Genomic DNA, 72,089 nt, shown 5'->3' on the forward strand with positions numbered 1-72,089 from the left:
AGAGTGATTTTCAGTGCAATTATACCTGCCAGCTTTGACTGGTAGACTTGCCCTCTTCTCGGATCATGTCTTCATGCTAGAGAGCAGCTCCTGTAGTGTTGAGGAGGCTAGTGCTGAGGCCCAGGGTCAAGAGCCAGATAAACTAGAGGATGCGCCCCTCCCTTGCTACGAGAAGAGAAGGGCTGCAACCAAAGTCCTCCACGGTGCCCAGGACAGGAAGCCATTCACAGCCAGCGGAAGGTGATAATGAGCTCCTGCGCTGAGTGTCAGTCGCCACTGTGTCCTGTCCTTGTAATGTGTGAGGGTGTGTGGGTGTATAGAGGTTTGAATTTTGGTGGCATAATTGGAGGGGCCATGTGCGGAGGTGCAAATGACAGCATTAGGCCTCAGTGGATGATTAGTGATCTCTGCACCTCTAAATAGCCTCTACTTATGTATTATGAGCTGGTAAAAGCATTTTTGACGCTGAATTGTTATATTACATCAAATGGATGTCGCAGATATTAAAAATGTGACATTTTTATCTATACTGTGCAAACATAATATTTTCAGTTATACAGATTATCGCTCAATGCAATCACCGCAGTGTAATGCGTGTGCATGTTTATGTGTGCGAGAGCAAGTGTATCGTTTTTCTGACCTGGACCCCGATGACCTCTGTCTGTATTCTGGTCTGGGGCCAGACTGCACTGTCTTCGACACCATATATTAGATTAGCCATAAAAACCTGTCCTGGCCCAATTCTGCCGCACACACTAGCAACTAATGAGAGATGAACTACCAGCTGCACAATGAAGCCACTCACCGCTACTAGTGAAGTAGCCTGGGTAATAAAGAGGGGAGGGGTGTTGAGGACAATTTGATCCCTTACAAGAAGTATATTACCACTTCAGCTGCCGTGTCCATGTGCCGTCCATTTTACCTGTATCAAGGTAGATGGTAAATGCACAGGCTCATTTTCCAGGTGAGAAGAGGCTCTGCGCAGAGACTCGAGCACTTCTCGCTAATTTCACAGATATTTCACAGAAGCTCAGAAGAACATTTTTGTGTTGTACTGGTGTTTCAGGAGATTAGGAGAGAAGAGTCTTTGCCTGGCTGTGGAGGAGCTTTTTCAGTGTGTGCAGGGAAGAAATGAGACTGAACTGAGGCAAGTCAGGGACAGGCAGATTAAACAAAGGTGCTGTGCGCATACACGTAACAGTAACACTGTTTGTGTGAATTTGTCAATGAACCCTTCCGTTATAGGGTGAAAAAGCTCAAGAGCAAGGGTCATTCTGAACACTAAACATGGAGCGAGTTAATGTGTTTGTAGTGTCACGTAATAAACCCAAACCACTGCTCATCCAGTTTGCTGCGAGCAGTTCTTGATAGATGCATATATAATTTGTATATCATTTTAAAAGTGGTGCCCATCCATTTGCCAGTGGCTACAGTTAAATGCACACATTTGTGGGTTGCACTGATTGAGAACAATGCAACATGCGTAAAAATGATGAATATGTCATGCATTTGTCTTTGTCAAAGGCAGTTTTCTCTCTTTGACACATGCTTGATCAGCTGCCTGAAGATAAATGCCAATCATCTGTTTAGTGCAGTAGATTGTGTTATTGTATTGCTCTTAATTCTTTTATTCACTTAAAAAAAAAAAAAAACTTTACAAAAGATCATTTCTGGTAATAAGCAGCCGGAAGGAGTGGAAGGGTGTGTTGTTCCATATTTGTGTCATGATGCAAAGAATGAACAGAAAAAAATGTAAAGACAAAGTAGGGTTAAATTCTTCTTCTTATCAGTTTAAGGATGGGTTTATTCCACTCCTCTGAAACCAACTAAAAAGTTAGGTTTGGGCCTGTTTATATTGGCTGACCATTGCAAGGGTTTTTTTTTTCATTTGTTGTTTTGCTCTTAAACAAAGTCAAAAAAAAGAATGTTAGTTTCCCAGTAAGTGTATCAAGCAACAGTTTACTCAGAGGTTTGAGGGAAATAATCGATAGGGAATAGTGGGCAGATGAAAGCTAGACTGAATATGTTTTTTTAAACCAGAGACAGCGATTTCAGGATTACATCAGATATACTGTATATATGTTCAGATTAAGCATAATTTTATTTCTTTTATTTTCTGTTGTTTGTTTTTTATTTTTGGACATAAAGTAATGTGATAACAGATGCCACCAGAATCGATACATTTAATGCTTTTCAATATCTTTTGATAACAGAAATGAAAAATACAACAGTAATTTTTAATTTTTTTAATACCATAACTACTACAAAGGTAGCACTACCAATGGTATGGAGGCTTTATTTATACTCTGTTCTTTTGCTTATAACTGAGTGGTATCATAAATGGCCGGCATTTGTATAGTATGTATGTATATATTAAGGACCCTAAAGCGCTTTACACTACATTCAGTCATTCACCCATTCACACACTGGCGATAGCAAGCTACATTGTAGCCACAGCTGCCCTGGGGCTCACTGACAGAGGCGAGGCTGCCGGACACAGGCGCCACCGGGCCCTCTGACCACCACCAGTAGGCAAACATGGGGTTAGTATCTTGCCCAAGGATATTTGGCATGCAGCCAGGAGGCAGCCTGGGATCGAACCACCGACCTTTTGATTAGTTGCTGACCTGTTCTGCCACCTGAGCTACAGCCACCCAAGATACAGAAGAAGGGACACCCACAAGCACAGGAAAAGCAACTACAGATGGAAGATGGCGACTGGTGCAGCTGCCGCTGCTCCGCCACACCTCGTTGATAAGAAAAGGCAGTAAGAGTCAGCTGTGGAACTACTTTGCATTGTTATCCCAAAATGCACATTGCTTTTCTTCTTAGACTGCTTTCATTGTTGTCATGAAACCATCTTCCATAGGCTAAATGGAACAAAGATGGTTTTCTTTTACAGTGGTATGAAATTAGATATCAAGAATCATGTAAATCTACTTGTATTGGTACAACTACTATATTTTTGTAAAAGAGATGCTAAAATATTTCTTGCCGCTAAACTAAGATTTTAAACAAAGAGACACGTTTTGGTTCTGGTAGCTTAGGTTGCATTAGCAGAGATATAGAAAAATCTTAAATGTCCCTGTTTACAAAAGTTTGAAGTTGCCTTGCACTCTGGCTTTCTCCTGTCCAGAGATATGCATAGCAGGTTAAGTAGTGTGAACATGAATGGTTGTCTGTCCCCATGTGTTATCCCTGCAATAGACTGGTGACCTGTCCAGTGTCACGCTATGACAGCTGGGATGGGCTCCAACCCCCTGCGACCCTTATTGGATATGCAGTGGAGAATGGATTGATGGATGGATGTTTATGCTGTTATAGTGACTTAACTTGTGTAAAATCTCCATTCCACACATCTTGTCTGTACACAAACACACAGTGATTATGTATTGATGGGTGCCCCTCTTGTTCCTCTTGTTTGTTGCATGGTGCTGACTCTGAAAAAGCACCTGTGCACAGATAAATAATACAGCCAAAGTGGCTTTCTCGTGTTGTTCCACGGCATCAACTCCAGACGTCAAAGTTGACAACTCAGCTGTAAGGCGTCCATCATCTGTTGAAGAACAGGCTCTTCCTGTAGAGGACGCATGTGTTTAAGCACGAAATGGCGTCCCCGGGCCCTTATGTCAACTCACCTCTTCCTCTGCCCCTTACTGTTACAATCAAAGCAACACAAAGGCAGAGGGCATCTCTGCCTATTAATATCCTCCTCTGCTCAATGTCATGTTTATCCGTTAAGGTCATGATTGGGATGAACTGTGATCAAGTACGCTCTCGTGCACTCACAAATACTCGCACACACACCCTTACACTCTCCTTCTGTCACTCCTCTGAGTTGCGCTCGCAGTCAACAAAAGCATTCAACGGCAGAGTGTTTGATTCCCCTGCTCTCTGTCACTATTTATTCTAATATCCTTTGGCATTATAGCAGTAGCTCATAATGAGTTCTGATAAATTAAAGGTTGTATTGTTCAGCTGCCATGGCTGTCCTTGATCAGGATGCCAATTATGGAGGGTAATTTTTCCACTCTCCCCTTTTCTTCCATATGTTCGTAACAAAAGGAGGTTTCTGCAGGGTGGATCAAGTTGACACATGGTGACAAGTCTTTTTTCCCCAATAATATTTCAATGTTATGATGGAATTTTCCACATTTTATTAAATCCTACCCCCATTTTGTGTCCTTTCTTTAGGGGTAAAGTACAAAATACTGCTTCTTTGACTCAATTGAAAATGTCACCCAAGAATCTTTAACGTGAATAGAATAGTTTTGACTCTCCTTATGAAACATGACAGATGAGGACACAGTCTATCTTTATTTGTAAAGATGTAGTCAGACAAGTATGCCTGTGCCTAACTAGTGCATGTCTAAAAATAAGTAAATAAAACCTTTGCTGTTTTTTTCATAAACAATATATGAGGTGCTTTTTGCAAGTCAAATCCTTAAAGATTTACTCCTGGCTCCACTCTCGGTGCTTTTAAAAGGGCCAAATAGCTTGCATAGGAAATGGCGAAGCCTAGGGTGAGGTTGGTAAACAGGAAAAGATGCACTATATAATAGTTAATGGATCATATTTAACCTCAGCATGTCAATCCATCTCTCTATCCCCCTTTATTTACAGTCTACAGTATGGAGAGAGCTAAGATATGCTCACATGCCCAACTTCTTGTCTGTGCTTAAAACTGGGCTGCCAGCACAGTTTTACTCAGAATCTGTGTAGCATCTCCTCAGTCACGGAGTGACCAGTAATTAAGGCGCTCAGATTCCCACTGCATGTTATCGCTTTTATAGTCTCCAGGGTAAGATGCTTTTTGACTGCTGGTTGTGCAGTGACCTGTGCACATCAAGCTTTTCTCTGTTTATTGGGTTGTCTTCTTTCCACCCTAATGGCCATAGGGGTCTGAGTCCAGGCTTCACCTGACCACGGCTCACAAAGCTGGGTCTCTGGAACCGACAGGCGGAACAGAAATCACATTAACCCAACTCGAACCAAAAGGAAAGCCTGCATTCTCTTGCACCATATTCTAAACAAAACATGAGAGTCTTGCTATTTTTCCCCCTTCATCAGCAGCATGTGTCAGTTCAACTCATTGTTGTTTACTGGTGTTTCATGAAGGCCGTCTGCCACCCACACCTCCTTCCAGAGGGCAGTCGACAGGCACCTTGCAAGGACACTGCTGGGCTGAAGATATAAAACACCCTGTAGGTGATGCCGTGGTCTGACCTCTTTAGGCAGCAAAAACAAATTTTGTCAAAGGGAGAGTATAATTTGCTTGATTTTCTTCTAATTAAAGGTTCATTTCTCTAATTCAGTGCAGTTTTTCAAACAGGTCAAACAATCTGATGGCAGTTTCCATGACCATAACCAAACTAGGGCATTGCAATCTGGCATATCACATCCTGCCTTCAGGCATAAAGGGAAGGAATGGAAGGTGAATTAAAGCTAAATTAGTTATCATAGCACTGGCAAAAAAAATTTTCTTGTAAAGAGTGTGGTCGAGTTTTTTTAGGTGAGCCTCCATGTCTCTCATCTTTCATCTCTGTGCGGAGCTCTGTGTCCAGAAGGCATCTAGACTCATTTCTTTTCTCCCCTTTACATTGCACCTCATCATAAACTCCCCCCACACTGACAATGCTGTGGAGAATAAATCGACCATATTTCAGCACTGATGCTCCCTGCCCATTCCCAGTCCTTCAGAGGGGAGGGCAGTAGCACTGGCAGTTTGTTGTTTTTATTTAATGTGCTCCTACTTCTATGTCATATTTTTTCTCTTTAATTGATGCCCATGCCTGTGTAGTTGCCCATTGCACCATTGAGAGGATGCTTTCTCCAAACAGGCCCTTATCTTGCTCTAATAGGCCTGGCACTCCTCTGAGGCCTTCAGCTGTGTCAGGCCACTGCTGCCTTGCTGCGCCTCCGGTTTGAAGTGTTGCCGTGTTGCCCATTAGTTCTCTCTCCAGACCTCACTATTCCCTGTGCTCATTCCTCTGCCACCTCACCCCACCCCCACCCCCACAGCCTTCCCAGCCTTATCTTTCACCTCTGCCTCCTTTGCTCCCTGCTCTCCACTCCCCAATGTTTCATCAGCTATAATATGAGCATGCTTTCACAGTAAACATTTTTCTTCTCATTTTTCTCTGCAGTTCACTTCCGTGGGTCTGGTCGTGTCCAGGCTATATGTATTTCGGAGGTACTTAAGGCCATGTGCCACCACAAGCCCTCCCTCACGTAAGAGCTCTCATTGATCAAACCAGTGCGCGGGCTCTACGATTTTAGCCTTCATTTAATTGGCGTGACATTTGCATGTATGATGTTTTTTATTCATTCACTGTTGGGTTGGATCCAGTTCTTGGTAATCAAAATACCCCAACGTTGAGGCATGGTGCTAACAAATCACTTACCAAGCAAAGATCAGTGTTAAAACATGCAGGTACTGTAACATTAGAAGGCTTCTCATTTAGAGATGACACTAATTGACCCTTTTACTTTTTAAAATGACTAATGTCACTGCCAACTAGATTAAACCAGCTGGAACTAATTAATGTTAATGTTTTACCAGTTACACTGAAACCAGTTTTTTAATGTGCTCACTCTAAGCTGACTGTATCTGACAGACAGAATAGAACATTATATTATTAGTAATTATATAATAATTAATAACTATTATAATATATTATTATATATAATATAGTAGAATATAGATAGATGAATGAAAAGACATGCCAGTCTGTAACATAACTATGATTACCAGTGAACTGGTGCATCAGTGATAAAAGTAGTTTAGGCATCAAATCAGTATTTTGAGTTTATTAGATTACAGCAAGTAGTTTATGAGAAATCTGATGTAAAAGGCAGCTGTCATATCAGTGTATACAATACAGTCAATTAATTATCATTTCATATATTTTAATTGAAGCGAAAAGTTGGGGAAACCTTTTTTGGTCGGTGTAATTGATTTTAATTATGTCTTTGCTTGGGCTTGGTGATTTGGATCATAACCATAGCTTTTGTTTGGCAGATTAAGAAATACCCAATATGCAGTGCCAGAAATGATTATTTGATCCCCTGCTGAATTTGTAACTTTGCTCACTTACAAAGAAGTGAGCAGTCGCTTATTCTTCTGGCAGTTTCATTTTCCTGGAGAGAGATAGAATATCAACCAAAAATAAAACAAACAAACAAAAACATTACACAAAAGCCATAAATTGATTTACATGCAGCTGACTAAAGTAAGTATTTGATCCTCAAGGGAAACATTTCTCAGTATTTGGTGGAGAAACCTTTGTTGGCAAGCACAGCAGTAAGATGTTTCTTGTAGTTGGTCACCAGGTTTGAACACATATCAGCAGGAATTTTGACCCACTACTCTTTACAGAAATTCTCTAAAACCCTTTAGGTTTTTTAGCTTCTGCTTGGCAAATCAAAGCTTCAGCTTCCGCCACAGATGTTTGTTGGACTGAGGTCTGAAGACGAGCTAGGCCACTCCATGGCCTTAATGTGCTCCTTCCTTAGCCACTTCTTTGTTGGCTTGGTGGTATGTTTTGGATCATTGTCATGGTCCAAGACCAATCCAAGACCCATCATCAGTGTTCTGAATGGGGGAAGGAGGAGGTTTTTTGTGACCGCTCAGATGGTTTCTTTCCCTTTTTAAAAATGTACTGAAAAAATGTGTTGTCAGTCTCCACATTGTATGTGTTGCTAACATTAAGTGCCATCTCCTACTCTCGCCTCGGATATCCTGTAATTTAATACAGTAAAATCCCCAATAAGTGTTCTCAGTTATCTTTGTTTTCTGTTTCTGTTATTAAACAATGTCATTTTAACACATCCAGTTAAGACTGCACTGTTAACCAGATGTTGTTTCCCAACCGTTTGCTTCATCTAAAATCTGTATTTTTGTAACTGTTACAACTGATAATAAAATAAGGATAGATATCATTTAGACGTGATTTTGACGATATTTTACATATAAAACGATCACTAAGAGAGATGTGGAGTTCATTTACATTTATGTCAGCTGCCCTGCAATAAGCTGAATGTTGCTGTCACTTGTGAACAGAGATGGTTGCTTTTACAGACCTTGTGCTCTTGGGGCAGTACTGGCAACTCTTGTGTGGAAAGATTTGTCTAAAAAGTTGTTAGGTTTATTGCTGTTTTTTTAAATGGCTAAAGGGGTCTCCAAAGTCTATACATAGAATTAGCAAGAATGAGGACAACTAGAGAGTGAGCGGGGCCAAGTTTGCTTCCAGTTGGAGGAGGATTGTGGGGGCGGGGCTGTGCAGAAATTGAGAAATGTCTCAGGTGTTGTTTGATTTGTATTGATATAGCTTAAAAAGTTTATATTTTTTCTTTCCTTACAGATGGCAGTGAACTGAGTACTTGATGCAAATGATGAAAGCTAAACTTATTGATATTTGATAGAAAGGTGGATTTGACTCTGGATTTGGATCCAGTAACACTGTGTCCATAGTGTGCTTCTGTTTTTATGTAATCTAGTTTCTAAAGTTTGACAGTGAAATCTGTGACAGTAGACCAGTAGGCCATCTTAAAATCAGAGCCCCTGCACTGCATTGATAGATTGGCAAAGCAGTTTGTTCTACCAAATTTAACAATGATATATCATTATCACAACTTTCGGGGAAATCTATAAAATCAATAGGCCTGCCGGTGGAGCAGGATTAGTATTACTAACACGCTGAGAGAGTGTTAAAGTGCCCGAGTATGGATCTCAGTTGTGGCTTGGATCAATGGCATTTGTGGACACTAAGCTCAATAACAAGCCATCCAAGAACTGGTTAGAAGAAGAAAGAAATAGATGTGAAAAGCAAATTTGCTGGTAGAGAAGCTAATATCCTGTGTGCGCCTGGCTGAACATGAGCTGTGTAACTGCTGGCGGGTGAAGAGGGAGAAGAGGGCAAGAGAGGAATAGATCCTACTGCTGAAATGGTACAGATACAAATGTAGCTGTCATTATTGATATTCTTCCATCATTGATATTGACAGACAGGGATGAAGAATGTAAAATACATTGATCTCAAAGGGTGGGAAAGTGTATTGAGTGACACAGTTTGATTTAGCTATTGAGTGTTTTCAGAAACACAAGTGATGTTGAAGGGGTTATTGAGAAAACCGTAGAATGAATCTCTTTGAGTTTTTCCCTCTTTTTTTTAAGGAGTTGTTCGCCTTCAGATAAGAATAATCGCTGACATCCCTGTTTGAACGGGGCAGAGTGAGATGTAGTGCTCTGTTTGCATGGCTTGCTGCACGGTACAACATCGAAAGGTGAGGCAGAGCTGCTGTAATTGGATCGGTAAAAGTCAAATTTCCTGTTTAGTGCCCAAGTCTTGAAACGATCACACAGAGTGCTGTTTTTATGTCTGACCACAAGGACTGTGTTCTTTCATGAAAGCAATGGCAGACCCCATGAAAATACATATTTTCCTCAACACTGCACAAGAGTAAAAGATATCTCCAGTTAGCACTCACTTTACCGAGTACTCTGCCAGTACAGAAAAAGCCGACTACACTTGGAAGGTGTTGTAGCTTTCTGATTTAATCAAACTGCAGCGATTGTAACAGATAGTGGTGTTTCACTGAGCTGCATTATATTCGTTCTAATTTTTTGTCACTACCATTTACAAACATGAGATGAGCAGAATATTGTGATCACCTTTCTGTAATCTGAAAAACCTTCTTATGAAACAACTGTCCTGGATTACATTTGATTTTACAGGCGTACAGTATACAGTCACATGGGATGGACTTTATAGTTTAATGTAAACCAATGAAATCCTGCCATAAGTGATTATTATTTCCCACCTCAGTTGCTGTGTTTCTGATCATTTTAGCATTTTAAAGATCTGCATTGTTTTTAGCTCTTGAAGGCTTTTTAAATTCTGTTAATTACAGCTTATGCCAGTGTCTCCTTTTTTCATGTCTGTGTCTCTGTACTGAGCAACCCCATGTGATGCATTAACTCTCAAGTCGTGAAAACAGGAAATAGTAGAGTGCTGAGACTGTAGACTAGTAGTTCTCAAAGTTTTGATGATCAAGTGTCAGTTTAGATTGTCAAAATGTGACTGACGGCTGAATAATAAGTGCATAATACGTGAAACACAATAGTTTTTCTAATGCATCTGTTCAGACGATAGTTTTATGTGTATTTTGCTTTGTTTTTTTAAATCATTATTAAGGTGGATGTTCTGTTTCGCGACATGTGCTGATCAATGTTAAGAGGATTTAACGTGATTTAACTAGAGCAGAAGTTCTAGCTAAAGTGAACTGTGGATGCTTGGAATACAGTAATGTTTTTTTCCCACTTGTGGTTATATAAAATATTTCCAAGGGTCAACAAAGGTGACACCATGAGACATAATAATTAGAGGATGTTTATTGAGTAGGTTTATAGTGTGCCTGTGGTTCATTAAAAACTGCCTCTACACTCCACTTAACTTAGGAAACTGACACATGATGACATTATACTAGTAAACTTTTCTAAATATATTTTCATGTATGTGTGCTTTAAAAAAACATCGTCACACATATAGTTCTTATTTGCAGGCATATAGTCGGTTTTCTCCATCTACCAAGACACTTGAAGAGGCAAACAGGGCATTTTCTTTCTGCCACTGAATCTGATTGCTTATGGGCTGTTGCTCTGTGATTGTACATCCAATACTTGTCGGCTCTGGCTCCAAATGTAACTGCTGGGGAAAGGTAGCATGTGAGTTGTGGTCAAACAACATCACTTCCCTAAGAACACAAGTGGGTCATCTATACAAAGGGCCGGCGATAACAGCAAGACAACAACCCAACTTATTGGTTTGGAGGAAAATACAAAGGGGAGAATGATAGATTGAGCAGAAGGGAGGAAGAGGAGAGATTGTTCTCTGAGACGCAAAATAAGACCAGGTACAAAAGGGAAGGGACAAAGTAAAAGGGAGATTGTGCCAAGAGGATGATGTGTGACAAAAAGAGAAAACTAAAAAGCTGTGACGAGAGCCCGGACCACTTCTGATGGGGACAGTTTGTTTTTTGCCTCTATTTTGACAGAGATGATGGATAGGTGGAGAGAGACGCGAACAGGCCGTAATTAAACAGCCTAATGAGTTTGTGGCTCCTTTGAAGACTGTTTTTAAATGGAGCGCTGGTTTTGTGGTAGAAAATCTTCTCTTTCAGAGATGTCAAAGAAGTTTCTGACAGAGCAGTTATCACAGCATGTCAAATTGCTCCAGCTCAAGAAATAATTTGGAATTTTTTCTTTTCACAGAGTCCTGCGAAACAAAAGCACCCCCCACCCCCTCCCTAATTTGCCTTGGCAGGGTCCCTCTGGGTGGGGGGTCCGCATGGACAGAGAGGGCTTTGCCAGAGGATTATAGGATGAGAGGGGGTGAGATGAGAGAGTATGTATGTGTGTGCGTGTGTTAGAGGTGTGTATATCTGTGTGTGATGGGCATGGGGTGTGATGGTGGTGGTGGGGTTGCAAGCAATTTTACCCAAAATGCTGCAATTGTCCCCAAGATTGAACAGTGCAGAGTGGTAACGCTCATTTTCCAGTCTATTCATTATCTCCTCTGTATTTACTTATCTTTGTCTCACAAGTAAAAAAAAAAAACTGTTAAAAAGGGGCCCCTTTTATGTGAAGAGGGTTTTTAACAGGGCTTTATGCTCTGACATGGTTGAGTTAAACTAAACTGTAGATATGTTATGAAAGCAGTATGAATAGCAAATTAGTAGTTTCTGCTTTTCAGTGGTGTTATAAACTGTATTAGATCCCTGATTTCTGCAAATTACATTTCCCTGCAGTCTCGTATAATGCCTTCTTTTGGATGAAATTCTCAGTTTTGTGGTGTTAAATTAGTGCAAAGAAAATTACACCATTATTCTGGGACAGAAAAAAAATTATAGTGTTTTTTTACAACCTGTGCCATAGTAGTTTATGATTTTATTTCTCTTTGAAACTAAATCCCCTCATAAATGATTCATTTTTGGCGAGAGATCATCTGACAAGGAATAATAAACCAGTACTAGCTGAGCCATATTTACATTCAAATAAATGCAGACAAAGGAAGTTCATATGAAAAGATATTTCTTCTGTTCTCAACACAATAAACATAGTTGTCATTGCCCCTCTCAATGACTGTCAAAGCTGATTTACAGGTTTGTTTCTCTTTGCGTCTTATACCTTGACACAACATCACTAGTGACGATTTTTACAGCTATTACTTTTACTGTACACATTTTTCTTTGATCAAAAAAATGTGACAAAATATTGTATTTTGCTCTGTTTTAAGTCAATTTATCACAGAGCTGCTAATTACTGAGCTCACCTATTTTGTGACGACAGCGAATTATTAAAAGGTTATTTGTACAGCTGAAAAAAATTACATCCCTAGTTTGTTATTAAAATTTTAGATGATTAATTAAAGCTACTCTCACTCTTATGCAATAAAGAAACTACAAATGTGGCAGGTTCATTTTGAAATGAAAGACTTGTTAATAATTCTGTCTTAAAAAACAGAAATTGGGCTGTTGTGATGATAATACTAAATACAAATAACCCTTAAATAAATCCCCTTTGACCCCCAGATGTCTGTAGTTTCATCGATTATCACTTCCTGTGTTATCACATGGGGGTCGCAGCTGACTGGTAATGAACTGCAGTTTAAAAGGATGTTACATTGTGTTTAGAGTGCTGATAAAGTGACACTGCTGCAGATACAGTGAAGTCTGTGATAGAAATAGCTTGGAGAAACATCTCCTCGGGGCACACCTACAGCTTTCAGCCATCTCTTCGGGAGGAAAAAAAGTCCTATAAAGAACTCTCAAACAATAAGGTTTTTTTCTCTCCCTTCCAACTTAATTACAGATATTTCTCTGTAATAGGTGCCTGATTTGAGGTAGATAATTAGGTGGGATATTGAAGTGGGCCTCCAGAGGGCCCAGGTCTGGTAGATCAGGAGTACAAAGATGAGGGGAGACACCATCTTTTCAAATTATTCTGGGGGGCCAGTGCTCCCAAGCAGCTTATGCAGCTAAGGCTTGGTAATTAAATTATAATTTAACCTGCTGAGGGTGGAGTGGCAGGACTGGACCAGACTGGGGGTGGAATGGCACTGACAGGATTTACACTTAATGAAATAATAAAGCAACACCAACAAGGTAGCTGGCAGCGGAGAAACAGAAGCACTGCCACTTGGCTTTCTGTTTATCCACTCTTCTGCGTTGGAGGAAGGTTCAAAGCTAACGAGTGGTTTTCTCTCTCATTTTCCATTTCTCTTGTTGTTGAGTTCAGGTGAATATAGTGAGCTGCCATGTCTTTCTGTCAGTATAATGTTTTTATAGTTTTATTTTTGAGTTTATTGTATATATCTGTATGTGCGTTTTGTTAATCTTAAATGCTGGCTGTTTACAAACCTGTGAATGTAAAAAACACAGTGATTCTGACTGTGTTTCTTGGATTTGTGCTGAGGACTTTATTATTTTATATTTATCCTGCTGCATTTTGCTAAGGGTTTATGTTTGTTGTTGTGCCCGGTAATTCTCTGTTGATTAATTAAAAGCTCTCTGTGGGGACCCTTAAAGTGTATATAATTAAAAACTCTCAAAATACCCACAATATAGCTGATTCTCAAGCATAAAAAACTGCAAAAAGCAAAAGCTCACTTAAGAACAGTGTTAGTCCCACATAAATGAATGCTGACTGGCTGTTACTGTGTATAAATTGTAGTATTTTTTATATGATCCTTTTACTGTGAGTTGTTTTGTTTAGTTTTACAGTTTTTCAAGTGATTACATTTACTTGAACGTGTAGCCCAGTGTAATTCAAGAAATTCAAGTATATTTTATCTATGTCTCTGACGTTTTTTTCTGCAGCATCCTGATTGAGATCATACACTATCAGACAGCCAGATAATATATTAATGCAAACTAAATTCACAAAGAAGCTAGAAAATATATGAAAGAAGAAGAAAGTGAATGAGAGAGAAAAAGGCAGAGCAATTTCAAAACCAATGAGGTAGCAAGAAATATCGAATGCACCACATCTGTTTTGTGTCGCTGCATCTCTTCCTCTCATTCCCTTCTCTCTTCTTGCTCCGTCTCTGCAGCTGTTAAGATGGATGCCTCACAGCGGAGGGAAAAACCATGCAGTGTTCCTATAGCTCCGCATTGCCGCAAGCTCATTATAACCCTCCCCTCCAAAATCACTCCCACCCTTGTCTGCCCCACTCCCACCGTTCACCCAAGCCTAAATCTGCCCCCAGCCTCAGCCCAAGATCCAGCCCCAGCCAGCATGACAGACAGGCCCAGTTAACAGTCCCTGTAAGCGGGGTAAGAAAGCCAAGCATAGAGGTAAAATGACTGGACCGCAAATGACAGGTGTAGTTAAAATAGTGAGGCGCAGAAAGGCTTGAGGACAGAGAGCCGGGGCGGCACTGTAATAAGCAGGATGAAGGAGCTCAAGCATTGCCTAAGTTTTCCACTCTCTTCCACTAACATCCTTCCTGAGGCAAACAAAGGGAAAATAAGAGAAAGTTAACTTTTTCTTTTAGTCACTTCCTCTCTTCATTCACTTATTCCTCTCATGATAGTCCCATCTTCCGCTGCTTCTTTAAGGGACACTAATGACGCTTTATTGACATAATGCAAGATATTTCTAAAATTTAAGACTTTTAATAACACGCTGTGCAACAGGGTTACTTGAATTGTAAATGGGTGAGAAAAATCATTTTGCATGGTCCCCCATTGGATTCATGTAGATGGACACAGGAGGGATGTGCCTTCACTGCATAACTGCATCTGTTTTCTACGCCATTCATACATTTTCCATTTTGCCTGTTTTATCGCCACCTTTCAATCAGATCCCCTGCAGACTCATTTCTAAAATAAGTCTTTTTTTTTTAAGCATCTCCACGCGGGGCAGCTTGAGATGGGGCGGTGAGCAGTTAATAGATTGGATGTGTGTAAACACTAGTCAGCACATGCGGAGGACTTGGAATATGTAGAGCCGTTGACTGTTGTCGCTAACCTTGCATCTAAACAAAGCTCATTGTAATCGTTCTAAAAAATAGTGAAAATGATTAAGATTGGTTCAGTCATTAGTTTCTTTTTTTATTCTTCTTCCCCTCTCCACCAGCAGATGGCTGCTCCTTCCTGTGCCTAGTTCTGCCTGAGGCATCCTCCTGTTAAATGGGAGTTTTTCTTTCCCACTGTCGCCACGTGCTTGCTCATTGTGGTGTTTTTCTTGTGTGTTTTTGTTTGTTTAAGAGTTTATGGTCTGTAGCCTACAATATTAAAGCACTTTGAGGTGACAGTTGTTGGCGCTATAGAAATAAAATTGAATACAAAATAATGAAAAGAAACTGCAGTTTTAATCTCAGCGTGTTATCAGAGTTATTAAAATTCATATAGGCAGCCTCGTGGATATCTGTACCAAATTTCAATAACAAAAACAACAAACCTCCCCAAACAACAGTAATAAAGACATCTCCATCTTAAACAGAAATGCCAACTTCATAGTAGCACTAAGGGAAAAGTCAAGCTTCATTCATGTCATTTGAATTCCTTGTTTGGGAGTCGTGTCAGTCTGGACTAGATTTAATGGCAATCAATCAAAAAGCTGTAAAGAAGTTATAACTAACAACCACAAATGTCAACCTACAGGAATATTCAGAGGCTTTATCCTTTAGGGACCATGAATGTCTGTGCAATATTTGATAGCAGTTCAACCAACTTGATGTAGTGACAAACTGACATCGCCTACACGAGTAAATCAGTAAATAAAAAATACAGTGAGGACAGTGGATGACAGCCAGTTGTTACACACTAAGCCGCAAGTAAATATAGCATTTGTGTGATTTGGTGGATTTTCTTTTTACGTTATTTTCCCTGATTTCTCTGAGTAAATTTGTTTTGCTGTTTAAATTGGATTGTGCTCTTGCTTCTCTCCTACTGCTTCCTTCTCCTCCTTGCCCTCTTCAACTCTGATTCCTCACCCTATCTGATTTGTATTAACAGGATTATCAATGCCGCTGCCATAATTAGAAGTAATGCACTGCAATTACTGATATAGATCAGGGGGGATTAAACTTCATAATGTTGAGCTTGCTTCCAGGCAATAAATCTAATGCGTTTTGATCATATGGACTTTGTTGATATCTTCATGTCAGTATTTATAAAACACTCTGCCACTATTTCCACAAGACTTGAAGTAGCCAATAATTATTGGCTCTCAACCCACCTTAACTCTGGCAGATACTGTACAAGTGAGTAAATTAGTTTTCTTTCATGGTGGGAGCTGATTTCAGGTTGAGTTGATGCCATGGTCTTTATTGGAGTATGTTTTTTTAGGAGTTTATTGAGCTGTATATTTAGAGTGAAGTGACAGAACAGATGAAAGAAATAGTGTGGTTAGTATTTGACATCAGCTCATAATGTCACAGCAGACCTTATAGACCAAAGTCCGCCCAGCTATAGAATGCTAAGATCATATCCTGCTGTAATATACGACCATGTATTGCATGTCTCTTCAGACTATATAAATCTGAACCAAAACGGCGCCTTAGAAATAGATTGGGTACAGAGTATCACCATCTGGGGGCTAAATTTAACAGGTCCTTGTACAGAAGATGAACATCTGTCATTAGGGGTGGTTAACTCAGTACAGGAAACTCAGCACATGTAATTCATGCAATATTTAGATGAGAGGGTCAGAGTGCTCCTGTGGGGATGGAGGCAGGCTCTGTTGCGCTGACTGCATGATTGACCTGTGCCTCATCTGTGGAGAGGTGCCAGCTCTGATCTCTTTAAAGGACAAGACGGCACGCAGGAATGTCATGCTGGAACTCCTCCATCTGCAGAAGTTGCGCTTTTGGCGGATAAAGCAATAACATGACTGCATATTACACACGAGAAGCTAAAGGATGCATGCATTAATGGGTATAGCTGGGATAAGGATTAACTGGGATTTTGATAGTGGAACTCATAGCCAACTGGTAGAAAGTAAAACTACTTTAAATTACATTCGTATTTGTAACCAAATACGATGTGGTACTGGTATTTTACAAGAAAGTTTAAAGATTCCATTCCATACTTTCATAGTGTGTGAAAACCTGCTTAAAGCATTGAAAAAGAGAAAAATAGCATATGAATAGTTGGTTAACTGCAGCACAAATGTGTGATAATGCTGAAGAGAAAGGTCAAAGAAGTTCGCTGAAGTCTGACAAGTATGTTGTATAGATTTCTTTTAGATGCATCCATACCTTTAAATGGAATATCTGTATTGTAAATGGTCTTTCAGCGCTTTTCTATTTTAATTGAACACTCAACTTGCTTGTTACTAAAGACGCTGTAGTAAAAATAGTGCAAAGCGCACATTCATAGAGCACTTTTTGTATTGACAAAAAGTGCTCTATGAATGTGCGCTATCCACACGCTTACACTTCAATGAAGCCATCGGGGCATCTCAGGGTTTGGTATCTTACTAGAGGAGCCAGGGATTGAACCACCAACCTTCCAGATAGTAGAAAACCCACTCAAGCCACAGCTGCCCAGCTAGCATATATATTAGGTGAACAATGGTTTTTATGTAAAGGCTTTAGTCCTGGTCACGAGGACTGCAAAAATAATATAACTGTGAATCAAATCTTGCCAAACATATTTACAATATTTGAAAAAATCATACTTTCAAACCTCAACGAGGGACTTTGTGTTATTCTATTTTTTATAAGTTCATTTAGCATGTGCAGCTGTTCCTGGAGAAGACCCTCTTCTCACACTGAGATGGTCTTCACTAAGTATTTCTTGGCAACAGACCTGTCTTATCTTAGGGGTGTCATGCTGTAGCGTCGGTCCTATGATTGCTCTGTTCAGACCAGCAGAAGCAGAGAGAGGAGAGCTAAACAGAGCCGAAGTTCTCCCAGTCCTCCTCCTACACATATTATCAGGCTGGAATACACAGAATTACTGACATGGATTCAGCCAAGACAGATAGATCGTAAAGCTGCAAATCCAATGGGTCACCTGCGTCTCTGGCTGCCCGTCTCTCTGTTGCACAATGAAAAGCAGATACAGAGTAAGAAGTACTTCAGTATTCTAAAAGTACATAAATATTTGTAATGATGATTAATCTGAGTAGTGAGAACTTATTTGATATTTTTTTTATAATTCTGACCTACCTTGTCTACCTTTCAGTCCACAGATGATCCACACATGACGATGGAAGCTTATAACAAGCTGATAAGCACATAGTTGAAACTGTTCCAATAAGCTCCCACAGAGGAGAGAAATTCCATCTTATCAAATCAGTCATCCACCCACAGATGCGCAGTGATGATACTTGAATAATAACTTTAAACAAAAAGAACAATCTCATTCATGAGATGAGCTGGCCGTTTTTGTTCCCTTCCTGCTAAGTGATCTGCCATTGTGCAACAGCAGCGCAATCAAAATATGCACAGCAAAATCTCCAGTGTTAAATTAACACTGGAGAGTGTCTATATGGGTCCACACCTCTGAGTGTTAAATACAACACTGTTGAGTGTTAAATTAACACTTTTGACAGTGTTATATGCTTAAAAGTAACCTAGTCAGTTTTGAAGATTAACAAAGACTAACACTGAGCAGTGCTGATTTTCTAACACTGGAATATTTCTAACATTTTGAGTTATTTTCCAGTGTTAGAAAATTAAGCACTGCTCAGTGTTAGCCATTGTTAATCTTCAAAACTGACTAGGTTACTTTTAAACATATAACACTGTCAAAAGTGTTAATTTAACACTCAACAGTGTTGTATTTAACACTCAGAGGTGTGGACCCATATAGACACTCTCCAGTGTTAATTTAACACTGGAGATTTTGCTGTGTGACATTATTTAGAAGTGAAGCCAATAACCCGTTAAGATATATGAAATACATTTGTGAAATGTTTGAGAAATTGTTGCCAGGGGCTTTGTGGCTTAATGCAGTCTCTGATGGCAACGCTGAAGATTCACACAGAGGAGTTAAATAATGAAAATTGAAGAAGAAAAATCACAATGAAATAATTTGCAAATTTATGCTTAACGTATGGCTCTGTGATTGTGTCCATTTGAGTATGTATTTATCTACAGAGAGCCTACAGAGAGGAGTTTCCAATCAAGGCAAACGTGCTCCCGTGCGCGTTTCCAAAATGCCAACCACTTGATGTGCGTTGGTCAAAAGCTGATTTGGTCGGAACAGGGTGGAGAGCAAGAACAGGAATGGTGAAAAAACATCAAAGATCAAAAATACAGCATGAAAAGTACAGAGTGGCTTCAGTGGACACTTTTCATTGTTTTCCACACTTTGTATGTTATAACTTTGATTCTCCACTGCTGGCTGGTGGACTGACAACACAAGCAAGAGTAGCCCACAGAGCAGTTGTACCACTTATTTTTGACACTGCCCCCATCTGACAAGAGATGCTCTCTGCAGCTAGAAGTTGTGTCTGTAGCTGCCCACAGACTGCCAACATTCTGCCAATGCATTACCACCGCTGAATCATAATTTTCCCATTAGATGGCACACACACACACACACACACACACACACACACACGCACAGATTTTCACATGCCATCTCCCAAGCTTTGAATTTATGTGATAAAAAAACATTGTCCTTCATGCTCTGCAGCTGATGTCTGATATTTCATCCTCGTTATATTAAAAATTGAAACAAGTTTATCTCTCCAACAAATATAAATTAGCCATTTTCTCTGACACACACTCTGATCTAATGGAGAAATATTAAGAAAAGAGGAGAGAGATGGAGATGGAAGGAGAAAGTGAGGCGGTTATGTTATATTATATTTCCACATGTGAATTTAATATGTTTAAAGAAAACATTACGTTATCGGTTCCAAGTGGGTGCTGTTATATTTGGTTTAAAAAGGCTCATCGGAATATGTGGGAATTCAGCAGTTACTTTACCTCACTTTACTACTGAGGAGACAAACATAACCTATTTTTCTTAATATAATATAAAGGTGCAGTCTGTCTAATTTTAACTACGCCGAATGAACGGGTAACCTCAGTATTCCTCCTGCCACCAGTTATTCTTTCCTGTAACTTTGTCGATAAACTTCTTGTAAAGCTGTTTCATCTTAGGCATTTGCTACGTTTAATTTCTGTGTCTCATTCCATCGGCGGCTCTTATGTCACTGCTCTCGTGCATCCTCGGAGTCAATCGATTACCTCCACGGGTGAGGTTGCTACTCTCATCTGACGCATTGGGTATCCATCCTTGGTTTTCTGACCCGGGCCAACCCCTTTCCTCACCCTGTGGCTCCTTCCGAACTTTGATGCCAGGTTCCGTATCTATGTCACCAGTCTGACACTGTCTGTCCTGCATCAATAAACATTTGGGGAGGGCAGATTTTTCTAGGCTGAATAATTTATAGTGCATGATTAGAAACTCTATCCTGAGTGGAGGATCTAGTTGCTTGCATGTTTGTCTAGGATCTTTACAATAAAACATGACCCAGTCTGATTAGAAAGTCCAGTGCCACACAGTTGGTCACTGTGTATGTGTGTGTATGAGAACCAGAGAGGAGATAGAGAAATGAAATGGATATAGGGTTTAGCTTTGTTCTCCCTTGGATTGGGATGTCCAGATTTAGTAAGGAAAGACTCTTAATAAGGCTCTGTAATTTTCTTTATACGTTTCCTTTGTGTTCTTGCAGAAAGAAACGCAAAGAGAGGAAACTGGCAATGTAGCAATGTTGCTGAGACATCCCGCCCTTAATTAAAGTTAAAGGAAATTGCCAAACTGTATGGAGGAGATGTTCTGTGTGATTTGATGAATCACTGTCAGTCATATTGATTATTTCTTTAAAAGTAGCAACATTATAACTTCATAAAGCTATTTATCATTGTGTGACAAGTAAGTAGCACAGTTAGTAATAGTTTTTTAGATCGCAGAAAGGTTACTGCTGAATATGTATTTCTCATATATTTTATACTCTCATGTAGTTCAGCTGACTTTTTGTTTAGTTTATGTCAAGCAGTTTATTTCAGCAGCTTACTAGAGGTTTATGTAGCAGTAGCACACTTACTGACCGGGGTGCCACCAGTGAAAAGTAAAAGAAATCACACTGACAGGGAAAATGAAAACTTTAAGCCATTATCTTTATTTGAAATGTGCATCTGAACTAACAATTTGTGGTTTTTATGAGTCAGGCACAGTCTGAAGCCTCAATCTTTTACCATCAATATCTAAAAGGATAAGAAAACTAACTTTAAAAGTGACGCCTTTTTTTTTCATTTCAGCACCCCGTCTGTTTTACAAATTGCAGAGGAATATTCTGCATGTTCAAAATAGCAAACCTTTCAGCTTCTCGCAGTTAACAGGGGCAGATGCAAGGGATGTGTCTGGCAGGCACTTTTGTCCTTCGCTGCAGCCTGTTTCTCTTTGCGTTTCATAGGGACAACAGAGAGCGCATCATGAACTTCTCATCATACAGTAGCTAGGAGTGTGTGTTTGGGGTGGGTAAGGGGGTGTTATGTTCATTAGCACAGTCAAAATGCCTAGAGGCATAAGTAGAAGAGGAGTGAGTGAAGGAGAGTGGGGAGGGAAGGGGTGGCTTGTATGGAAATTGACCAGTGTGCTGTAACTGTTCATCTGGTGTAGGCCTTTGAAGTGAGCTGTTCAACACTGCAGCAGGCCTTGTTCTTGATAATTGCCTAAATGATCTCCATGGAGCGTGGGGTTGTGTTACAACTGAACTAATCCAGGGGCAACCCGCTGATTTGGCAGAGAGCTCTTCGCTATGTCAGTCAGTCCCCCACCCCCCCCTCGCCCAAACAACAGCCTATCTTCCATTCTGTTTCGTCTGTTTATTAGGCTAACACAGCAGGGGGTGTGATGCTCGTGTTGTGGATTCTGGAGTGATGGGAGGTGGTATGGGACCCGGGGGTGGGGGGAGTCCTGTTTGTTGTAGGGTTGATGGCCTCTGCTCCCCAAGCTTAGCCACACGCTTAACCCGCACTCCTTGACATCATACCCTTCGCTCGCCCCATTGATATGTAAATTAGCAGCAGCTCTGTTTGCAAATGAGGGAGGAATAATTAGTCAGGAGCACTTAGTAACAACAACAATAATACACACGTCTGATCTAGGCTGAGCTGCTCTCTCTTTGTCATTTGAGCTGCTCCTGGCAATCTTTCAATTCCCCCCCCCGCCCCCAATTGCCAAACCAGAGACACTGGTGGGTGGTTGGGCATACGCTACAGTGTTTGGCCTTTTGGAGCTTCACCAGGGTTTAGGAAGCCAGTGGAGCATGGAGGCCAAGCAGGGCCCTAGGCCAAGAGAACCAAGTGCAGAGCACAGCCTGGGTTGGAGACCTTTCTGGTATGCAGGGAGGTCAGAGCAGAGAGCAAAACAGACAGGAAGTAATGTGCATACCCTGAGACCTGAGCTTTACAGGTCCTGAAGGAAGAGCACCGTCACTCATGCCCATGAAAAGGACCATGCTTAGATGGGGAAAATGGAAGTTCAGTTAAATTTTTAAACTGCATTAATCCCAGAAAGAATCAGATCAACAGAGCGGACCATTGACTAAAAACAAAATGGCTGACAGAAAAGCCAATAAGAAGCATCTGTTTTGGAAATGTGACTCTGCACACTGACTGGGAAAAATAGATTATTACGTTCAATTTACATATATTTTTGGTGGTTCAAAGAAGTGGGTGTCAGGTTAGTACTTCGGTGCCAGGGGTAATGAAGAGCCCCCCCCCTACTCCCACTGTCCTGGGACAGGCCCAGTGGCAGAGTATCAGGTAGACTGAGGTCCCATATAAAAGCGGCCCCTATGAATTATAAATCATAGGCCACTGGAGCCACAGCCTGTGGGAAACATAAGGGGGTAAGAGTGACTATATTCCTGGAACAAAGCACAACAATGGGAGGGGGTAAGGTGGAAAGGTGGTGGGACAGCATCATACAGTAAAAGTTAAAGGACAGACAACTTGATGGTGTATCCCAAATAAAAGCTCTGTAATCACAGTGTTTGTCCAGTGCTCCACTTTATGCTTATGTTGACGCGGAAGGATTTCTGAACCAGATGGACTTTTCTGGTCCTCCCGATTGGTCATTGGGTTGCAGGCCTGGTTCAGTCAGAGGTGATTGAATAGAAATATTGTTGTTTTTTTCCTGGGGTGGGGTGGTTGGAGGGGGGGCATACTGATGAAAGGTTGATTGATATGGTGTCAGGCGCTCTGTGATGGATTAAATTGTGTGTGCAGACGTTGTGGCCCTGGCCAGTCATGGCTGTTGCTGCCTTTTCCGCCAGCCAGTGCTGCGGCAGCTTTAAGAAAATTTGATTTTCGCAGCTCAGAAACACACGGCAGACCCTTTCTCTCCGCTGCCTGACTTCCATTTAGTTTGAGAGTGCACAAGTGATTCTTTATTGGATGAAATCTGCGCCGGATTGGATAAAGTGTTAGAGCGCTGAGCCATCTATCACTATCACCGCCCCAGCTCCAGTTTCATTTTAAAAGAAAAGAACGAAAGCAGAAAAAACAGAAAGAAGAAGAAGAAAAACAGACAGCCATAGGATGTTGGAGATTTGAAAATTAACTGTGGCAAGGGAAAAAAAAGATCTATCCTCCAACCACTAAGCCTGTTTCCTCTGTTGGAGGATACCAAGCTTTTCTCTGTAGAGATGCCTCCATGACTCACTAGCCTCTCAAGCTCTCCTGTCTCATAATGTTTGCTGACCAGCTCAAGCTCACACCTGTTCAAACCCTGCTTTACAGATCGAATCATTCAACCCAACTTCATCTCATAGCAATTATCTTATCTTTACTATTCTACTAATAATTTTGTTGGTGTCAGACACTGAATTATCAAACATGCGTTTTTATTGACCATTATTAGTTTATAACTACTGAACATTACAGCTGCACTTACAGTAGCAGCAAAAAAGGTCCTTCATGTTGCATTGATAACATTTTGAGATAAAGTCTTTTGCAATCTTTGATTTTTCCTTAATGTATCATAACTAGTCCCCACAGCTCGCCTAAAAATACTGGTGACATTTTGGATGCGTTTATTTACACGCTACATTGTATAAATGTTGTTTTCTTGCACCTTGCAGACTTCGATCTCATGCAGAGCTTTTCTTTTTATCAAACCGAAAGCCTTACATTTATATAAAGACCATATTTACGAAAAGCACAGGTTTGGTATTAATTTTTAAATTAAATTTACCCTCGCAGACGTGCGACAGACCAAACACCAGCCTTACAAATTCTCTGACACCCCATTGAGCCCACATGAAGAAGAGTTAGTGTAACTCATCAGTCCCGGGTCTGTCCTAGGTCATGCCAGTTAGTGAGACGTGTGTATTTGCTCACATCTGACCATCTCACTTCCATTCATTTTTAAAGACTATTTCTTATATATCCCCCTGTCTGTCCATTAGTGCTTTGCTGTATAAAGCACCTGGCCATGAATTTACCTCAAGGCGATGCTCAATGAGAGCTTCTCAAAGACGGAAGAGTAGGAAAAAAAAGAGCGAGGGAAAAAGGCGGCAAAATTGTGAAACTCCTATGTATTTCATTTCGTCTTACATAATTCATTTTGAAATGCATCTTGGATGATGTAAATCTGTTCAGAGGCACCCTCTATTCCGAGCCTTTACCCTTAAATGTCTCTGTGGTTGGAGTGTCCTGAGGCAGTTTGGACCCACCAGCCTTCCCCACCCCCACCTTAATAAATCATTATGGAGCAGAGCCGCACTTATCAAGCTGGTCAGAGACCTCTAATGAGCACAGGGACCACGACTCTGCACAGCCCCAGAAATATTTTATTAAGAGCACATTTAGACACACACTACTCAGGATGTATGACCACATTGGTAAGCTCCCCTTATTGCATCTGCATCATAAATAGCAGGCTTGGGAGTACAGACTATGTGAGATGCACACATTGTTTTAGCTGCTCGCTGTGATGCGGCCAACTCTCACTTCTTGTATGACTTGTCCACAGCCGACACTGAGTGCCCTCTACGGAGTGCTCGGATTATTTCCTGGATCCCGATGACTCCTGTGGGGCCTTATGACCTTTGATCTTTACGCTCCGCTTATGATGACCCATCAGAGAAGCGAACATACTCACAAGTCAGACATAAGTCGTCTCCTTGAATAATGGTTTTCGGGCCTCTGCTTGTTTTATGTGCAAAATTTTTAACAAAGGCAGAACTATAAAAACACTCTCTAGGCTTCTTTCAGTCAGTCCTCAATCAAGGCAGTTCATGTTAGAGTATGAACAAATAACTTTTATGTCAGTCAAACAGACATGTATACCAGGCTGAATTAATTAATGAAGTCAGATGCTGTGCTGTTAAATTGAAATGAACCACAGCTCTTGTTGCTTTGTTTTTAACACCACCTACCAATTTCTTTCCTCATGTCAAACAAAACACTTCGCAGAAATGCAGCGTATTTTATGCGAGGGAAATCGCTGCCTTTGAAAAAGACCACGAGCTTCTGCTCATGTATTTTCTACAAATGAATTAATGCAATTTAAACTAGCTGGTAAGGCATTTTGTGGAAAAATGAGAAAAAAGAGAAAAAGATCATATCAGAGGTTAAGGCTAGTCTCTTTGATACAGTCAGACTATCATTAAAGAAATGCTCAGGCTCTGAGCCATGAATCCACCATTCAGAAACACCTGACCCAGGATAATGGCAAGTACATTGTTAATGCATCATTTTTTTAATAAGTTCCAAAATTGCTTAGACCACTGAACAAAGTCAAAATGAGCAAGGACTCACTGACAGTAATAATAAAAGGTAAGAAAGCCTTTCTGTTACATTCCTTTTAAGTTTTCAACATCCAAGACTGAAAAAAACTAGTGAGAGAAAAAAAATCATTACCTGGTTGTTTCATCTGACTCTTTTCTTCCCCAGCACAGAAACACCGGGCTGATTAAAGATGACTAAAACCTAAAACCGACCAAGCTACGTCCTTCTTCTCTTCCCCCCTCTCTGCAACTTTTATTTTTAATGGAAAATCGACCCTGAGCTGGTTTACTCAGGAACAGAGGGATATAAATGTTTAAAAATTTAACCAAAAAAGAAAAAGAAAGGCAGGAAAATGGAATGGAAGGAGGAAAGGATAGGTAATATGAGAAAGATTTTAATCTTAATAATTCATAAAGCAGTCCTTCAATCCCCCTTTTCTCTCTGCTGACTGGTGTTTGATGAAGATACAAGCTTTCTCTCTGCTGGGCTCCTGCAAAGTAAATGTTGTGTGGTGTAGATAGACCTCCGATAAGGCCAATATATGAGACACTTACCGAGGGGGAGTGGGAAAATGGCGTTACCCAGACAGGACATGAGGGAAAAGCACAGAGCAGGACGGGATCAGAAACAAGGTTAGAATGGCAGAAAAGGCCCTAAGGGAAACCAAGCAAGACAACAACTCTTGAATGCATGCTGACTTTGGCACCTATGGGTCACAGGGTTATTAAAAGAGTGGGACATGGGTCCTTAAGGCTCCACAGACCCATGTTTGTTTATATAAGAATCATTTTTTTAAATCCACCGACAAAAAAAGGGATTTGTTTATGAGACCTGGCATCTTTTTTTAAGCATCTGTTTATTGTAATTAGCAAGAATGTGATGTTCATTAATTTGTAAAACGAAAAACTTTCATGTCACAATATGTCCTTGAAACAGCTCTGATGTCCACAGAAAAGCTATGATAATTTTTTTGTTCATTTCCTGCAGGTTTTGTGCATGTTTAGTCCAGAATTCACAAAGAAATTTTCAGTGGTAGGCAAGTATGAAAAAATTGTTAGGCTGCGAGTGTGCAGAAAAAGAGAACGGCAAAGACGAGGAGGAAGGAAGAGGGCTTTGCTGCTCTGAGGTACAACGCTCTGATCTCCTTTTAAGTTGTGGCCCAGCATGCTCAGCAACATAGTCAGTCAAACCTGCAGCCCCCCAGGGTTCAAGCTCTGCTCAAAGGGTTCTCCTCTCTGAGGCTCCTCTGTGTAACCACCAGGCCATGGCTCCTTTCCACCTCAGTGATCACACACACTCCCCGGCCAAAACTCGTATGTTGACACTGTGTTTGAGGAAGCATTCTGTGATAATGTCCCAGTATTGATCAGCTATCTGTGATGATAGCTGTTGGGAAAGTGACCTGAATTTAATCTAGAATGATTGCTAATGCTGGATACTGGATAGGTGGGCCCGCCTGTAGGCCGCCATACTCTAGGTGAGGGTGATGGGGCTAGGGTTCACCAAAGGTGAGGGGCCCATCCTTTCCCTCTGCGGTCATGAGAGTCAAGTTCAGCCAGAGGGTCTATGGGGGACCGGAGGTCTGGACGCCATGTCCATCTGGATAAATCTGCATACAAAGGCCAGCTGACTGAGACAGCCCCTCCTGGTTGGTGACAGAAGAAGATGGCTGAAGGAGACGGTTGATTTGGGAAATGTGATTTTTCTAAGTAATAGAGAACTGAAGTACTAGCCTTTATATTTGGTAATGCAATGCAAATTGATTTTCAACATCACCATCACTGCTCATATCTCACTGGTTCAAGTTTATTTGACTTACATTATCTATGTAATGGAAGGACGCGGCCTGTATATAATTTATTTAAAAAATGACACTAAAATAAAAAAAATGTTAAAAAAGACTTTAAACATTTAACTTTGAATCATAAGAAGACAGTTAAAAAAAAGTGAGGGGCAATTTCATTAAAAAACACATTTTAACATCCACATGTCAATTTTAAACTTCCTTCCTCTATGGTGGATCTAGATGTCATATATTTGTGTATGTATATATACATAAGCCATTCATGAGATTAGTGTGAACCTTGTCCTCCCTGAAGGTGCAAAGGCCAGGCACACTGCCGCTGCTCATATGCATCTCTTTTATTGTCTATTGTGTGTAATCACAGTCTCCTCGCTTCTCAGTGCCAGACTTTTGACCCCTTTTATTTTGTTGTCCATTTTCAGCTGCTCCGCAACATAACAGGCATTAGACTGCTGAACAGATGTGCAGGGATGGGGGGCAGTCAGTGAATGCTAATGAAGGTTCCTGAATCACCAAATTCTGAGAATGGATGGCAAAATGAGGAAAAGTAGTAAAACGCACATTAAGTCCAATTTTAGTGAAATGATGGCTTCAACTTAAAAAAAAAAAAGGCTTTAATTATAGCTGTAACCCAGATCTTACCGTGTGAGTCTCGGGCCACGTGTGCGTTTGTGTTTTTCTGTGTCATCGCGTGCACGTGTCTGTGTACGTCACTTACATGCAAGCGTGTGCATCAGCATTCTGGCTGTCCGTGCATGTGTGTATGTGTGTCCCCCAGGCTAGACAAAGCATGCTACTCCTTGGCAGTTCCCCCCTGTCACCGCAGAGGCCTCAGTGTGAGTGCAAGTGTGTGATCAATCTCACGTGGACCAGTCGTGGTGTCAGGGCAGCAGTGGATCTGACTCTCACTCACCCCTCTATCTCTCTCTCTGTCTCCCTCTCATCTCTCCCCCTGTCCCATTTCTCTTCCTCTTTCTCTCTTGCTCCTATCCAGCCTTTTCTTTGACTGTGGGACAGTAGGGATGCTGGGTCAGAAGCAAGCCTATAGAGCACCCATCTATCCAAGAGGATAATTAATGCATGCCAAGTTGGACGACTGATCCCGCCAGCAGACTACTCCAAACAGGTACCTATGCCTTCCTCCTCTGTGGAGCTGCCCTGCTCTGTCTCACTTTGTCACCTGATCTTTGCTGACTGACTGATTTGCTGACTAGCACTCACTCATGCTTCCTCTTTTTCACACTGTCTCTCTCCCGCCCTCTCTCTCTCTCTCTCCTCACTCTTTCACTCTCTCTCTCTCTCACACACACAAACACACACCGCTCGCACATACTGTACGCAAGACAATACTCAAGTGCACGCAGTCACATTACTGAGTAACTTTTAATAGTGTTTTCTTGAATTAGAATGGCTCGGTTTTTGCTCCACAATGTGTGGGTTTGCAGGTTTACAGGTGTAGAGTTAGAGAGACACATTTTCTGCTCTGAGGTGGCAAATGTCATGTTTTTGAAGTTGAAGTGGGTTGTCTTTACTGCTCTGGGCTGTACTAGGTGCTTCTACACCTCTGATCGCCTCTGATCGACTTTCACAAAGGTTACAGCTTCTCTCTTTACTGTGATTTTGTGTATTTGATGTGTTACTCCTTGCTGAGTTAAAAAAAAAAAAGCACAATATGTGGCAAACTGTGATAATTCTCAAGCATATAAGTCTGTTTGACTGCTTTGCAACATTGTTCCCTCTTTACACCAAAATGTGGGGCTCCTAAAAATTATTATAAGAATAATAAACAATAAAAAGAATGAAAGATGATATTAATTTAAATGGTATTGAAGGTAGTAATGGTTGTTAAACTTGAAGTTGCAGTATGAGTAGTACATTTGTTAGTTTTCCAAATGATGGTTTATTCTCTTTCTATTTACTGCCAAACTAAACAATATGCATTAAATTCACACGACCTGGTAAAAGGATAATTAAAAACTTTAGCCACTGTTTTGAGTTTCCCCTCGTCCCATTAGTCAGATTGACAGGTTAGATCAACTTTCGAAGTCCTGTAGGCATGTAGGCAAACAGCTACTTCACAGATGTGAGGAAAGAGGAAAAGGCGTTTCCTGTAAATGTCACTCTCATTTTTAGATGAAGAGAGATTTTTCTAAAGGGTCAGCACAAGAATTTATGGTAGGCACTGCTCTGGGACTTTTCAGAGGGGGTTAATTTGGAGAGTATGTGCCAAGGCTTTCAGCAGTCTTTTTTTTTTTTTATTGCCAAAAACAAAAAAACAACAACAACAAAAAAACCCAAAAACCTGCCATCAAAAGCTGTTTGGTGTTGTATTGTAATATGTCTTAAATATGTTAGCATTCCATTTATTAGATGACACTAGGTAACACATTTAGAAGTTGTTTTAAACTTAATTTACACGTACATCCACCAGTCCAAAAGGTTAATGGCTGACAAATTAACCCCTGCAGCATTATCTTACAAATGGCCTGCAGCATATGATAACCTATAATCAATATCACCAATTATATGTCAGGCAGAGGCTATTGGCTGTGACCTGTCTCTTGTGGAGAGACTTTCTGAGGAAACAGGATCTCCTCCACTATGTAGATGCAGGATATCTCACATGCTGATGTCATTAGAGACACCTGGGACCACCTATCATCCACTGGCTGCATCTATTCATCTGATTTTGTTGCTTCATAACCTTCCACTCTGCTTTTTTTCCCTCTTCTCCTCCACTTCATCTTTGTATCCTCTGCATCTTCTTACTCTTGTCCTCTTCCTTCCTTTGTCATTCTGCCTCTCCAAATGTGGTCATTTTCAAAACATAGTCTAAAATGTTTAGTCGCACATTTCCTTGTGACTGCCACTTGGCAAAAAACACATAAGAAAAATTTCTGACCAGATATCATCGTTTAATTTTGTCATAATACCTAAAACATTTTGCTGCTCAAATTAAATTGCTGCTTATATAATCCTTGAGCTGAATGTGCCTTTATTAATAAAGCATTTTCACCCAAAGAATAAACAACCAATTTTATTTAAATTGACTGGAAATCAGAAAAACTTAATTTTTCCTCACTCCATCTTTTTTTTTTTCCAAAGGATTTGACTCTGGAGAAACCACAAACCCGGCCTCACACATACAAATCACTACTTGAATCTGAACACCTGAGCTTCTCCTTACAGTTAAAATAAAATGATTTTGTTCTTAAGTTGAGATAAAGAAAGTGTTAATGACAGTTTTTTTTTAAATTTAACAGGCCATTCAACAACTCCAAACGTGAAATTAAAATTACATAATTAGTAATAAATAAAGAAATAAGCACGATTAAAAACCATGCCAGGTAATGCTTTTAGATAACTGTCGGCCTTTTGCTAAACATGAGCACCTGAAGGTTTAATGAAGTCAAGCTGCTTCCAAATTAGAAGTATTACAACCACTGTAATGATACAGCTTGCACTATTATTATTTTTATTTATTTATTTATTTATTTTACTATTTTGCCCCAAATCACCCGATACAGCTTTAAAAAAGTGTGTGGCTTAAGCTTTTTTGTTTACTTTTACATGACGAGGAAAAAAAATCTAATTGGGTGGCCTCGTCACAAACTTTAAAAATGAAAGGTTACTGATTCTCAGTTTCCGTCGTGGTCTAAACGATTTAAATGGAAAATAATATATTTATGAAGTAGGCGACCCAGCTTAAATTCGATATTTCTCAAGTCTTACATTTCGTGGAGATTCATTTAAAATGTATCGTCTACAACTCTTTATGCATTTGAATAATAAAAAAAATAATAATGATACAAATAATAATAATAAACAAAAAAGACATGTTGTTTATTTATTTGGCGCTGGAACATTCGGGCAGACAGGCAGGATGTAGACAGCAGGCGCTTCTGTCTGCGTCCGCGCTGCTCCCGTAATGGTCACTGGCTTCAGAGACCTTGAACTTCACCGGAGCTGCTTGGGGGTTCAAATGCGGGGGGGCAGCTGAGAGCCATATGCCTTCAAGTGACTGCTGTTACACCCAGCGCAGGGGTGAGTAATGCTCACCGACTCTTACAGGGAGGACAAATACCCACTGGTTCTCTGACGCCTGAATATTTCTCTAAAATATATATAATCCTTCATATTTGCGTATCTGCGTTTGTTCAGTTTTTTACACAAATCTCGCGATTATGAATTTCCCGTGCTCCACACTGGCCTGCGTGTCACTGCTCTGCGGGCTTACAGCATTAATTTTGATCAAGAAATGAAACCTGAAATTGATTAAAATTTTATATTCAGGAAGGTATATATTTCTTACATTTCCGCGATAAAGGCCTCATGAATGTTGAACCTTTGAATAGCAGCATGCAGATGGGCCTATAAAATATTCAGCCAAGAGAAAGGTAAGTGATGTGTAGAGTTCAAAACAAAAAAAGGGAGGGGGTCAACTTAGGGTGGGTTTAGCCCCCTCACACTGCAGCCACCCGTTACCCTCACCCACGCTGCTGTCCAGAGCTGCTTTAAATTTCGGCCCATCTTGGGATACAGAGGGTGGGGTTGTGGCTTACTGGAAACCAACATAAATAGAAGGCAAGCAAATAATTGTAAGGCCTACTCGACTCTAAATGTCTTGGTGATGGTCCTGCTACATTCATCATCCTCTTTTGTTTTTTCTTTGTTTCTTTTTTTTTCTTTTTCTTTCCTTTTTACCCACAAAACGGGCTATTTTGTTTCATAAATGTTAATTGATTAATGATCAAACATTCTCGCCAGTAGATCCGTTTACATCCTGCATTGATGTTTCAGGTTTCTATTTTTATTGCACATCAGTTTGGGCTATGTAAGACTACAGGCCCTATCCTCTACACGATATGTCAGTTCTTGCAGTATATGATGTCATGTTTGAAATCCCTTTGGTCTTTGAATGACTGAAAGTAACTCTTAATAACGGAGGCTAAATAAACACTATTATTTCGCTGTTGTGGGGAAAGAGATGGGGCTGACACCGAGGTTGAAGATAAATAAATGATGTTTAGATTTGAATCTTGAAAACAAACTCAGGTAGATGAAACGCTTGATTGTGGCAGGTCCCAATACTACTCGTTTGCCTGCTCGGAAAAAAAAAGCGAAGGTTTATTATCCATATTTTCTACCGCTAAACTTTGATAAATAATGAAAAAAAAAGTTTGGGGTTATTTTTTATCCGGAGGCTCATAAAACGATTTGGCAAAGATTAAACAGCAGGCCCTACTCTGACTTAAATTACACTGAAGTCAGGTTTATATTATAAATAATTTAGTCTTAAGAAAAAAATTGGGATTATTTATGTCGCTCTTTTCACAATTAAAATCATAATTTAAAAAAAAAAGTTTTTTCTACTCACAATAGCAACAACAACAAAACAAGAACAAATTAAAGAAAACTTTAAATAAATAAATATATATATATATATATATATATATATATATATATATATATATATATATATATATATATATATTTACGAAAACGATTAAAAAACAACATGTTGAGTACAAGATTGGCCCTAATTGGTATACTCATGCTAACAAGTGTCCTATTAGAATATAATGAATATTAAATAGACGGAATAAACTTGTCAGATTCAATTGGATCACTCGTCAAATTCCTCAACAGTTGGCCCGCGAGGCATTAAATACAAGCTATTACCCCGCGATAAGGCCTAATTAGCCCCGATTAGTGCAGAAGGGGAGGGTGGGGGCGCTAATTGAAAAATCCTTCAGAAAAGGGAGGTTGTGTATTGTAGGCCCGAGCTCCTTAAGCAGCTCTCAGTGGTAAATACCATTCACATTCAAATGAGAGTGACAAACTTTGGCACAGAAACAAGCACACGTCCGCCTCCCGGCCTCAGCCTTTTTTTAAGCGCTCCGCCTTTTGTTAACCTGACACGTGCTTAGAGGAGCGTGATATGGTTAATTCCGTAGGAGGATGGCACTGTGCCCGACAGCCCGGAAAAGAAACCCGACCACATATATTTAAAAGAAAGAAAGAAAGAAAGAAAAGAAACAATAAAAAAAAAAACCAATAATTAAAATGATCTCTTTTTTTTGGCCTCTGCTTTCACCTTACATTAAAATGTAAAGCTCCCAGAGACATGCGCACACAGCCAAGCGCGCACACAGCAGCCAACAAAAGCACAGTAGAAGAATAATCTTCGTTGAAATAAAAAGGGGGAGTGTGTGTGTGTGTGTGTGTGTGTGTGTGTGTGTGTGTGTGTGTGTGTGTGTGTGTGTGTGTTAAGAATGGACTTCAAATGCGTTTAAGCTACAGTATAGAGAGCAGAGCCTTGCACCTGTCTCCCTCTCGCTGGAGATTTGCACCCCTCCTGCTGCCGGCATTGAACAGTCGTGTGTGTCTGAGTGTGCGTGTGTGTGACCAGCCATGCATGTCATATTTTTCGACCGAGACACACGCACTCGCACATCCAAACGACGCCTTTCCTGCGGCATTTGTCTCTTTCTTGCGCATTACAGTGAATATGTGACCTAAATAACCATTTTATTGTCTGTTCCTCCTTTTAGGCTTCTCATAAGAACAATCCGTAATATTGCACGTTTTGTCGTATCCTCCCTCCTTCTCCATGGTATAGTCTTCTTTGATGAGTGTAATATTAACATGATAAGGAGATGTCAATGAAAAGCTCTCTACCTGACTGAGCAGACGGCTCTGTGATATACTGGGTCTAATGTAATATTAATGCATGCAGGGCTTGTTTCTTATCAGGAAAGATCTCTCCAAAATTGTCCTCCACAGGGACCCACTTAAAGAGTGAAGCCCACATAATAGAAATGATCACTCTTTTTTTAGCCTGCATCTGAAAGATATCACTCCATTTTATGCAGTTTGTGACAGGAATGCTAAACTCTTTATCTTTTATTTACCATTTGCATATGTATATGTTTTTAGTTCATTCAGACACATTATTTTTGTTCAATGTACAGTTTTAAGTTTGATCATCTCCCAGTAAACATTTTTTAATAATAATCGCCATTAAAATAAATTAATTCAATTAAAATTTCATATTTTTTATAAATATTTAGGCTCTGGGGCTGAGAATATTCTGAGATCAAAATGAAAATGATTATTGTAAAATTGGAATCATGCTAAGTCACTAAATGAAAGTACTTACATTTGAAATTAGATTGCACTTTTACTGCTATCATCATAATTAATCTGGAATTCACTGGTAATTTCTCATATTAATTGCAAAGGTATTTCCATTATCCTCTGTTTATTATATTTATTTGCATATGCATATTAATTTATAATATCTTAATGGTTATCTGAGAATCGCTACAAAAAATCAGAAATAATTTTTGTGCATGGTGCCGAATAAGTGTTGACTTCAGCTTAGGTCACTTGAGTTGTATTTAAATGAAAAAATGTTGTCACTTTTAGGTATTGATTGTGGGATTGCAAATATGTAAGTAAAATTGAGTGTTGATGTGCCTCGTCTGGGCTGTTCCCTGTTAACAGAGAGCACCCAAGGATAATGAGGCATAATGCTGCCTGAGACGGGGCCTCCTGCTGAATAAATCCTAAATTATATCCCAAACCTAAAGTGAACATTCTCCTGGGGGCTGCAAGGTCAAGTCCATGACCTTTAACCCCAGAGAGTCTGGGTCTGGAGAGGAGGTGAAGCAAGAGACTGAACATAGCTGCTGCTGCTGCTGCTGATGATGATGGCAAGGGAAGTGCCGAGGACCTGGTTGTTGTATGTCTCCGCAGCCTGCTGTCCTCAGCCCTGCTCCTCCCAGCTTGATTTTAGCCAACACTCCATCTATTATTTAGGAGACTTATTAAAAGTTATTTCAGAGCCATCAGGTCCTGCCAGATGACCTGAGAAAGAGGCCCTCCTGAGTGGCCAGGCAGACTGGATAATCCAAATGGACACAGTGGAACTGCTAAAACACATAGACTGAAAACAAACAGAAAACAGAGCCTGCATTATTAAGAGGTGCATCCACTATAGGCAAAATAAGAGCTTTTCAATATTTCACAAGCACAATCTCAAGTATAGAAGAATGTTTAATTAAAGCCAAGTTTTGCAGTAAGATGGAAAAAAGTAGATGGCATGAAGCATGAAAAGCATAAAAACCCAGTTTCAGCAATGCACAAAACTTTATTAAATATCTTCTGAATTATGTGAGAAAAATCATTTTTAAATTCTTAAATTTGTTTCAAAAAACAGAGCAAAACAAAAAAAAAAGACTTAAGCAAGACCTGTAATAAAATTTTGAGGTTTTGATGAAATGAAGCGGAAACTAACAGACGTTTGAACCACAGGAATTCACAAAAATAGGGTTGTAATCATTACAATATTTTAAATGTAAATTGTTTTCATTTGTTAAGTAAACTGCAAATGCACCTTATTTTCTGGGAATATTTAAATACTACAGCAGCAAACAAGAAAATCCAACAGAAGAGGATTTTGTTTCAAATCCCTTTTTAAATTTTATTCGAATTCTACAGCCAATAAAAGCCGGACCATATTCAAACATGTAGGCTTAGGAGGCCGACTTAACCTATGGCTTGACACGGCTTTTGTGTCGTTCTGTGTTTAGTTTTGAATATTCATATCTTTGTTGTAAAAGCGTGACATAACCTTTTTCCACCTAATGAGATGTGCGCACATGCACTTCCCATCTGTGTCCAGAGAGGGCAGGGCTATCATGGAGAGGTGGGGGTGGGGGGTGATTGGGGTTGGGGGTGAAAGGCGCACAGAGCAGGAGCTGGCCGAGGCGGAAAGGTCAGGAGAGGCAGGAGACAGGCGGGCTGGCCGACCACTAAAGCTTTGAACCTAACAGATGGTGAAGGTTAGGTGACGTCCCCTCGCCTGGCCTTTCCCCAGTAATTGAGGATAATTTGAGCACCAAAGAGAGCAGGCCTGTCCACTGTCAGGCCCAGAGAGGAGAGACGAGGTTAATATGAAAATGATTTTGCATTATGGTTGGCTTTGTGAGGCTGGGCGCAATCCTAATCCTGGCCTGAGGCAGCAGGAATGAAGAAGTGTCACCCTGGGTCCAGGCGCCACGCCATGCACATGAATACATCTCCAACCCATGGCCCTGTGCCCCCCATTAACCAGCACTCTGCCAGGACCGATTACACACTCCCATTCAGAAGCCAGGCTTTGGGGGCATTTTAGGGAGGCTTGGGAGTGAACTGACATCACCTCTTATCCCATAAGAACAAAAGAGGTACAGAAAGGCCATGTGATATCAATGGGGATTTTTCACCTCTCACCGCAGCTACTGTATCTGAGCACATCATTGCCTCTTTGCAACTTAACTCGAAACATTTGGAGTTGTTGAAATCTTATAAAGAAACACTGCAAGCGATGATGTTACATCTTGTCTAATCATTTATGTTTCCTTAGACTGTGACACATCTTTTGAAAAACTTTGCACCTTAACTACACTAACCAGACCTACACCCACAGGACGAGCTTGTAAAACTTCCCAAATGTGGGGCCAGTATATTAAGAAAGTTGCCTATTGGTGCAATGAAGTCATTTATAACTATTGATATAATAGTCAAACTGGGCATGTTAACCCGAACAGCCTTGGAGGGAGTTTCTGGGAAAATGGAGGTGCCCTAGGGACCCACTCATAAGCCCAAGTAAGACTCAATAGATAGATGTAATTTAAAATGCATGCCTGGGCCCTTCAATAGCAGAAGCTATTGAAGACAAAATAACACACTCAAACACAAAAATATTTACCATGTCAACTGTGGAATCCTAATTTTTAGCAGGTCTGCCACAGTGAGACCAAAGTTTCAATTTTTTTTAAAGATGTAAATATTTCAATGAGCATTATCATAAATGTATGAAGTTTATCCATAATAACCACCTTAATCAGATGATTTCCCATCTGTATAGTTTGCTTGTCCATTGCTCATCATTTTTTCTGATGATCTGCTCCTGCTGTATTTATTTCATTTTTAAATTCACCATATGACAAGTGTCCAATAATCTCTCCACATGTTTGTGTGGATACACACAGCTCTTTGTGTGTCTGTGAGTAGCTGCGTGTGCTGTTGAGCTGGGTGGCCCGTGGGCTCCCTCAGGTGTAGTCCAGATGAAGGGGTCTTTACCGGGGCGTCCCTGCTGCTGTGCCCTCTGCTTGTCTACCTTGCTCCCCATGAGCAGCACGCTTTAAACCTCCTCGGCTTGTGACCTCCTCCTCCAGCATGGCCTGTCTGAGCAGTAAAGGGACTCTCCCCACCCTGGAGGATAGTCCCTGGCTGTAACTGCAGTCCCCATCTTTCTTTCGCGTTTGCCCTCCTTGTTCACAGGAGCCCCTGCTGAAGTTCATGTTCATGTAGAGAATGTAGCTAAATAATAACTTAGTGGCTCTACTTACACCACTGATTTTGGTAATTGTCTGAAAGATGAAGCAAAAGGAGTGGGGTTTTCTTCCCTCTGTGGATTGGTCAGGTGTCAGGTCAGCTGTTCTCTCAGAGGAAAAATGCTGAATAAAAACTGCATGCTGCTTCCCTAAACAATGAGAGAAGCAGCTGTTTTACGAGACTATTAGGCCATTTTCTTTTTACTGGCAACAAAGAAATGCAAACACAGGCTTACACACACTTTGAATATGACTGAATTTTTCTCTTATTTTCCAGTTTACATGTCGCTAAATCACATGAATGAAATATTTTAATCTGATTCCTCACCAGGGGTCTGTGTCTTGTTTTTTTTGTAGTGGGAGATATTGTTTTGCATGTGTTTTCTATTGTACAAGTGCAGGCTAGAGATCTGGGAGGAACCAGTGGCATGACAGGGCTTTCTATAATATTACTTTCTGATTATTTCACCTTTTTTTTTTTTTTGCTTCAATTGGAAAAACAACATTCATCATTCTTTTGACCTATAAGATCATGGCAGAAAGTATGTCTTTGAAAGGTAAAACAAAAAATCCACTTTTAAATAAGATCAATTGTAAACAAACCTGGGGCAACCCTTTGAAAAGCCCCACCAAGAGATTTACCTCACCCTGTGGCAAATAATATTTCTTGAACTGGGCTTAAATTTCAAGTGCCTTGGGTTTATAAGAACCTGGAACAAAAGAAAGCCAGTCTCTGAACAGCAAATATTATCTGCTGGTTGGGCAAGATGTCAAGATTGCCTTTTTGTTGTCTCAAATACAGGGCCAGATCTAGTGTCTAGCAAATCCCAGAATAAACCTCAGAATAGACTCCTGTTTACTAGAATTTAGTAGGATTGCTGTAAAACCACATCTGCATTTATAGTTTGATTTAGTCCTTATCTGTGTAATGAATTTTCACAAGTTGCCTTCTTCTGGGATTACTTTAAGTTTCTTTTTAACCGCTTCCCTTGCTTGTTGAAATATGTGTTAATTCACAGTAAAAACAGCATTCAATCAACATTTGTTTTTTTCTCAGCTATCAAAATGTTTGCTCAAACTTTATTAGATTTGACTGCAATTTTAGGCTCTAAGTAATTCTGGATGACATTAGAATAACTATATTTTTTATGTTTCCACTTATGATATGCAATATAATTTATAAGAGGATTGAGTGTGGAAAAAAAAGGTGCTGGCTCGCTATATAATAGCTATCTTTCAGGATGATAAACATTGCAATAACTATTTACTGTTCCTTGGTAATAACAGTACTGGGAAACCAAGTAATGTCCTGTTCCCTTGATCAGTCTCATCGAGTCATGATGAAAGCATATGGGAATTTGCTATAGGGGCCTGGTGTGACATCCATTACTCCTTAATATCCTGTAATCTTTCCACTCTCCTCACTCCTTTCCCCCAAAATTCCCATCACTGCAAATATAACACCCCACCTCAGCACAAACATTCCCTCTCTGTCCTTAATGCTGTGACTGATTTTGTCTTTTGTTTGTTTATGATATTAAAATAAAAGTGAACACATCAGAAAGAAATGGCTAAGTAATCATAAAAGAAAGCTGCTGCTGCACCGCTGAGTCACTTTTCTTTTAATTGGATACAGCTTTTCAGTGAACTTCACAGGCTGGGTAAAGGGAGGAACGGTACTGTCCGTAATTTCGTTTTACTTTGTAGTGAGCCCTTGTCAGAGCCAAATAAACGTAGTGCAGCTCACCGACCGGGCAACCTTTCTTACAAACCATTGCAACCCAGCAAGAGAGCCTTCTCTGTCATCTGATGTTCCACTCTACTTAAAACAGAGCTGGGGGGTTAGAGTGTGGGGTGCAGGGAAAAAAGAAAAAGAAAAAGAGAGAAGCCATGGCCCCGCTATCATCATTTTATTTTGATTTTTTTCATCCCATTCTTTAATCCCTCTGATGAAGTCTGGACAGGCAGAGGCATGCTCTCGCAGACAGCAATTTCACTTCACCATATGCGCCTCACACATGGCAGGGAGGAGAGGGGTCTGTCGGCAGCACAGCCAGGAGAAAGAAGAGAGGAAGAAAATTCATGACATGAAATCCAGAACGGGCAGCAGTCGGGTGCATTGATACCCCGTGATGTTTCGTCTGCAGCATCCACTTAATGCTCCTTTAGAAACGCGCCTGTCATGCATGCACCCTTGCAAAAACACATTAAATGAGGCATGCCACGAATGATACTTTGGCCCATCGCAAATTAATAACACATATGCAGGTAAACATATGAGCCAGGTACTCACACAGAAGGAGCCAGGTACCCACACAAAATGGTGGTGAGCTCAGTGCTGCTTTGCCCCTCCCTACACTGAGTATGTGGTGCCGACACCCCGATCACATGATTAGAGAGGATGGAAAAAGGCTGCATGTCTACTGTGGTTGCCTTCAGACTTCCCTGGTTTGTTCGCTCGCCTGTAGGAGATGCCTTTAGTACACAGTAGGCAAGCATCGGTTAAACGCAGGGCAGCAAACAGAGGGTTAGATTACACGTATTTTATGATATGACCAAAAAACAACAACTTACATTCTGAATATATTTGTTTCTGCATGCATGCCCTTAAGCACTACAACATTTATATGGATATCAAAAACAACAGCATCAACAAAAATAGATGCATGTCATTGTAAAGGCGACAGGAAGGGGAAAGGGAATAGGTGGAGGGGGGCTAAAATAATTAAATTTGGGTCAATAGACCTTGCCCAGTTACATATAAGACGAGATCCATAATCCTGCTTTTCCAGCACACTCTGTGCTGAGCAAGCAGGTTGCTCCTTAAATCTCACACTTGCTTCCTATATACATAATATATCCATCTCATATCCTCTAGTCCTGTTTATTCCCTCGGTGAAATATGTGTACATCCCAGATGGGATACATTGCTTTCGTTCTTCGTAAGGTGGATAGAGGGAGCAAGCACTGGGTTACACCAAAGCTCTGATTGGGTAATATGTAATTAAGGCTGCGTTTGGCAGCTTTCGATTTTAGGTGAGAATTGAAGGGGAATTAGAGTGGCTGTGTCTATTACTAAGCTCAACTGAGAGCTCGGGAAGCTCAGTGTCCTCTTATAGACTCCTCCGCAGTAGGCCTGTCGGGCTTGCTGACATTGAGATGCTGTTGAAATGACCCGGTATCTTTAGAGAACGTCACCGTGTCTGCAGGGACAGAAAACAAAATAGAGGCAATTTACCTGTTTGATGATGATCGATGATGACACTTTGCTTTGATTGAAAGGTTTTCGCTCATTTCGAAACAAACGTCTTAGCACAAGGGTTTCCATCTGGTCCCATCCAAGATACTACCGTGAAACATTTTTCACAGCAACACATCAGCGTCACCGCGTCCATGCCGAGTTGGACAGTAGCTTCAGTGAATCGCTTTAAATGTATTTTAAATGGCAATAATGAGTCCTGCTGAGTGATTGATGTTGTCAGCAAATAGAGTATACCTAGGCAACCCTGGGCCCAGCAGGTGTAGATCAGCAGTACATTACGCAGACAGGAGAAATGTGGCACGCATGTGTTGGTGTCTGAGAGAAGAAAACATATATCAGCCGTCCCTCGGCAGAGGCAGTGCATGTACTGTAGCCACTGGTTGTGTGGTAAGAGCTTCGCCCAGGAGGATCTGTATAATGCTCTTCATTTGCTGGAGGGAAAACTGAGACATCCTGAGATATTGACCCAACTATTGACATCATTTGATGGTTTCTTTCAAGCATATTGTTAGGCTGCCAAGGAAAGAGAGTGAGAGTGTCTAGGGGGTGATCTCTCTGTCATCAGGGCCGCATGTGTGTAATGTACTACATGCATATTCAAGCTACTGTTGTTTAGAAAAAAGTAATCCCTCATCCTGGCCCGTGCAGCTTAGCCTTCCTCTTTTTCAAGTTTTTAAATCAAAGAAAGGCTCCAGCTCACTAACGCTTCTCATGCCTGTCAGTTTGTGTGTGTGAGTGTGTGTATGTATCAGCTGGTCTAATTAAGTAAATGTGTTAAAAAAAATAATTGTAATTTTTGGATAATCACAGTGAAATTCATCATTCATCATTAAACTGTAATTTGTTCCTGTTGAAAATTTAAATATTTTAGTCACCATTTGGTAATTACCCTAATTCACTGAGAGACTGCTACTGCGTCCAGTCAGCGTTTGGTCTGTGGAGGCTGCCCTTGACTTTGAGCCGTTCCCAGGCTCCTAAGGGCTGCAAGGGGCTCCAAGGGGACAGCTTTGTGTGACGCACAGAGAGCAGATGTTCCTCTGCATTTGTTGTGACCAGTTTGGGATGCTTTCTCTGTCCAGACATGACCTCCGACCCTTTAGGTTGATTAGCATGCTCCCGCAGTAGGGGTTGAAAAACAAATCTCTCGTAATCACAGCAGCTTTGCATTTAAGATGGGAGGAAAATCTGTTTTCAGCGAAGGATCTTTTTTCAGTTCAATGCATTAAACTGATAAGCTGTTATATGTGATTTTTTTTATACAAGAAATTTGTTTAGTGCTATTTTGGTTATCTAAACGAAATCTGGAAAAAGCTTAGCACAGTGTCTTATTTTAATAAAAAAAAAATGCATTTTTCTTCCTGACTATTTAAAGGCCTTTGCTTTTGGAATATTTTCTTTTAGGCACAATACCTCTGAATTTTGTGTATGATTGTATTTTTCTATGTTTTCTTTCTTTATCCCTTCTTTCTTGCTTTTCTGCACAGATACAATAAACTACATTAAATGAGAATTTTTATAACATGGATATAGTAGTGGGTCTTTATGCTGTATGGTTATATTTAAAAAATGACACTTAAGCTACAAACACTCTTAGGCTAACAAAAGTTCAGCTTCAAGTTTAAGCGGTACAGTTTTTCTTTTTTCCCCGTCATGCTGTGTTTGTGTGTACCACTTTCACTGTATGCAAGGTTTCTGAGAACTCATATTTGCGAAGATGGAGCTCAAGCAATGCATCCCAGCTGAACTGGGAATATATTCCACTTGTCTTAAATAGTTAGGTCATGAATTCACCTGGCATGGCACCTCTGTCTCAAATAGGGGTCCTCTCTTCTGCTTTTCCTTCCGCTCACTATGTATCATGCAGCGCTGAGATGTTGTGAAGCTGCTCCCCACTGACCACCTTAAGGCCCCCGGGCTTTCTGTGGGGAATGAGCTGACTTGCTGACCACTTCAATAAAATTCAATCATGGGTATCATTCACAATTCTTGTAACTATGTTCAGACTTTATAATGTGACAGGCTCTGTCAAAATCTAGATTATTGGAATAGAAGTTAAAGCAAAATTTTCCTCCAATGGATCATTTGTGGGTGGGGCAAATGCTGTTACTGAAAGGTGTGCTGAAAGGGAAAAGGGAAATGGGAAGACTTTCGGAATATTGATTCTTGTTAAACAAGGAAAGTTAACTTTTCTTGAGTTTATCAAACTAAATGCAGTGTGAACAGGTATGCAGGGCACTAACGGTTCAGTGTGTCTGACAGGATGTTTGTACGTATCAGTGTTGAGTTTGATGCTTACAAATGATTACCCTCTTTTCTTTTTTTTTAAAAAAAATGTATATTTTAGATGGTTTTTTTAGGTCTCTGTTATTCCATGTGGAAAATAGCAATTTTGCCACATTGGATAGTACAAAGTCTTTATTAAGAAGAACTGATATCCCTTTAAAATTATCAGTGATGCAGTAAAATTACTCATTGTAAAACTTTAATTTCACAATGAAAAAATGGAATTTTGATATGAATGCAAGCCCCATAGTCATAATCACAGTCCTGAAAAAGAAACGCCTTGCACCGCTCTGTTATCCTGATCAATTATATTTAATAATCTATTTTACATCCCGACTAAACTCTCGTATGACTCAGTTCTACTGGCTAAAAACTAAATGCCGGCTGATTCATGCTTTACAAGTTTTGATTGACAAAATGATGAAAATAGGATTGGTCTGTAGAGAAAAGCAGCTTCGTGGGGCTGAGCTTTGGTGGCTTTTTATTGTCCATCACTTCTGAGACATGCTGCACAGACTCAGGTTTATTTGACCTCAGCCACATTGTTGACTTTTTCAAGGTAATGGGAAGCATCTTATTGTGTTGTCTGAAGTACGTTGATTATTGCTTTCCCTATGAAAGTTTCTCCAGGATCAAAGACTCTCTCATGCATTAATAAAGGGTGTTTTGTGAGACTCTTATTAGCTGTAATGTGCCTGTCTGGTAATTCATGTCTGATGGCAGCAAGCGTCAGTTGTAGGCGGAAGAATGAAAGAGCACAGACAGTGTTGTATTTCAATATTGCTGCCTTTTATGGGTACTGGGGCTAAATTTATATTGATCTGAATTTGATAATGATTCTATTAGCTCTATTAAATCTGTATATATTCAAGGGCTCAGTTACACACTGAAACAGAAAAAGAGCCAAAGAAAACAAATTAGTGTGTAAGGGTGGATTGTGTTGCATGTAATATAAGAGGGGGCCAGCGGGGATCATCAGGAGCTGTCAGTGAAGTTGGAAAGGAGAAAAGAAGAGCCTGTGTTTGTGCTTGTGTATGTGTAAATATCTAAATTGCTTCTGGCAGATGATAATTAATAGATGTAATAAATTATTCAAATTGTGCGTGGTGTGTGTGTGTGTGTGTGTTTGTGTGCGTGTGTGTGGGAGGTTAATATACATAAACCTATAATATGTTTGTGTACATTTTAAAATGCAACACTCTGTTTCACAAGTATTTTTGTGCTATAAAATTTTATATTATCACCTGTTTTTTTTATTAAAGGAAGTTTAGCATACCTAGCTGCATCCTAGGTGATAATCTTCTCCTCGAACATAGAAGTTGGTCCGTTTACAGAGGCCACTAGGTCAGTTGTTATTAACACACTTACCAATTATTGGCACATCACTGACACTGGTCAGCGAGCCTGCCAATACCTTTCTCCTGCTATCATGGCCAGACAAAGGTCATTATCAGAGATCTGGGCCACAATGGGGGACCTCAGGGACTCCACTATTCACCGGCTCAACAGGCCTATAGCCAAGGCAGGTCAGGTCAAGGCTAGCGCCCGCCCTCCAACCTCAGCCTCTCTCTGACTTCTTCCTCTTCTCTCTCTCTCTGCGTTTCTGCCTCATCCTGGTTTTTTTCCCTTTACCACACGCCGCAGCTTCCATGAAAGACTTTACTGGCACACCTTGATATTTTCTTAGTTTCCGGGGATGTTTTCTATCACTAGATTTACAGCCATGTAGGTTATCATCACTGAGTGCCTCCAAGCTTTGCCTGTGGCTTGCAGTTAACAGTTGATATGGAGGAATCGCAAGTCATCCTCAGTGTTTTCATTTCAGCTGGCACCATAGGCCTGATAAATCTTTAGGAAAACACTCATTTAGATGGTATGCATATGGATACATGCCTTGAGAGTAATGCGCGTTGTATACTTAGGGGAATTAACATAAGACATTTTACACAGTCTAAGAAAAATATAATTCATGCATAATTGATTGGCGGCATGATTGCCTGAGTTTACTGTCATTTTTCTGTGGTGAGACAAAGTCTTTCCTCAGGCTGTTTAGCCTAATGGACTTTGGGGATATTTAATTTAGGGCTGTCCAGGAGCTGATGTGGAGCTCCAAAACTCTCACTCCTTTTTATATAACATATATGGATCCAACTACTCAAATGACTCTCATTTAGCACGCAAACCCATGGTCAGAGCCAGTCTAATTGCCTGTCATTTTGATAAACTCCATCAAGTTATTTAAATGTGTTGCGCCTCACATCCCAGTTTGAGGCGCAGGTGAGAAGAGAGGGTGCCTGCTTCAGTCTGTTTCATGACACGCTCTCGGTTTACACACAGTTGTGTTCGACAGAATCACAGTATAGTGCAAAATCTACTGTGTATGAAAATGAAAGATTGTGGAAACACACCACAAACACATCTTTAAAATCATGAAATACAAACGTCATCTAGGAAGGGGCGTTGTGCACTCTTTTGATGTTGCCGTGGAAAAAAGACTTGAGATTAAAAGAAGATTATAGTCAAAGTTTAATTTTTCAGTTATAATTTTTTAATAGTCTTAATTTGACAGAACTGTAGCGATCAAGGGGGAAGGACTGCAGACAAGGGTCCAGGACAGAATCAAACCTGGGATGCTGCAGCCTTTTGTCGGCTCATCAAGTGAGCTAAAGTTTTAACATATTTTTGATCATGATGGTACTACTCCTGTTTTCAGTAGTGTAAAGTTGCATTTGCAGTAGTACTCTATTTATCTGTCCATTTTGGAAGTACGATTGAGGGTATTCACTTTAGTCACTGAAACAAAAACACACCAGCCACTGAAGAATCATACAGGACAACACGTACATATTTGTTTGTGATTTTTTGGAGGGGGAATGGTGCGTGATTATTTTGACCTAGCATTTATAAGAAAATGCTCACAGTAGGACTGAAGCAGGTGTGGAAGCCCATCATTGGTTGGTTAAAGTTTAAATGCTGCTCTCTGCTTTCAACAAACTGGTTTGTGTGTTGCTGAAGGCGTTGGACAGGTTGTTTTAGTTATTAATAAGTCCTCTCCAACAGATAAACTGAGATTGGCAAGCTGTCTGTCATGAAGAGGGGGATGAAATAATAAACGTGAGGATTCTTGGAAGGTTTTCTTCACAGTTTATTTATAGTGAACACTTGCTCAGTCCAACACAATACTAACTGATGAATGAAAAGATTAAAGTTGCAACAAGAGTTGGACATTTTCACAGCTAGGCACTTTCCACGGGGCGTACCAGCAGGCTAGGAACTTATGACGGCTCAAAACCAGGACGGGCTAATAGCCACATTCGGCGGTGGGCCCTTTCACAGCAGGGTGGACGGGGTGAACAGAACACGGCCAAGCCCCCGGTCGCCGCTTCATTATCCTGCTGTAACCATCCACATCAGCAGACACCTCCGCTCCAGCCTGCTGGGCCTGCTGCTGCACCGACCACTCGCCCGAGACGAAAGGCAATGAACTCCAAAACATGCCGTTCATCTTCCAGATGGAGTGATTTACTGATTTAGCATGGACTCTCTCCCCCAAGAGCCACTGCACCCATATACCAGCTTTCCCCACTCTGCTGAATAAACATTTATATTCTTTAACTTGATGTTCTGATATTATGAAAATAGAAATCAAGCAGTCGAAATGCATTTGGAACATTCTCTGCATAACCAACCGATGGAGAAAATAGAGAAAAATGACACTGGGGGAGTAAGTGAGGAAAAATGAATATATCTGACTGGACTGCGGTGTTCAGAGGGGATTTGAAATTGTACTGGGGGAGGACGGGAGTGTGGGGTTGCTCCTTTTCTTGCTGAGTTGTGCCGAAGAGGAGAAGGGGCACAGTTACTTTTTATTTCCCCCTTTTTTTATTACCTTCCAAGAAGGAGAGTTTTTTAGAAGCTGGATTTCAATTTCGTAATTTTCTCATCACTCTGATGCGGCCACCTGTCTCTTCCTAAGATCCCCTTCCTTTGTCTCTTGAATAATAAGCCTACGTCCGCATACGAAATGGGGTAAGGAGAATGACCAGGGAGGGAAAATAGAAGGTGTTAGTGAGGGAGGCAAGAAATGAAAAAGTGGGGGAGAGAAAAAGAATATATATATATGTGGAAAAAAAAACACAACACCGCAATAGAAGGTGTGCTGGGGGAGGGAGGGGTGTATTAAAAGATGAGAGAGGTGACCTTTTTCTCCCGGCTTGCGTCTGGCCATCAGTAAGCAGCCATGTTTGAGAGGGAAGCCATTTTCTTGTCCCGCTCATTATTGTTGTGTTTTATATTCAGCTGTGTTGGGATTCGCTGGTCACTGTTCAACCCTGCAGTCATGTCAGGCTTCAGTTGAAGGGTGTATATTATGTCTGTGTCTGTGTGTGGAAGGTTTAAGGGAGGGGCTGTGAAGGGTAGCCAGGGGCGCTAAGGATTAGACAGAAAGACCACTGGGTTGGAGGCCAGAGCTCAAGTTCATCAAAGACAGACAGACAGACAATGGAAAGCTCTTCAGAAAGCAATTGGGCTCTTAGTGATTTTGGCGTCTGTGGCGTTGGCCGTCCTGCAAAACTCTCTTCTTGTGCATCGCCGTCATCTCCACCTTTTGCTCCTTCATGCCTTCTCCCAGTCCAGCTACCTTCCCGTAAGGATGGCCAGATGCCACGGTGACCATTTGTGTGTTTATTTGCGTGGTTCGTTTTCTCTGTGTGTGTGTGTGTATGAGGGACAAAGGTGCTATTTTTTCTGGGCATGCGCACGGGGTCAGACTGTGCTCTGAGCACAATACTTGACGATAGCACGGCACACACAGATAGCACACCACCACTACCATCAGTCCTTCTCCCTCCTGCCCTTCTCCCAACCTAACCTCCTCCCTCTTTACACCCCTTCACTAGGACATCTGCTCCCCTAGCGTAGCTGCCATTGTGGCGCTCCTCACTAACAGGGGTTTTAGCCACTGGTGGTGTGAAATTAAACAGCCACCTCGTCCCTTGATGATAAGTGGCGTCCTGTCTTCATGCTGCGGCTATCTCCTGTCACACAGCACAAGGTCACGCTTTCAAGGGTGATCATGGGAATTAGACTTCACTATTGTAAAAAAAAAAAAGAAAAAGAAAAAAATGATAAAGAGTGAACACGAAGGAGCAATAGTCGAAACTATCTTTTTTTTGGTGCTGTTTTCTATTTTTGACTGAACCCCTCTATCTGATATTGTATTGGACATGAAAATACACTGAATCACCTCCATCATGCAGCACCCACATCCATTTTGTGCCCTGTTTTCATGAAAGTAAACACTTATGTGGCTGTCTCATAGTCTTAATATCATCAAATATTCTATTTGAAACACGGGTGAATATTCTAATTACGTATCATTCACAGAGCCACAATCAGAAGGTGCACTTAGAAAAAGGAAAAGGAGCCATAGAAGTAATGAAAAGGCTTTTTTCCTTGGCAAATTATCTTCTTGAAATTAATAGTTAATATTTTAGTATTGTTATATATTTTTAATTCACCCTTTGCATTTTTGCAAATATAATGTATCCTTCCACATTCATTTCGCTGCGCGGTCCTGATGAGTACTTCAAATGTGAATTAAAGCACTCAATTTTAAGAGGAAAATGAGTAATAATTCAAAGATATTAATAAAACATAATAATGCTATTCAGGAAAATTGAAAGTTGGAAAAACAGAGGAGAAGGAAGGAAGAAACATTAACTCTTAAAGTGTTTAGCGATGCTTTATGGTTACCCGTCTAGAAAATGATGCGCACCGAGTGGATATCAGGCACACGGGAGGTTTTTATGTCACTGGTCAGATGGGAGCGTGAGGTTGGAGAGCAGATGACAGTTGTGTGAAAGAGGAGGACTTTAAGAGCGAGTGGGTTAAACTATTAATTGTCTTGTTTATATAGTAATTACACCTTGTAACTTGTACCATGGTGAGGCCAGTAAGCAGACAGATGGAAGTGTGTGGCAGTGTGCCGGTCAGTGCTGGACACAGCAGCAGGAGGATTAGAGGTGACTCTAGATCACTTTTTCCCCCCTGTCTCATAAGATATCACTTTCTTCCCCATTCACTTAGTCTCTCTCAATTTAAGATAGTTAAGCAAAGGAAATGAAATTCCATTTTTTTATACCAGGGCTTTTAAAAATAATATTAGAAATTCTCATGATTATGATAGTATTAAAATGATTGAGATGGACTGTTAATGCCAATGGAGTAATTTTCCAGTTCTACTTAAGCCCTAATAGCAGTGATAGAATGGCCCAGCTGGGCCTTTGGCCACATCATTTCCTTTTCCAGGTACAGAAGATGGGCATCCTGTGGCTGAGGACCAAGCAGTTAACAGGCTCTACTGGGGACAGGCAGCTGGAGACTGAATTAGACTGTATAATAAAGTGCAGCACGGTGAGGGTCACATGGATAGTCATGAATTGTGTAAACAATTAACTTTCAATATCTTTTGTGGATTTTAAGCTGAGTAAGTGCGTGTGTGTATCTCTGTGTGTGTTAGCTGTTAAATGCATCTTTGTTTAAATCTTTTATGAGAAATATTAAATCTGTTCAAGTTTAGGCTGCGATGTGGTGAAAATGATCATTAGGTATTCAGCAGAGGCTCACAGCCTACATATTGAGTGATTGGATGAGATTCTTGTGTTTCTGTTGTATTGGAGTGATTCTCCTGCTTGGAGGGAGAGAGAGAGAGGAGGCTGATAGTGCTGACATAGTCTTGGGGGTCCACTCTGCAGTCATGACTCCTGCCTGGCTGTTTGCCCTCATGGGTGCATATTGCAGCAGCCTGTTGACCAGCGTGGCAACTCCAGCTTACACAGCTATTTCCACCCCCTCCCGCCGTCTTCTTTATGTGTAAGTGCAGGCCCTAAACTTAATTACTCAATGTTTGGCCATTCATACTACACATAAATTTGAACTCATTCTTTCATAATTAATTATTTGTAGTGGTTTAGATTACAACAGTATGAAATTAGCTAAACTAAAACTATAGTTAACACAAAGAGTACACACAAAAAACCCGTTTCTTCTTTTTTAAGTTACATCACAAAATTTCATTTTTTTTCGACATACATTAACAGGAGGAAGTGAGTTTTGGGTTTGGTGTTTCAGGCCCTGAAACCCAGTGTTACAGATGTTTGCAATGTCTACACTAAGTTTACTTTAAGTTTACACTAGTTTTATTGTAGTTTCTATTAATATCTTCAAGCTTTGTCAGAGCTTTGTTACAATCACAAATATTTTCTTAAAATTCTTTGCTTAAAACACAAAGACAAAACCCTTCGATATTGGAGCAAAAAGGGTTATTTTTTTTTGTGCGTGTGTGTGTATGTAATTTTAAATTGATCATCTTATTAATTAATTAATTAATTGGTTAAAACTTTGTTAAATCAAATGATTATTCATATGCTAATTAATCAAATCCATTTCAATATAAATGTGTCAATGGGATATTGAACTGTAGATTAAAAATGATTTACTGTGAATATTGTAATTGCTTTATTGTACATACCATAGAGCGATGCAGTAATTTTGGAATATTTAGCACCAAACGTAATGAGATATGATCATCTTTAAAGGGATATGCTCAAATCAAAAGTTTAATGCTTTTTAAATTGCTAAAACTCAAAAATATGACTCAGTCTGACTATGAATTTGCAACCATTTCACCTATTTTATGAAAGTTTGAAACTCTGTGTTGAAATTGCTTGTGTTGAATGAATTTTGTGTAAATTTGATTTTTGGATAATATTAATAGTAAATATTTTTATTTAAATCATTTTTATTATAATAATTTCACTTGATACAGAAGGCTTATTTGTCTGTCCACCTCACGCTTGTACTTTATCTATCTTTTTCTCTTTCACTGACACACACACACACACACACACACACACACACACACACACACACACACACACAAAGGTATAAATCATTTTGATGAAAAAATGAGTGGCAGTGTGATTTGGGACAGCTTGGAGCCAGCAGTGATGTCATTAGGCAGCACCTTGGATGATAAGGCAATCCCAGCCATTGAATAAATAAATAAATTAAAATCATATCTTATGTATTCTTTTCACCTCCCTTCAGACCCCTGCTATCACAAATCCTGACCCCTCATCCCTGCCCCCCCTGCCACCACCCCAGCCTCCACCAAACACACATATAACAAATACACCCCTTCGCTGCTGATGCAGTCGCCACAACTGCTCCCTTCCCCCGCATGTCCACCGGCATATCAGGAAAAAAAAAAAATGAATGCAGCTTTGTAATAAATAATGCATTTTACTAATACGCATTCAGGTGGAGTCAGTCTTTGGCCCCTTCTCATGCACATCTAGAGTGAAGAGAAATATAGCATCCAAGAAGGGAAGGCTTTCCTCCTGAACTGAAATCGGTGACGGCTCGATAATAGGCTAAAACAACGAGCATGAGAGCGAAAGAGTGAGACAGAGAATGAGAGAGAGGGAACAGAGGAAGAAGGGGGGGTAAGAGAGAGGGAGAGAGTGGCAAGCATATTATAACTCATCCATGTGGATCACACTAGTAGATTGGGAGCAATCCCTTGTTGAAATTGTCTTCTAAATACTTAGAGAGAAGGAGACAGAACGGAGCGGCCAGCCCATCTCAGTGTGCCTGTGTGTGTACTCTCACACTGCCTGCTATCCCAGCCAAGGTAGAGAGACCTCTGACAGACTTCTTGCATGTGTGTGTATTTCACTTTACTTGTGTGTGTGTGAGTGCATGTGTGTGTGTGTGTGTGTATGCATGTGCTCTTCCCTATCTTGTGGGCCAGCCAGCTAGTGAGTGTTTGCCTGTGTGTTTGAGCGAGAGGGAGAGAGAAGGTGTGTGTGTGTGTGTGGTATTATGCACCCTGGATGTTGCCTCGTGCTTTAAACAGCTGCCTACAAGCCCAGGTAGTGCGTGCCGGCTTCTAAATAAGCAGCACATTCACCGTCCCCTTCAGGACGGGAGGCTAGGCTGCAGAGTGTGAAATCAGACTAATACAGTGGCGTAGGGCTGAGCAGGAGCAGGAAGCAGCTCCTGCATGACTTACTTAGACCAGAGGTTTAGAGGACAAGAACCAGCAGAAGAAAAAGAGGGGACTGGACGTCAGAGAGAAAAGGGAGGAAAATAAGACAGTAAGGTCAGTACATTTTTTTTAAATTTCTGCTTTGTGGAATCTTTCTTTGAGTGTTTAGTAGTTTGAGTACAAGTAGTGTGAAGCTGGGACTGAGGCTGTGACTGCTGTGTTTTGCTGGAGAAAGTATTGATCTTTCTAAGTTTGTGGGAAGTGTGCTCTTTTTGATCCTGCCAGGTGAGAGCAGATGGAAACACTAGATGTGGGGGGGCTGGCTTAGAATGGCCCAGTTCTTTATTGTGCGTGCATGCATGTGCGTGCGTGTGTGCATGTGTGTGTCAGGTGTGTGTGTGTTTAGCATGTGTGTATGTAATGGTATAGAATTATTGTATTTACATAACTTTATGCATAAGTGACTAAATGTACCGTGCAGTGTATTATGGGCATTTTTTTTAGATTTAAGAATTTAAAGTAATGTTCAAGTCGCGTTTGTGTGTGTGTGTGTGTGTGTGTGTGTGTGTGTGTGTGTGTGTGTGTGTGTGTGTGTGTGTGTGTGGTGAGTACACCCAGAAGGGCTATAGTGGACTAGATAACAGGACGGTCGTGATGAACAAAAAAGAAAAAAATTCCTTCCTTTATCCTCAGTTTGCGTTGATGCCGTTACCATTAGACGCCATTGACAGACAGAGAGTCAGTATATGGTCCAAACACACCACCGTCACTGTGTCATGTGGCAGCATGTTACCCAATGAGAGGGTCAGTGTATACAGGTGCAAAAAGACCATGTGACTACGGTGCACACACACACACACACACACACAAGATGGTCTCCACAGTCTCAGTAGAGAAAGTTGAGTTTAGCAATGCAACATGCTTTTTGTAAATTGAACATTTAATGCAAATTGAATATTACAGATAATGAGGCGTTGAATAATTTTTTTAAGGTTTTCGAATATACGCCCGGAAGTTTGCAAAATTTTAATTTGAAATTCTTGTTGAATTGAGCCCCCCACAAAAAGAAAAAAAAATCTGGCAAAGGATATTGTTCATCCAAAAGCAGATTTTGAGTTGGTGTGAAACACTGATGTGTAGGTATGAGCATGTGCCAGAATTTAGATGTGTTTAGCCACACACAAGCACAGGAAAAGTGAAAAAGCCTGGACTACCAAATTGTCAGCAATACTAAAGACATCAACACAAAAATTTCAGCCATCCATCACAGCTGTCGGCCTGTTTCTGTGGCGACAGTGATTTATTCTAGGGCTAAAATCCATTTGGACTTTCTCTCTCTCTCTCTCTCCATCCCTCACTTACTCCTCACACTAAAAACCACATATAAACCCAAATACCATGCACAGCAACTCTCCCGTTGTTAATAACTGATGATTTTTTTTCCAGTTGCAATTATTTCGAGTTGACAAGTGTTGATTGGAGAATTATCTGTCCACTTACAGAGCTGACATGGCTCAGGGGCAGGTGTTCAAAATATCAAATATGTTTTACTCTGGTGAGTGTGGGCTTTAACAATTTTTATTTTTCTACTTTCAGAGTAATATTAACCCTGATAGTTTGGTGATAGAGCGTGCATACAAATAATCAAAAGAATCACAGTGTTTACTGACAGCCATTTAAAGCATCAATTTGGCATTTTTTATTTATTTTTTTTTAGTTTTATGGGGGCATATTCATAACAAATACAAATTTAGTTTACTCTCAGTCATATAAATGGAATGAAGGGCAGGAAAAAAAAAACATTAAACACCTCTTAGTATAATGCAATATTATTCAAAAGCACCAACATCACCAGCCTCAAAATGACTCTGAAGTTAAATCTAGAGCTTCCTAAAAACCATCTAAAGAAATTTTTTTTTTAACTTCCTAAATGAAAGATCCATCTCACAGATGACATTTCAGACTCCAAAATATTTAGGTCAGTGTACTTAATAAACTGATATACATTTGCGAGTGCACATACATTTAGTTAGTGAGCATGCTATATTTAAATGTTCTTGTTGTCATATCATATAAATTCAAGACACTTGACCACATTACTTTAAAAAAAAACAACCAAAAACTGCACCACTCTTTCAAACACTTCAAAATAAAAGAGGGCTCAGTTCCATATTTTTTTTGCCTTTGTGTTGAGGAGACCACTACTTTGAAAGTTTTGATAAATTTCAATAGAAATCTTTCTCTCGTCAGTAAAACGGCAGAGACTCGTGCATAAATTAAGGGTTTCAGATAGTGGTGATCCAGATTCTAAGCTCCAGAAATCCACACAGGAAGTAGCTGGTATTCTTACAAGTGTTCGAGACTATTTTTGACATGTGTATTAGCCGGGCGGTTAGCTACTGTTGTGCTCAAGACACAAGAAGAATAAATGTAGAAACATGAATCAGATCTGACATGTGGTGTGTATGTTTCCACATACAGATTGTGTTTATGGGTGAGGATGAGGAGGAAAACAGATGCCTGCTACAATACTGGTTTCCTCCCATTCTTTATACCGCTCTCATTTAATTTCCTCTCTTTTTGTCTACTGCTTCTCTGGTATTTTTTCATATGTCAGATGATAAGTCAGGTCCTACACTGTGCAGGAAGATTTATAAGTCAACACACAGCCCCTAATATCCCCCATCTGCCAACAAACACCCAGTTTCCTAAGCCCATGTTCTTGTCCTAAGCCTTGGCCCAGGCTCTCTGCACCCTAACACTGGTGCGCGCATGTGTATGTATGTGCGTGCAGCCACGTGACTGTGTGCTCGCCGCTGTCATGTTGCCCGATGGGTATTTGTCCACTGCTAAATCATGATGATGCTACTTTTGCAGATGCATGGTCAAGGCTGTCAGCTCTTAATATGTTTGTCTGCACAACTATCTTTGATGTTGATCTGAGCTGGTATGTGTGTATCTCGAGTCGAGCAGAGCAGGGAGTGCTGGGTTGCGTGCTTAGCTCTGTTCTGGACTGTGTACATCTGGAGGTGTGACGCTAACGTAGAGACTGAGGCTGGCCAGAGAGGTCACTCAGGCTCTGTGGGAGCCACTACTTTGGGTATGCCTCGCAACCATACGTTACAGAATAAAGACGCTTCATCTGTGTTCATACTATAGATGAAGTGCCTAGTTGGATAAAACTCTTACCCTTACCCTGGGTGTTAATTGTAATACTTTTATATATATCTGCACTTCAGTTTAAGATAAACTAAAAATATTTAAGGGGAAAGTCATAGACTCACTGATCATTTCAAGAATTTTAAAACTTTTTGTGTCTCTAGCACACCTACTATTTCATTCCAGTCCAGCTGCAGTGCTAGTCATGTCTGAGGCCTGTGTGACTGAGGCTGTGAGTGGTTCTGCATAGTGATTGAACTCCGTCTAAGGTCTGGGCCTTGCCATGATAACGTGCCAAACTTAGCTCTGCTCCTAAAATCCTGGATTAATGCCTGCTTTAAGAGCTTAACATGGTCAGCCATTCAAACATGCACTGGATTGACTGGGCTACCCTAGTTGCCTGTTATCTCCTCTGGAGTTTTACAAGCACAGTAGTCAGCGGGGGAGAAATGTAGCAAAATCACAGCCTGTGTTTCTCCACCCTGTACACCACTGATGTGGTATGCTTACGAAAAAAAACATTTATTCTAATTAATATTTTTTCTAATAAAGTTACTGCCTAAACTTCGTAATGTGACTTTAATTTAATGTAATTACAAACAAAAACAAAAACATATTTATCTCATTTTGATTTAAATGCATAAAAATCTTACTTTTTTATTATAATTTTTATTTGAAAGAATAAATTACAAGTTGTGGAAAGCGGAACTTTTTTTTTTAAATCAAAATTAATTTGTCATTGTCAGAATGCAACATTTTTAAAATGTTAAGATGATTTTTCTTTTTATTTAAGTCAACATTAACCCTATAATACTTGATACAGTTTGTTATGAACTAAATATTCATACACTTTAAGTTCTAATTTCCTTCCTTCTCTTTATATACTAAATAGACACATTTGTTGTTGTTTTTTCACATGCTGGCTGCAGAAGGTTCAGCAATATTAGCTTAAGGTCCATTGTTTTTCCTATCCTTTTGTGTGAACAGTGCTTTATAGCACACCACAATAGAGCAATGCAAGATATTTGAGTTTAAATTCACTCATTTGGTTCTGAGGCTTTTGTTAGCATATGAATGCTGGCATGGTAGCTAGTGTCTTTGCTTCAGTCCTTCGATGTTACAAACTCTATTGGCTTTGTACAAAGAGTGACATCTGTCCCCTTCCTATAAGCTATCCACCTCTCTGCTGTGGTGCTGTAGAGCACCCGGGATTGGATGCTGCTTACAAACATAAAGTGTTTACTGACACAGGAAATGGCTGCATCTAAAGAAACGTCACTGCTGCTTTAGACGGCGTTTTTTTTTTTTCTGTCTGACTGAAACAGGTGCATCCGTAAGTCTGATTTGCTTTGATGGTCAGAATTCCTCAGACAGTGCGCAGTGTCTAATGGGGACTGTGAAAAATTGCACAGCCTCAAGAAGTTCTGAAATCACATCAAGCAGATAGAGAAGCTGATGCCTACAGGGAATTAGTTTAATTACATTAATGTCCCTGATTTATGAAATTCTGCTTGACGTCCTTGTTGCCTCATTTGTTGTTGTTTCCATGTTTGCTTGCATATAGGAAGCGGGATGTAGTCACATTGGCTTGCTTTGCACAATGTCTGGAGTAAATGTGTATGGTCATTTTACATCTTATTACAGCTTATTACTGCAGTCATGTGCGTAATCACTTTATGCTTTTCTCGCGTGTGAGTAACTTTTGCACACTCATCTATAAGCCTGACCAAAGACGGTGCTTTTTCCAGCCTCAGTGTTTTATCTACTGTGTCATCCATGTCTTCAAGAGGACATTCAAATCTTTCTTTTATCATCATGTCTTCTCACGGATAACAATAAGAGCACTGGCATCTTACTCCAAAAAACTAAACAAAACAAATTATCATGCATTGGCCTTCACATGCAAAATTGTTATTTTAGGTATAATATTTTGTTTTTATTTTTTATGTTTAACTGACATGGCATAAAAAATCTAATTTTCTATTAGTTTGTTTTGGTTACAGTACATGATAAAAACAACACGGCGTGTGGCAGAGTGGGCATGATGGTTTTGTTGTGTTGTTTCAAATCACAAATGGAGATTCTCGCGATGATGTGAATGCACGGGGAAGACCAGAGCAATGCTATGTGCTTGATGTTGTGCTGGGTGTAAGAGTAATGATGCTGGGGTTTGGTGCTATGTTGATTCCATCTTGGCTGTTCTGCAATAATTCAGGAGAGGAGGAGGAGGAGGGGGAGGAGGAGGGGCGGGAGGTACCATTTTACTCCTCCAATCCTCCTCCGCCACCACTGGAATATAATCCTCTGTCTCCTGACCTTCAAATCATGCAGTGCTGCAGTCATTTCAATTGGCCCGGCCGCCATTAGCGTGAAATGTCCTCTAGCCACTCTGCTTCTGCACATGGAAGATTTCCTTTCTCCCAGCATGGCTTCCCTCTTCTACTTTGCTCCTTCCCTCCATCTCGTATTCTCTCCACCATGCCCCCTGAAGCCCGTCTGCGATGGAGGGTGGGAACCTCTTGCACTAAGGAAATGAGCCACCACAGGAGATGCTGGTGGTCAAAGACAGGATGAAAAACACTCACTCCATTAGGCTCTGATATGTTTGTGTTGCACCATGTTCCTTTAGAAAGAAAAATGTTTTTTGCACATATCTTACACGTCATTTGTTTTATGGGCTTTCGTTTCACAAAACGCCCAAGTGCACGCATGACCTTTGTAAGCGAAGGCGTCTTTGTCAAGAAGCACTGGCTTGTATTTGAATTATTTGATATCTTGAACAGATATTGAGCCGAAATACAACAAAACTAAAACATATCGAAACACATGCTGTAACATAGTAGAGTCATTGTCTTATATGCGGCGCCATTTGATTCTGATCCCAGAGACAAGAAAAGGCAGCTGTAAAGTGTTACTGACCCACAGTTTGTGGTCACAGGGTTTGTTGGCACGCGCTGAGGGTATATCCCTTGGCCAAGTAAATCACATCTAGAGAGCAGCCGGTGCCCTCCTTATCATACTGAATAGAGGGGAAGAAGATATACTGACTGAGGCATAGAAATCACATGCCAAATCCCAGCATGTGTTATGTTGCTAGTAGATAGATAGATCAATTATTGAAAGAGGACATATTTGATATGATCTGAATATTAAAAATATATCAGAGGGCAAACAACATTCATGACTGTCTTCAGATCTGTGCTGAGAGATGTGTGTCAAATCTCCAGAGAGATGCTTTTATTCAGAAGGGTCAAAGGGTTCTCTGAATGCTTGATAAGACGCAAGAAGGTTTTTTTTCTTATTATTTTTCATTTATAAAAAAAATTGTGTAAAAAATGTCAGCAGTACCTTTCAAATTTATGTTTATTACCAGCATGTCTCTTAAATTACTTTCCTTCCATATTCATAACTTCGGATAAATATTCTATGACCCAGAATTCATATAACGATACAACATCATTACACAAACACACATATCCCAGCGCATATTTACCCTGTTTCCAAAAAGATGTTGTTTTCCTGGTTGTACTCTGAGTGATTTGGGCTCACCCTGTCACTCCTTATTATGTTTCTGGGCCAATGACAATCGTAAATGTGTATTTCTGTGTACATGTTGCCTGACTGTGTGCCAGCTCGGGGAAACATTGACCCAGGTGGAGTGGGTGAACTGATGAGATTTGTTTACACAGATAACCACTGTGTCCCCTGGTCTTGTACAAGTCCTCTTCTGAAACCTTCCCCCGAAGTCTGCTTCTCCCCACTGGTTGTTATTACATACAGTGTTTGTATTTATGATTAATGACCCCATTGGGGTATATCCATAATGCTATGACCTCAAGGTAAAATTGAAATGCATGCACTGAATGTAGAGCATTTGTATATTATTGCCCAATATACTTAGCGGCTATTACATTTGTTGGCGCTGGTGAAAATAAAACGAAAGGCTATGAGGTTTGAAATCAACAAGGCCACTCTAAGAAATGGACTTATTGGAATTGCATTAAGTTGATTAGACTGAGAAATGAAAACTGTTTACAATGGAAGAGTGTTAAACACTCTTGTTTTTTTTACAGCAATAGGAGTACATTGACAGTTGGTCAGCATCAATTAAATCTCCTGATCTGTATATCCTGAGAGGCCGGACTTGTTGTCTTCCAATAAAGCCAGTCTGTGGCAGCAGAATGTTTCATTTCCTCTTGGAGATTGCCCTCAGTAATGCAGAGTGCTTATCATAGTCCTGAAAAAGGACTGCAACAACATAACATTCAGATGCTTGATACCCAGATCAACCTGAATCCAGTGCACACAGCTCTTCTGAGGGCCATTTGGACCCTTTTAGTTTCACTGAACCACAAACATTTAAACGCAGCAAGCCTCTTGGCTTTTAATTGTCTGTTTGATTGATGTCTTAATAATTGTACTGTACATTCTTTAGTTAACGTGTGTATATAAAAAAAACAACAATCACACTATTGCAAGGAATTTATGTTAAGGTGATTTCTTTTTCATGGCATGTGTGGTATTTTTGGAATACTATGAGTGCTCTTTCTCGCGGTTTTGTCTGTTTGTGCAGATGAAAATGAAAAATGGTGTCTGGAAGGGACAGGGTTGTGAGGGGGCCAAGCTGTCCCTGGCCATTCATTCTCTTTGGCCCCTCTGTCTAATTAATGGGCCACGTTCATACACGTTATTGCACCAGAGGGTTTGTCACTCATTAATCATGTGACCTTCTGTGGCACAGTTAATGACCTTGGAGGAGTAGATCAGCTGGAGATGGCTGAAGCTGTGGAATTAAATTGTTTCTGGAAGTGGTCATGGTCACATCAGGCACTTTAACTGCCTCCCTGCTCGGGCCTTCTCCTGTTACACCTACACTTGCGCCTCACCCGTAGGTTCTTGTAGCCGCCTCTGCTAGAGAGTAGGACTCCAGATTAGAGCAGGCAGAGAACTGAACTACTGTTGAATTCAAATCACTCAGTTATGACTTAATTGGCCAATTTCCTGCATGGCCATTGCTTGCCACTCTGCAAATCACGCATAAAACGGTTAGCTTGCACAAGCTTTTATAAATACAATTCTTTTATCAAAGTGTTGAAAGTTCAAAAAGAAATTATTGCGTCAATGAAAGCAAAATTTAATTGAATTTTTTTTTTTTAAATGTTTCATTATGGGCATAACAATTACATACCTCGGGAGATTGCAACCACTTTGCAAGTTGTGGCGTAACTTGTTGATCTTGATTCGGTACAAAGAAGTTCAGTGCAGCGCCTAGAAGAGGATAAACAACATGTGTGTGTGCTAGCAGTCTGGCTATCACATGCAGCTGTAATTTAGGGCTGAAATGATTATTCGATTATTGGTGAGTAGAGACACAAAATCAAATGAACATTTTGTGATTATTCATTTAAGTCCTTAATTAACCACATACGCCATGCCAGAGCGGGGGAAAAAAAAAAATAGCGCAATCAACATGGATGAGTGAGTGCAGTATTTCTAACAATTAATTGAAACATGGGAAGTATAAATTCACACACTTCAAATAAAAGCAAGTCACATTTTTAATTGAGACTTAAAATATTCAACTCAAGTGCCTTGCTTAATTTTGTTAAGCGGGAAAAGAGCCATTATGGAGAAAGCTCAGCCATCCTTAGCATCGGGATATTGGAGCTTCTGCTCTGATTCAGACTTCAACTTTCTGTGTTAACTGCATATAACTGCAGATAAATATGGAGTTAATCAAAGTAAAGCATATAATGTATGAATGGCTGTGTTGCTGCCATAAGTAGCTCTATCTGTCTATACCTCTCTGTCTGTCTGTCTGTCTGTCTGTCTGTCTGTCTGTCTGTCTGTCTGTCTGTCTGTCTGTCTGTCTAGATAGATAGATAGATAGACAGTTAGACTGATAACACATTTAATTTTATGGAACTTTTTTTAACTCTCTACCCCTGAGAGTTCCAAAAATCTGAACTAGTACAAAGTAGGACAGTATATTTAGAATAAAATAATATCAATAACAGGATCAGGAGAGATCTAAAATAGTTCTTCCACAAGCAAGGCCATAATAGGGAACCCATGAGTTGGGAGAATTACTATACCGCCTCGTGGCTGACGCAAGTGCAGCAATTATATCTCGGTTGCTACAATATTTATAATTAACTATTTTTGAGCAAAATAATCATTTCACCATGTGTCCAGAGTTTAAATGATGATCTAGTTATGGCTGCCACCTCCTGTTCACAATCGCAGCATAAAAATGTTGGCTTTCTTCTCAGTGACATTGAAATGGAGGGATTTTGTTTATCCCCGTCTTTGTTTATTTAACATTTTGCTCAGCGGGGGAGTTTCAGATAGATTGTTTTCAAGACAGTCCCTGCAGACAGCGAGCAAACACTCTACAGCTTCATCAAACAGAACAATCTTCAACTTTCCCCTTCTGCAGTGTGCAGGGAAATGTGACTGAGAGGAACATCATAATGGAATATGATTGAAAATGATCGTCATAATTTTGCTGTCTGAGTCTGTAACAATATGCTAGCACTGGTTTTTAGAGGATTTATTTAGAACCGTGTGTAAGTGTACCCTTACACGCGCACACACACACACACACACACACTAACACGAAGCACACTGATGGATGAAAACATTTCATTTTCATGTGGCAAACATTTGCAAGTTGTGTTATTAATGGATACGGGCTTGTGTGATTGATTGTAGATATGTAGATGGATTGTTTTATTTCCTCACTAAAAAAGCTTCAGCAGACACTGGGCCACATAAAATTCAACCTGGGATACAGAAAGGAAGCTAAAACAAATCTTTGTGAGCTGTGAAGTGAGTTTAACCCCGTATGAAATGGGTTCTGAATTGAGTTCATTTCACATTTGTGACTCCTTTTTGTGCAAATGTGAACCTTTGAGGTTTGATGGTGGCACTGTTAAAGAAAAAATAAATAAATAAATACTTTTTTTTTTTAAACCAAAAATGTCACACTCAATAATGCATATTGATATTCAAAGCCTGGTTGGGACAGTCATGAACCTTTGCGGCTGTACTCATTAAAATACATGAAACCAAGCAAACACACAAGCACATATAGCATGGGGACTGTGCAGTTGTCCCCTCTCCGTCTTTTCCACCCTGCATCTCTCATTGCCGTCTTCCTTCTATCTCTACTTTCCACCATCTTTTTGCTTGTAGCAGGCTTGATTAATATTTTCCACTGTTCCGTAACCATGGCAATAAGGTCACTGCATATGATACTTAATTGAATCTTCTCAGTGCTTTTGTGTGCTCCTCCAGTGTCCGGACAATAAAAATCTGCACTGATGACTTCAGGCCCCTTCTTTTTGCTCCACTCCCCTCCATCTTTCTTTTCATTTTGTGCCCCATGAATTTATTCATTTGTTTCCTTTGCTACCTCTTTCTTGTACTCCCTTTCTTTCCTGGCCTCTCTTTGACCTAGTCTTCCTCGCCCTGTCATAGTGTTTTACTCAGTTTTTTTCTCAAACGTTGTTCTTTATGCTTTGTCCTTCAGCAGGATAGTGACATTGTTGTGGTGTAGAGCTAAATTCAGCTTTTTTCTTCCTCTCTCTCTCTCATTTTTTTGTTGTTGTTCTTTCTTTTGTTTACACCCACGTGCTGGAACAATACTTGATGAATTCGTGCTTTTTAGTGCCGGAATAATGCACAGTCCTCTTTCCTTGGCCTTTTTGCCCCACTCTTATCTTCTTTCATTGTATATTGCTTTCTCTTTTTTCCCCGTGCGTCATTTGCATTCTCAAATCAGTCTCAGGCACAATCATTAAATTGATTTCAAATGACACTGATGGCTGAAGTGGGGAAACAAAAAGCCTGGCAGTCAGGGAACCACTGGGACACAAAGTGAGCCACTGACACAGGCAGCTCTCTGAGCAGGTGTTCTGATTAATGCCTAACAAATTGGGGTCCTCTAAGATCTGGACATAAGTGGGAGACACATTTCCTCTTCACACAACACATGGACCAACACATAAACACATGCTGACTGAGTCTTTGTTCATGCAAGTATGGAGGCTAATCCATGACAAGAGGGGATACAGGTTCGCAGGGAGAAAACACTGGAGTGGCTAAAGAGTGGAGCGGTGAAGAGGAGGTGGTGCTCTGTGTGGGGAGCTGGCCTTTCAAAACACCACCACGGACACAGAAACACACTTTATCGATGTTAGATTGCCCCGAATTCGCTGCGGTAGAATTTAATTCTTTTTCCACTTTATTATTCAGTTTTTTACACAGCTCAATCTGGGACAAGAAGAATCATCCTTTAGTTTTATGTCGCAGAGTGAAATAAATATTATGCCACTGCTAACTTGAATATTACAAACAAATGAGTCATAATATATATATTTAAAAAAAAATCTGCGATCAGTAATATATTCAGGGACAAAAAAGTTGGTTTTGCAGCTGTGCTTCACAGGTCATTTTCCTGAAAGGTTTTTTTTTGTGAGTGTTACTGGATAGGAAGAAGGCTTTTTTTTCTTTAAATAAATGTATAAAAGTGATCTTGAGGTAATAATTGCACTCAAATAAAACAGGAAAAGACACAGTGGGAGAGAGGACGAGAAAGAATGTGCACATCATGTTGGACACATGCACCATAAAACAACCATTAACAGTTACCTACAATCTGAAGAGACAGGCTATCAATAATGTCACTCTGAAAATTGGACAGGTTTGTTGCTGTGTTTAAATCACTAGAAACTCCACATAGCAGACGAGCACGCAGGTATAAGAAAGGCATCATGGCTTGATGTTAATGGGTTTGGTGGGAGCAGTGGGACACCAGGGGCACAAGAGGACATTGCTCTCTTCTCAATGAGCTACCAGCCATCTGCGTGGTTGGTAGCTCAGTCAGCAAAGACAGTATCGACAATGACTAAACTCAGTTTATCCAGTAACGCTGTCATTTACAGTCTGCTTTGATAAAGATGTGTTTTCACCTCCAAACTCTCCAAAAATTAATCAGATTTACTGTATGCTGTATGCCAAATAAGCTCAGAATGCACAGTGTGAGCATGCTAACAAACAGCAGCGTAATCTCTGTGAAACTCTTAAAAAAATCTTCCATTAAATTTTCTTTTATCCCAACCCAATTTAAGTGTTCAATCTCCAAACTCAACTCAACCTAACACAATCCTTTTAAGCACACGCAAAGTGAATGCTGTCACTTTCAAAGATATGCAAACACGTATGCAAACACTCGCGGGCAACTGCCCCCTTCCTCCCTAATGGGGCATTTGTGTACAATCAAACTTTGTGTTGCATATGAATGGCCCTATTAATGAATGGGACATGCACACAGTGTCTGCCAGCTTTGAAACCTGAGAGCAGAACACGCTTTCTTTCTGCTTCCGTGTTTAATCTGGAAGCACGTGGAGGCTATAGTATGCCCATCTGCTCCTCTCACACGCCCCTCGGCCGCCCCAGTTCTGCCATGTGCTGGCGTAACAGGCGAGCGTTATAGCAACAAGTGTCTCCACATTACCACGCTTGCCAGCTCCCCTCACTTGGCAGCGAGCCTGCTAAGCTGCCCGCCCCCTTATGAGAAAAAGACTTTATTGTGCCAGGGGAGAGAGCTTAGGGGGCAGAGTGGGGAGAGGTGGGGGATTTGATTTACATACTCCAGCTTATGTGACGCTCATCTGATTTTAAACAGCTCCAGAGCAATTAAGGGTCATTAGTCCTATTGTTTTTTGGGGTTTTTTTTGTTGTGGTCCATGTAGCACTGACAGCATCTGAGGCGAAGGCCCCCCTGTGGAGGCTGCCTGTGGGAATGCCAGCGTTATACAAGGTCTGTCTTCCATCGTTCCTCCCCGTTCGTGTCTGCTTTTCTGCCACCAGCACAGCGTTCCTGTGTGTGTAAACAAACATCTGCACCAGCCTGGTGCTGCGTGGAAAGCCACTTTGGCAAAGATCCAGCTCTGGAGTACGCAGCTGCCAATGGTGGGAACTCTGGGGGGCACAGGCTGCTTATCCTAATTGTTCTGATCATGATGACAATTTCTTTCATATGACATAATCAAAATAAATTTACAGAATTCATTTTTTTTTCCATGTGTTTTTTTCTCCACTAGAAAAAAAAGCACACAGAAGCACATTGTAAATGGGAACGTTTCTATTTGAATTTTTGCATGTTTTGGTTTTTCGAGCTACTTGCAGCATGTCGGGTAGCGTACTACTAATCAATTGGACGCAAATATAAGATTTAAATGCAAATATCTACACAATTTAACACAAATAATGATTTTGTTTCTCTACGTAGACGTAGCAATCATGTCTATTGTGATTGCTCTCTTTATGCTGACTATACGCTACCCTGACAAGCGTGTGAGAACGAATACTGTGAAATAATTCAAACTGTGTTCCTGAATATAATAGGGTTCCAAAGTGTGGCTATAATGAAGCAGGTATTTTAAATAAGATATAGTGCAGAAAATAACATTGCCTCAAGGTCAATCGTGCAACTGTAATGAAGGCTGGGATGTATTCTTCAATATGTTTATGTCTCACCTAGCAGGCAGTGCTGTGTTAAGCACCCCCGCTACCGTGAAAAAAGGCATCAAAGGCAGCAAAAACATGTATGGTATGGAATGTGAATGTTCACATGTCCATTCGTGGGGCTGTAAGACCCTCCTCAGTTGGTATAGAAAAACACTTACTGCTAATGTAAATAGCAAGGCAGCATAAATCAGAAGACACGTGCAGCCCGGGAGAATATCGTGTAATAGTTATTGCGAAATGAAGTGGCATTGGGATCAATATCCCACTATATCTCACTCTGGCGTAATGGCGCAGAGGGAAGCTGGAGGCCAAGGGAGTCTGGTCCCTCCACCCCACCATGGGCCCATAAATCTGACTGACCTGCAGCCTGCTTATTAAAGTACATACACAATCAGCAGCCGGCATCCAAAAATACATGCTTACTTACTGACCTGGAGTCAGGGGAATGGATGCCTTTACTTTGTCTAAGGGCAAGGGTTAAAGTCTGATTGGCATCATCACTATACTATACATAGAAGAGGGCAAGTGTTAGTTCACTGTTGATAATGTCTAATAACATTTAAACATTTCAAGTAAACTTTCAATGCCTCGACCGCAGGGAATTGTTTAGATTAGTTTATGACCGTTGTAAATTCAGCGTGTCGTGTGTAACTTTTAATATTACGTTTATTTATAAATTAATCTGTTTTTATTCATGGTATCTTAAGGCAAAAACTTTTCTGCTGCCACAGAGTGTAGAGCAATTATGCTTTCTAAGCTCTGGCTTGTTCACCAAAATTAAACTATGGTGTACTGTTCACTGAGGAATCTGCTGTGCTGTCAGTAATTATTTCATAATAAATGAAAGGAGAAAGAAAATTGTTTTCAAGGTTGCGCTTCCAAGGTTGAGATTTCCCTGCTTGAAAACTGTCTTTTCAACCTCAAGCTTGAATTTCATGGCCACACAGACACAACTAGTAGGGTTTGCTTTTGGCACAGTGCTCGGGACGAAGGGCGTGTGTCATTCTCACAATTACACAACACAAACACAAAGGGAAAGACGTATAAAAGCATAATGAAGATGCAATTTCTCTGATACCAGTGGAGAAAAGGCTTTATTCGAAGCTGTTTGCATTTGATTGCGCAGTGTTTTGTGGGTCCAATCGAGTACAGTATACACTATAGCATGCAGAGATGAAATTATTTTCTCTGCTCAGAATTGCTAATTACGAATGGTCTGAATAGGAGACCTACATTTTGGATGAGCAAGGAACAATGAGCTGGAGTGTGTTTGCGGTTTGGATGTTAAAAGAAGGCAATGGGTGTATAAAAAGAAGAGTAGTTTTTTGTTTTCTCTTCTCTGAGACTTCCTCTTTTCTGAGAAAGAGAAAGTCTTTTAGATGGCTTTTTCTGTATTTTATGCAACACATGTTTGCATAGTGTCCTTTTATTATCCCTCAGGTTGTAATATAATTTCTTAACAAACAGTACAGAGCCTGCAGACAAAATGAGTGCAACAGGACAATGTAATGATAATGGCTGTCTGTGATTTCCCAGATTATTCTGTTTTTTTCCACTCGCATATAAGTTGCAAGCTTAGTACAGCCTTGGGAAGATAATATTGCCCACTAAGAAGGTTGCTGGCAAATGCTTATTGATAGTAATTGTAATAAACTAATGAGAACAGTGAACTGTGTGGTTAACGTTTGATCCTTTACAGATATCTGTTTGATTGGTACACAACTGAAGACTGTGAACAATGATGCACCTCTCTTCTGTTTTGCAGGACTGTGAAGGAAGCTTCTCTCTGTTTCACAGTTGGTAAGTGTTTCCTTCTAAAATTGTCTTTCTTTCATTGTAGTTTCAGAGCATGTATGAGACTTTAGAGGGAGTACTTTCTTTGAGAAAAGTTTGAATTTTTGTTATATGAAATCTCAGAGTAACCCCTTTAAAACTTGAGTGAAAAAAGTATCAGATAAAGCTTTATGTGTTTAAACAATAAGAGATGGTATGCAGTCAGTCTTATTGACACACCCTTATAGGTACATCTTTAATTAATTCCAACATGTAATGGGTTCTTTTGTTATTGTAAATGATGTTACTTGCGTAAACTCTACTGTGCTCATAATAAATAATATTGTATGCAAAAGATTGATGAAACTACACATTTTGCAACCAATCTAATAAAAAGACATACAACTGATAAAAAAGGAGAGAAAGAAAAGAAAAACTGAACAAATATGTGGCACATTTAGAAAGTTCAGACTCTTGTAAACTCAGACTTCATAAACTTGTCAGGCCTTATTTGACTCGTTAGGACTTGTAGGGCAGGTGAAGAGCTGTCCTTAGGAATTGTCAGCTGATGACAGTACAGAGCTTGATCAATTCTCTGACTCTTTAGACCTTGTGGTAACAGTCAACAACTATGAGCTCCTCTAAGCAACTGACTGAGGATCTGAAAATGAAGTTATTTGATGTCTACAAAGCAGAGGAAGGCTATAAAAAGATATCAAAGCGCTTCCACCTTGCAATTTCCACTGTCCAAAATGTCATTAAGAAATTGCCGGAACCGTGGAAGTAAGAAGATCTTTAAGACCGAGAAAACTTTCAGATAAAACTGCGTTCCTGCTGGGCAGAAAGGGAAAGCAAAAACTTTGTATGATTGCAGAGGAACTGCTAAAAGGTGTAGCTCCTGACTCGGGAGTAGTGATATGCAATTGCGCTATGAAGCAATGATACACAAATAGGGTCTACTAAATCTTAGCAGCAACCTGTTCAAAAAAGGTATAATTTGAAATATGAAAAGCATCATGTGAATTAGCCAGAGTCATTTTAGAAATAAGTGCTGGACAAAAGGCCTTAAAACTTAGCTTTTTAATGACAATTACCAAAGGTGAGTTTGAAGAAAGGAAATACTAAGCTTAATACTAAGATAATACAAAAACATGGAGCTTTTGGATAAAAATATCATGCAGTTAGTCAAGAAACTGAAACTAACTCGGTGATCTAAAGTGTACCTCAAAATTCACCGTGAACTACTTAAAAATTATAAGCAGAGCCTTTTGGACTGGCCCTGACAGTACCATGACATGAGTATCATTAAAAATCTGTGGATAGATCTTGAACATGCTGTGTGTGCCAGACAGTCTAAAAAATATGTCAGAGGTTGAACTGAACTGCAAGGAAGAGTGTTGAAAATTTCTAATTTTAGAATTGGAAGGTTCCTAGCTTGGCTCAAAAAATTGTTTGAATGCTGCAGGCTTTCCATGTCCTTTTTTTCACTCCAAAAGTCAGTTTGACTAAAGTTTTGCATAAAATTACCAACAGGTAAACTATATACATTCACCAGCTTCTTCATTAGGTACACCAGTTCAGTTGGTTGTTGATGCAAATATCTTATCAGTCAGTTAAATGGGAGAAACGTGTGTATGTATACGTGGATGCATACATGGTCAAGATGACTGGCAGAAGTTTAACCAAGTGTCAGAAAGGAAAAAAGATGATCCAAGTTACTTTAGACATGGCACACTTGTTGGTGTTAGTGAGATTGATCTGAGAAACTGTTGACTGTTGACTCTATGTTAGAAACTGTTGATACACTGGGATTTTCCCACAAAACCATATGTAGGGTTTAGAGGAAATGGTCTGAAAAAGAGAAAATATGCAGTGAGTGGCAGTTCTCTGGGAAAAAATGCAAGAGGTTGATGCCAGAGGTTTGGGGCGAATAGCAAGACTGCTTTGAGGGGATAGGTAAGCAATTGTAGCCCAAATATCAACTCGTTACAACCAAGGTAGGCAGAAGATGCATCTCTGAACACACAACACATCAAACCTTACACCACGAGCTACTGCAGTAGAAAGAAAAGAACTAAGAACAGAAAAGTGAGGCTACGTTTCACACGCCCTCACCAAAATCGGTCTGACGAGTCTCGATTTCTGTTGTAGTCAGATGATAGGGTCATAATTTGGTACAAATGGCATGAAAGCTTGGATCCATAATTTCTTGTATAAGTGGTTCTGGCTGGTGGTAGTGGTGTAATGCTGTGATATTTTCTTGGCACAATTTGGGCATCGTTTAAACACCACTGTCTACCTGAGTGTCCGTCCCTTTATGACCACCGTCTACCCATCTTCTGATTGCTGCTTCTAGCAGGAAAACTCAAATCATCTCTTGGGTTTCTTGAACATGTCAATGAGATGACAATACTTGCTCCATTAGAACACCTTTGGGTTGCAGTGGAAAGGAGAATCACATCACTGATGTGCAGATGACAAATGTGCAGCAACTGTGTGATGCCGTCATGTCAATATGGACCAAAATCTCTGAGGCATGTTTCCATTACCTTGTTGAATCAAAGAGAGCTCTGAAGGAAAACGGGTACTATTACAGTGTTACTAATGAAGTGATCGGTGAGTGTAACTGTCTATATTTTTCCAAGTTTTGAAAAGAGACAAAGAAGCAATGAATGTAACAGAAAACACAGGTAATGTATAGCCAATATGATGTGCAGCTATCTAAGTCTAAAAAAAGCCATTGTCCTCACAAATCCTTGATACATATTTCTAACTTTAAATAACTCATTTCAGAACTGGACTGATGTTAAGGCAAGCTGATGATTATATTAAAACAACTTGTTGCTATGAGATTATATTATAGGGTTGTAATGTAAGTGGTGATTTAAACAGTTGCTTCTAATTCAACACGAGTAAAATTGTACTTAGTGTAATTCAATAATGTGCTCAAGTGTAATTTTATAGCTGGGAAAAAGACTTACTGTATTAACATGATCATTTGTTTTGTTGCACATGCATCATATAGATTGGTTCTTTATACACGTGAATGAACAAGCATTACAGGGTTATTTGATCAGCATCTTCAAGTTTGCATGCAGTTCTTTAATAAACTTGACCTATTAATAGCACACACACAAACACACACACAGTACACCTCTCTTGAACTCTGAGTTCTATCACTGCCCTGAACTTGAACCTAGAAGGTTTACTGTAGCACATCATTGGTCTGAAGGATGGTCTGATTGTATAGAACAGGGAAGGGGCTAATTTGCAAGTGTGACATCATGAAAAAGGTTGAGGAAATGACTGGAGCCAGATCGAACTCCACTACAAGTCTGTACCACAGGTTAGCAAGAGCCGATGTGTGTGAATAACATGTAAATGAGCAGCACGGACTGACCTTTGTCCTGTGTGTGTGAGGATCTGTGACCAGTGGCTGACCCGTAATCCTCTCCTAAATGATTTGACAATAGAGAGGTGTATTGATCTGGCGAGTCTTCAGGCAAGAGGGTCAAGAGCCTGACAGACAGTCTAAGTCTTCTTGTAGGCAGAGAGGCGCTCCTTTTCTTTTCTACAGACTGTAGACATGTGCTGGGTCATGTGTGGATCAGTCTTCTCTTTCAGTTCCCAGGACAGACAGGCTTCGCACAGCACGTCGGATCCTACGTCACTTGCTTTACTATCTTAATTAGGATAACAAAGAGGCTATGTGTAAAAACAGAAAAAATAACACATTTGGGGGTCATATGACAAGCTCAGGAAATAGTTTCTTTTTTTTCCCTTTGAGACAGCACAAACTGTTTAAAGTAAAGCTTTATGCCTGAGAGCTTTGGTTACCTACACCATCAAATACCCCCCCTTTCAACAAAATAACACATGCCTGCAAACTCCCCCTCGGAGCCCCTGGATTTCCCCACTGTGCCTGGGCGGTTGCTGTCTTCTGGGTTCACCCAGAAAGGATTGGCCAGCTCCCACATCTGCACAGACACAAGAACAGAGAAAACAAAAGGAAATTCTCCTGCTGACCACAAGTCCCACCATCTTGCATAATCAAACCATCCCTCTCTCT

This window comes from Diplotaxodon limnothrissa, linkage group LG1 (assembly GCF_057381915.1).
Source record: "Diplotaxodon limnothrissa isolate DT_005_m linkage group LG1, D_limnothrissa_male_GT1.1, whole genome shotgun sequence".
NCBI classification, from domain to species: domain Eukaryota; kingdom Metazoa; phylum Chordata; class Actinopteri; order Cichliformes; family Cichlidae; genus Diplotaxodon; species Diplotaxodon limnothrissa.